This window comes from Pavona decussata, unplaced genomic scaffold (genome assembly GCF_977016875.1).
Source record: "Pavona decussata unplaced genomic scaffold, jaPavDecu1.1 SCAFFOLD_156, whole genome shotgun sequence".
NCBI lineage: Eukaryota > Metazoa > Cnidaria > Anthozoa > Scleractinia > Agariciidae > Pavona > Pavona decussata.
In genome coordinates, this window is record NW_028145568.1 from 5,858,785 (window position 1) to 5,930,873 (window position 72,089).

The 72,089-nt window shown below is 39.9% G+C and overlaps 1 protein-coding gene and 1 long non-coding RNA gene across 3 annotated transcripts in view; one reads left to right on the plus strand and one right to left on the minus strand.

Moving 5' to 3' along the window:
- Positions 1-6,468: 6,468 nt before the first annotated feature.
- On the minus strand, positions 6,469-57,415 carry LOC146465527 (protein furry homolog-like). Of its 2 annotated transcripts, XR_014868232.1 has the most exons (62): positions 57,063-57,415; positions 56,519-56,709; positions 53,643-53,696; positions 48,964-49,044; positions 48,393-48,457; positions 47,751-47,820; positions 47,064-47,114; positions 45,965-46,237; positions 45,748-45,792; positions 45,031-45,222; positions 42,863-42,964; positions 42,243-42,298; positions 41,405-41,452; positions 41,178-41,286; positions 39,186-39,266; positions 38,971-39,027; positions 38,628-38,767; positions 37,879-37,989; positions 37,707-37,775; positions 37,100-37,183; positions 36,530-36,597; positions 36,264-36,394; positions 34,735-34,850; positions 34,403-34,487; positions 33,913-34,005; positions 33,569-33,810; positions 32,732-32,902; positions 32,250-32,289; positions 31,932-32,056; positions 31,248-31,305; positions 30,374-30,465; positions 29,961-30,026; positions 29,409-29,509; positions 28,916-29,021; positions 28,690-28,744; positions 28,112-28,222; positions 26,929-27,083; positions 26,194-26,304; positions 25,700-25,827; positions 24,794-25,047; positions 24,275-24,412; positions 23,634-23,708; positions 22,060-22,363; positions 21,050-21,293; positions 20,320-20,420; positions 19,192-19,474; positions 18,440-18,547; positions 17,611-17,920; positions 16,670-16,980; positions 15,803-15,953; positions 15,508-15,618; positions 14,780-14,879; positions 14,330-14,427; positions 13,867-14,031; positions 12,482-12,622; positions 11,784-12,098; positions 11,254-11,460; positions 10,535-10,744; positions 9,552-9,712; positions 8,522-9,176; positions 7,262-7,969; positions 6,469-7,012 (listed from the first exon to the last, which is right to left on the minus strand). XR_014868232.1 is itself a non-coding variant. In XM_085128372.1 (61 exons), the coding sequence occupies exons 1-61, from the start codon at positions 57,082-57,084 to the stop codon at positions 7,559-7,561; spliced, it is 8,808 nt and encodes a 2,935-aa protein (XP_084984498.1). In that variant the 5' UTR covers positions 57,085-57,415; the 3' UTR covers positions 6,469-7,558. The 2 variants fall into 2 exon arrangements, 1 of the variants encoding a protein (XP_084984498.1); XM_085128372.1 differs by having other exon boundaries at positions 6,469-7,969.
- Positions 57,416-63,688: 6,273 nt separating this feature from the next.
- The window catches only part of LOC146465528 (uncharacterized), a 9,383-nt gene continuing 982 nt past the window's right edge, over positions 63,689-72,089 (plus strand). The window contains exons 1-3 of the long non-coding RNA XR_014868235.1: positions 63,689-63,701; positions 68,951-69,026; positions 69,409-69,477. This is a non-coding gene — a long non-coding RNA (uncharacterized LOC146465528). The remainder of the gene's footprint in view (positions 63,702-68,950; positions 69,027-69,408; positions 69,478-72,089) is intronic.

Consider the following 72,089-nt stretch of genomic DNA (forward strand, 5'->3'; position numbering starts at 1 on the left):
CGAGCGAAGAAGAAATCAGAGCAAGGACGGCTTTTTTTATGCTGAAAATGAATTCCTCGCGGACGATTTAAAACACTTCAGGCAAGTCCAAGTGTACGAAGTACAATCTCACTGAGACAAGCATTCAGTGCAAGTTTTTAAACTTCAAGCTTATTTGAGAAGCGTAAGAGCTGTGCACATTAGTGCAAATGTTTTGTTGAGTGCATGGTGCCGAGCGAAGGAAACGAACATTATGGGCGCCGCTCGTACGGATTCACGCCATAGATGAACTTTTCCTGAAGTCCTCGTAAATGCGTAATATATATATTTAGCCAAGCCTAAAAGCGGAGCTCCACAATAGAAGTCTGCTTATTGTATGAACGTAATAATTTTATGAGTTCCTCATCAATTCTGCAGTTATATAGTACATTTTTAATGCATATGCAGCTAACTGCTCATCAACAATAACAATGTAAAACAGAGGGGAAAATTACTGAATGCTAATTTGTTGTAACAGAGGGCAGTTTTTCGTAATTTTCCTTTCACCGAGGGCAAAATTACTAACTCCTGATTGGTCGATCGGCGAAAATACTCGCTCATGATTGGCTGAGCACGACAGTTTAACATTTTGTTGGTTTCTGCATTTTGTGTCCAAAAAAACAAGTTCTTTGAAGTTCTTTCGAAGTTCGACTCTTTAAGCCGGGTTCTTAGTACCAAAAATACATGGAAATCAAGTGCTGCAGCTAGGAGGGAAATTCCTAAAAGTTAATTTTGGTGTCTCTCACAAGAAACAGCAAAAGATTATTTGTGTCAAAAGCTTAAGACTTGGATCGGATTGATTTTATTTTGTTTGGTTGAAAACTGAAATCAGTCATGGCGTCCAAGTGCTTTCAACGAACGATAACCGAGCATGAAAGTGGCCTTTTGATGGGAGGAAGGAGCAGGAAGAAATTACTCTGCAAGTTCCTTCTTTGGATCCATCGTTTGCTATTTTAGTATCGATCTATGTTCGTGTGATTTCCAAGCGGTAGGAAGCTTTACAGCGCAGGTGAACAATTAATTGATGCCTAACATTTGATTTATCGTTGTTAGTTTGCTACTGAATTAAACTTGTATTCTCTCTTAATTACATGTGTTTAATGGGAACTGTTCTCGTCGGTTTTGTTTGTTTTGTACGCTACGAAAAAATTAAATAATTTGTTCATTGGTTTGTTTGCGCCTTCGATGAGTGTTTTACTGACTGTTTTACGAAGTTCCTTGATAGTTTTAGCAACATTTTGCCCTCTTTGTTATAAAAGCGGAATTTAAATGGCTCAAAATGATATTTTCTGTTTTTATTGTTTTTAGTTTTTAAGATGATCGAGGCAAAACGGTTTGTGAACAGCCAACGCGCGCTACCGGCACTGTCACTGTCTGGTAAATTTTGCTTATCAAGAAGGCCGTACGCTATAAACCTCAGAGAAAATGGATACACTAACCAAAAAACACACTTCAAATATATCTTTGAGTAATAAATGAAAAAAGCACTGTGATAATTCATAGCAATAAGTACAGAAATAAACTAAACAACGATCTTTGAAAAATTCACAAAAAACAAGCGAATGAATGTTTTGCGTAAACTTTGTTTTGATGAAAATGGAATCACACTTTAATTTTACGTTCGCTTTTAACGTTCTTTGAAGACTTTCAGTGAAAATTACTCACACATCTTAATCTTTGCGGTTATATCCTACTGTTTTAAGTATTTTTGTTTGTTTTCTGTCAAGATTGTCAGAAATATAAGCAAGAAAAACTTGTCAGTAGTTTTTTTTTATGCCAACGATACAATGTTGGGAGACGTTTGTTTGACTGACTATTTTAGCTCAGAATTAATTTTTTTTTAAATGAAGCAAAATGGAATGAGATTAGAAAATAAAACTCCAAGGGAAATAACGAACATGGACCGAAAAATGAGCTCAAAAGGCTGCTCTGAGGTTAAACAAGTTGCAGTGTCAACACTACAAGAAAAAAATATATTGCAAAAACAGCAAAGTTTTGTCAACGAAATCACATGAATATACTCGCCTCTTTGGAGAATAACCAATCCTTTTATTCGATTGCTGATTTTTTCGTTCGTTTACAACGTTGAGTTTCACTTCAAGAGGAAAAAATCCATCGAATCTTAATTTCATTTCATCGCGCCGGATTAGACACTGATTAGAGTAAAATAATTTATCTTCAAGATTCGGCCGCTGTTTATGAAGTGCCGCCCCAAAAGCTGCTAAAAGAATCGATTTGTTTCTTCCGCCGCGATCCGCGTTGCTCTTTCTCCCGCTGTTTGACGGCAAAATTGGACGAGATCAGAAAATAAAACTCCAGGGAAAATAATCAACATGGACCGAAAAAATGAGCTCAAAATACTGTTCTGAAGTTAGCAGTATTAGCTTAAGACTAAGTTAAAAGGCGTGTCAAAACTGCAAGAAAACAATATCTTGCAAACCAGCAAACTAGCCAAGTTTTGTCAACAAAATTGCACGAATGTACTCGCCTCTTCTGAGAATAACCAGTCCCTTTATTCCATTGCTGATTTTTCCGTTCGTTTTACAACGTTAAGTGAGCGAAACGTTTCACTTCAAGAGGAAAAATCCAACGTTTTGTGGCGCCGGATCGGAGTAAAATGATTCTGATGATGTGCCAGTCAATTTGTTTCTCCCGCCGCTAGTTGCCTTGCTCTTTCTCCTGCTGTTGGTCACATATAAAAATTGACTTTGTATCTTGTCGTCTTCAAAATTATTTTTGTTTTGTTTTGTTTTGTTTTTTTCTCAAACGCAGTTGGCGATGCAACTTCCCGCCAAACAAACGCGGCCAGCAGCGCAGTTGGCCATGCATTTTCCCGCCGAAAAACAACCCGAGTTCATTTATTTAAGCCAATGTGAAATGAGACACTCAAACCCTGTGCCGCAACACGGGGTTTTTTCGGCACCCTTTCCTGTTCTTTCTCTCTTTGTTCATCACTCATGTTTCGCCTGTTTGCTACCGCTCTCAATCGCTCTCTTTGACGTGGAACTTTGCTTCTTCGTCGCCTGTTTTCTCGATCTCTTTCTATCTCCCTTTCTTTGCTTTACATGTCTGTAGACTTATTCATAAATTGAGTTTGTGTTTTGTCGTACACGTCGTCTTCAAAATTGAATTATTATTATTTTTTTCTCAAACGCAGTTGGCGATGCAATTTCCTGCCAAACAAACGCGGCCGGCAGCGCAGTTGGCCATGCATTTTCCCGCCGAAGAAAACCTGATTTGCAGCACAAGGTTTGAGTGTCTCATTTCACATTGCTTACATGGATGAGCGTACGTGCGTACGTACGTACGTTGTACGGTCGGTCGGACGGAAGTGACGTCATAACCAAACCAAAATTTTTCGCACTGATGGGTTTACCAAAATCTCTTAGCTATGGGGCTCCGCTCGCGCGCGCCTTGCGGCGCGCGCGGGAGCTCCGCTAAAAACTTAAAGGCAGACATAAAGCTCTTCCTGAGAAATTTCTTCGATTGGTTTTAACCTCTTACCGCCAGGATTTGCAAGCCATCCTAAAATTTTTGAAGGTAACCGGTTGTTGTTGTTGTTGTTGCTGTTGTTATGTGATCTAGGAAATCGTAAAATCTTGCAATTTTGAAGATTTTAAAGGAAACTTCAGATACGTACCGTTAAATAGTGTCATACCGAACTTTGTGGCTTTTATTGTTGTTATATTGAGATGGCATTGTTTGGTATTTCTTTCTTTTTTTTTTTCTACATATTTCCGAAGAAACTTTCGCTTCCCGCCGAAAAAAAAAATTAGCTTAGCGACACCTGGGGCATTCTACGGTATATGAGCTGATAACCGAGATTTAGTGAACCAATCAGAATGCTAGAAATGCAATATCCGAGGCTGAGAATTTAATAAGTTCGGTTATCGTTCGTTGGAAGAAGCAGTAGAGTGGCGAAAGCATTTGGTCACCACGAACGATTTCAGTTCTTCAACCAAAAAAATGCGATCTAATTCTTTAACTTTTGACACAAATAATCTTTTGCTGTTTCTTGTAAGACAAAAATTCACCTTTAGGAATTTCCTTTATAGCTGCAGCACTTGATTTCCATGTACTTTTGGCATAAACCCGCTTTAAAAAGTTGAACTCCAAAGAAACTGAAAGAACTCGTTATTGGGCACAAAATGAAGAAACCAACTAAATGTAGCAATGGCGTGTTCAGCCAATCAAAAGCGAGAATTTTCGCGGCTCGACCAATCAGGAGTGAGTAATTTTGCCCTCGGTGAAAGTAAAGGGTTTGAAGTAGAGCTTTGAAGTGATAGAAACGATGGGAAATCCCCACTTCTTAGCTTCAAAGCTTCAGTATTCGCGGTTATTGCTATCATTTTATTGTAAGAAAATTACACCAGTCACTTCCCTTAAGCCCACGATGTTTGCAGGAGTCTGTACTGTGAAATCTTTTGGTAAACTGTGGTAAGAAACCATCGAGACAGAAGGTAGGCCAAAGGGCCTTTGCTCTCATGAGGTTACGACGAGATAAAAATTCAATGTCAATGCAGTAATTTTCTTTTTAATTTGTTTGCCTCAAAAAGACCTCATCAAGGTTATTACAAAATAAAGAACACATTAAAATAATTTAAATAAATTTACTATTCAAACTAATTAGCTGGCGATGAACCCTTGATTCTCTAAATTTTTTTCTCGTAGAAAGAAAAGAAACTGATCCAAGATCACATTTTTTCAACGAAATTTACAATAAATGCAAGACACAAGTCACAATTTAAAAGCTCATCAGAAATGGAAAGTTTCAAAAACTGCTGAGGTTTCGTAGGTTTTGTGCCCTGCTTCAAAGTTTACGCACATTTGCTGACGTTCCCGGTTTCATAAACTGAAGAGTGTGTTTTCGCTGGGTTATAAGGGTTGCTTGCCATTGGAAACCTGAGCCAATATAAATTTACACATTACCTTGCAGCTTTACTACTGCCTTATAAATATTTCAATCCAAATAATGATCCAAAACATGGCTTCCATTCTCTCCTTGCAGTTAGTCAAGCAATAGGGAGCTTAAGCACAGACGTTCGTAAGCGACGGACCGTAACCGGAAGTCGAATTTTTTCCTTTTTGGAGCTTTTTGACGTCATTACGTTTGTAACGTCAAACCACAGACGTACAACAAGAGCTTTACCCGTCCGTTGTGAGGAGCAATCAAAGGCTCCTGTGAGCCAACTCGTGAATGCAGATGACACATAGTAATTGCAATTTAGACGGCTACGGAAACTTCCTCAAAAGCTAAAAGAAATTATATCTTTGCCCGATTATGTAACGAAAAATGACCATTCTTGTTCTATTAAAATGATTGTCAAATTATTCTGTACAGATTGAATAAGCCGATTATTCTGATGCGCCGATTAAAAAATATCACGTGTTTTTTTTATTCAAAGTTTATAGGAGCACGCCATGTGCAGCTACGTCATGCAAATTCGTGTGATAGTCCGCGGCTACTGGATTTCGCGATCGGGCTAGTGGATTCTAACCATCACTTGCCTGATGGGCAAGTGAAGTTTTTTTGGGAATTAAAATTACAAAATTACTGTAGGGCAAGCCGATCTCACAAAGGGAAATATGTTCAACAAAGTATCGCATTACGATTCATGCCCGACATAAATGCGTGAAATTTTTCCTTTGGAGTTCAGTCCACGCAATCCTCAAGTAAAAATAATGAACTATGACAAGCTCTTGCTAAATAAGAATTATTTATCGACCGCTTCCTTTTGCTTTCCCATAAATTACCAGTTGTAAATTTCGAAAATGAAACATTTTTTCCCTTTGAAACCTCTATGAAAGCTGACAAGATCTTAAAAGTGTTCATTTCACCAGAAATTTGCATAATTTTGTTTACGACGTCAATGATGCGTGACATGGCACGTTCCGCTTTCGCGTGAAAACTGACAAATTAAATTATTTTTAATTAAATTATTTTTAAATTAAATTATTTTTAATTCTTGAAAGAAACCGCACTTCGTAGAAAAAAACGAAAAAATCCTATAACTTTGCTCAGATTCAACGAAAAATCCCCATTCTTACACTAAAATGATTGTCAAATTATTCTCTACAGAATGAATGAGAGAATTCTGACGCGTCGTGAAACAAATTTTCACGTTTTTTTTTTTTTTTCACTAATTGAGTTTCCGACCCCGGACTTTCTGAAAAACTGAAAAAACTTGAAACTTTGCTCAGATTGAACGAAAAATCGCCATTCTTGCACTAAATGATCGTCAAATTATTCTCTACATATTGAATAAGAATTTCCTGATGCGCCATGAACAACAAATGTTCGCGTGTTTTTTTCCACTAATTGAATTTAAAACTCATTCACTGCGCACGCCCGAAAGTTAACGACAAAACCGACTGATCGACTGATCGACCAAGTCGAGAGTCAGCTATCGCTATAACTCGTTCATTGCGCATGCGCGCATTCACGAGTTAAAAACGAGCCAAAAAAGAAAACATTCGACTTCCGGTTGCCGTCTGTGGCTCACGAACGTCTGTGCTTAAGGGAGCACACGCACCTTTATCCTCGTTTATAAACACTATAAGTAAACTAGAAAAATTACATTTTTCAAATAGTAAATTATGTCTTCCCACCCCCTGAACATGTGTTACGCGTGTAATGCCCTGCATTGCAGGACATTGCTTTACTATGGCTTTTACAATTAAGAGATACGTCGTTTCAACGGCATTGTTACGGGAATTTTCTGTGCTTTGGTCAAAACGGCAACAAATATTAACAAAGTACCGTTGCTCAAACATGAATTGTTCTTAGAGCACCGAGAAGAAAAATACCAAGTGACCTCTTAAAGGCAGAACAAATCAGAATTAACTTTCAATTGAGTCTTCTAGTGCACATAGGAAGAACGGCCAATTTGTTCAAGTTACACTCTACTTTCATCCCACCCATCTATCTGAACTGGTAAAGTATTTGTTCATAAAACTGGACCATTACTTGAACGTCTCTACTGCTACAAATATGCTTTTTAAAGTGACACTGCCCAATTCAAGAAAGAAGTTCAAACTCAGTTGCATGGGAGAATAAGCGTCATTCAAGCGAATTCTCGTAAGAATCTTATGATTACTGTTGAGAAATCCGTTCAGTTTCTCTCGTAACATCCCTGCCAATAACTAAAAGTTCAAACAAGGTTGAGCATTTACATGAAATGTAAGATTTTAGACGCCCAATTTGAAGTCGAAACCTGTTCAAACTATATAACCAAACATTTACAACATTTACAGAAATTATTATTTGCGTTGCTGTGTGGTGAGATTACCTACAAACTTTCAGGTTTTTAGTGAATATCGTGTCAAAAAATCAACTGTTCGGCCGTGTCTGCCACAGTAACTTGAACAATTTAAACAATCAAAGTTTTTAAAGGGGCAATCAGAATATTATAGCGTCAGTGTGCAGTTGGGAGAGGATTCAGAGTGTTTTCAATTAGAAAAGACGAGATTCCGACTAAAGAAAATGCTTTTTTCTCCCGACTATGCATCTAACACAGAACGAAAAAAACCCTGAAACCTCTCACTGAGCGTTTAAATCCTCGACCGAGGCAAGAACAGCAACATTAACCTCCATAAGATCTCTGCATAATGACGCGAAGTTCTTTAATGGCCCTGACATCACCAAAGAGCCTACATTCTTCTCGGCCACATGTTTACAGTAAAAAGACACCAAGCAATCTAGGTTTTCCTCGTCCGAGGTACCGAACACCGCTCCACCGAGCTTCTCTCTGAAAGCTCGAACCAGATGGATGGCGATCTCGATCTCTCTGCTGGCGAGTTTATCGACCAGTAACTGCACTGCGGCGTCTTTTGTCAGAGAGTCGCCCTCCAGGTAATTCTTGACACTGGAGCTGTCTTCTGTTAGATGATGTTCGAGGACTGAGGACACCTCCCGGCGGATCTCATTCACCTCTTCAGTGAGGTCATTCACCTGCCAATGGACAACAATTACGTTCTTTATTAAAAACTGGATCATTGTGTAATGCAATTCCAGGGATTTGATTGGCTTAGCGACCATGGTATATGGGCCATTATAGAAATAGCAACTATTAAATAGTCGTCAGGTTGTTCTTGCAAAGCGAAATCAGCAAGATCTAGCAATATTTCTTACGCGCCTCGTTCGCTATCTATCTCATATCCAACGGGCGTTCGTGGAATAATTAGCGAACAATTCCAGCATTTGTTGTAGGTATGGATTTCCTATAATTAACAGTACAGAAACTAATTATTTTTGAGGTCCTTAAATGATAGGGTCGTTTTGTTCGAGATTTAAAAAACAACTGACAAATTATTTCGCTGCTTTGGGGAATGGCCACTTTTGGGATGAGGTTACCTGACGAACAACTAAAGTAGATAATGAAGATACTACCTTTTAGTGGAGAGGTTGCTAATTACGAAACCAATACTGGTTAGAAAAAGTAAACAAAATCGCTCCAGCGTATCGCTGAAAAACACTTAAAAATAAACAGATATCAGAAGTTACCTCAGCCTGACGAGCAGCTTGCAGCAGAGACTCCAAAAGCCTGGCGTATGTACTACAGAACAGCAAGAACTGGAAATGAGCCTTGTACATGCACCGGCATAGCTGCACCAGCCTTAGATCCTGATTCTCAGGGTCAGCTACCATGCGCGTCTCGGGTTCTTCATGGTGTGAACCCACAGATGAACGTTTCAGCGCCAGTTTCACATCATCAAGACACTCTAGTGTGCGTTCACTTCTCTGCACATAATTGGCAAAATGCGAGTGAAGCTCCAGTATACAAAACTTGTGCCTCTCCAGCAGCTTCGTACGGTTGAGTGTCTCTGTGTCGATGCAGACGAAAGGGCATTCGCCTCGAGACACTAGAAACTCTAACGTGTTTGAGAAGTGCTGTACTACATCTCGAAACTTGTCGTCCACCAGATAATTGCAGCATTCTCGGGTCAGGCTGTAGAATTTTCGGCGCGTGCTCTTATACAGATGACAGAACAAAGAGAAGGTATTGACCGCGACCACTCCAGTGGTGTCTTTCACGATAGAGCCCACGTGTGATGTCCACAGCTTTTCAGGTTCGTCACTTGAGTCCCATGTGATCTCTGTGACGGCGAAAAGCTTATACGAGTAGCTAGTCTCAGAGGCGCCTGGTAAGGAATCCGAGCTGAAAAAGAACAAGAAAATCTTTGAAGTTTGCAAAGCAAATGCAATCTTGCTTCAACAAGTTTTCAAAGGAAGGAAGCATGTCTCGCATTAGGGTCCTTTCCACTGAGGTAGCAATGCAATGTACTGTTAGCTACGTGGCAGACAACCGACTTCCAAAAACCGTATTCTCATTAGCTCGTTCCGGGAAATACCGTTAGGGGCTAAGAATCTCCCTGCCCTGTTCCAGGTCAATACCCACCTTATTCTCCAGTGTACAGACTGCAACTCTCTCAATTCCGTTCATTTCAAGGTCAATACTTAAAGTTAATTACTTATCTACGAACGGATTGCAACCTCTGTGGCTTGTACCAAGTCAATATCCGTACTTATTTACCTCTCTACAGATGGGCTGCGACTCTCCCTGCCCTGTTTCTGGGTCTTGTTGCTATCAGTCGTAATCACAGTCACACTAATGGAGGTCTCCGAGGAACTCTCAAGCGCTGATGTGGTGTCAGTAACTGCGGTCAGCGTACTATTGGTTAACGACCGAGAAAGCTGAAAAAAATGCAGTGAAGTCAGGGATACCATCTTTCGACAAAACTCATGATAATGATGATGATGATGATGATGATGATGATGATGATGATGATGATGATGACGATGATGATGATGATGATGTTGATGATCATGATGATGATGATGATGATCATGATCATCATCATCATCATCATCATCATGATGTTAAAAAATTTAAATGTAATTTGTTTACCCATGAAGCATCAAGTCCTGCAGTAGCCCGTTCAAAGGTGTCCGTGCGTTCCACGTCAAACTGGAATTTGGAGGTCTTGGTTTTTATGGAGGGAGAAACCCCGAAAAAAAACCCTGGAGCAGGGACAAAACCCAACGACAAACTCAACCCAGATATGGCATCAATCGAACCCAGGCCACACTGGTGGGCGGCGGCAGCTCCTACCACTGCGCCATACCTGCTCCCCTGACGAATTAATTAATTTTGCCACATACTTAAAGAGGCAGTTTCACCTAATTTTTGTGTTACTTTTGAATAGCCATGATGGAATCGTCAAAATAATGGTTCAGTTTGCTAATCCTAGTGCACAGAAACCAGTATTAGTTATGTTTGGCTGCGGATGGCTTGGATGGAAAAAAAATTGGCAAGATTTTTTCAAATTCTTCCAGTGTATTGTAGAAAAGACGCTAAAACCTTATTACAGTTTGTTCTTTCTCAGAAAAAGTCTCCCAATATCTTCTTCCTGGTGCTCTAATAGCAATTTCATGTTTGAAAAAAGGTTCTGTCAAAATAAAATTACAGCAAAATCGCCGTGACAGTGCCCCTTAAACACAAAATTGCCGCAATACCTCATCTTCATCATCTGAGGAGTCGTGTGGCGTGAGATCCGGCTCGCTGCCTGACAGACACTCCATAGTTTGAAGATCGGACTTCAAGTCTCGCTCCAGACTTCCCACGTCCAGGCTACAATAAGACAAACGACGATCCTCATACTCAGGCCCCCAAGCCACGTCCTCGGACTCATCGTACAGGAAGTCAAAATTTGTCAGCACACTTATCTGCAAAACACAGAAGGCAATCATAACCGTGTAAAATTATAGAGGGACTTTAAAGCATTACGTGTTAACTTGATCTATTATTTAGCGTCGAAGAAAACCCCCCATCAGTGTTCAAATTTCATGTTCTGATGAAGCGAGCGAAATCATTCAAATTTAACTCCTTTCTGTCAAGCCTCGAGTCACGATTTCTAGTTCTGACTTGATTATACATAATAAGTCCTAAAACAACACCGATCAAACAAAAGTTGATTCTTAAGCTATGTTTTCCCCTTATTTCTCCCACCTTGTGACAAGAATTTATTATTATTTAACGTATTTCGAGGCCAGGAATGAACGTACATAGTCTGATTCTTTAGTGTTGGCTTCCACTCCTTTTTCTCTGGTTTTGTTTTATTGATGTTGTTGTTGTTGTTGTTTTGTTTTTTGTTCTTTTCTGGAGAGGCCGCTCGTTCGACGATTCAAAATACCAGAAAGGAGGTGTTGTGTCTGAAACTCTACTGTTCACTAACCTGCTGTGGTTCTAGTTCATCTTTGCCGCTCTCATTTGACAGACCCTCTGTCAAGGAGGTCTCCTCAGAAGACGGCTGTTGAGGAGCGCCTTGTTTCTCCACTGCAAGATCACTGCTCGAGCTGAACACAACCGATGGACTTTGCTTTAATCCTACCGTGTGACCGCATGTCGTAAGCACATTCACGAGGCGTTCACGTGTACGGCGCTAGTATGGTGGGAAAACAAGCCAAGACGATTATTAATAAAACGGATCAAAGCTGTCTTTCCAAATAATGCTACACCAGAAAAAAGATCAAACTATCGGTGGTTTTAAACCCGGCAACAGTTCGTGGAATTGCACTTCAAAAAAAAACCACTTCACAAGTTGCACGGAAACGGAAAAAAAAAAAAAAGAAAGAAAAAAGCACAACATTAGCATCTACTTGATTTGTACCAGCTCAGTAAATGTTGTTCGGTGAGCAATTTTTCTATTATACTCTTTACGAGAATAACCATAAAATGGCAGAAAACAAAGAAATGAAAGGTTACCTGTGAAAGATGCGGTTTTCTCCAAGTAGACAAATCCACCGTGCCCACCGGGGAAAGGACCTTGTTCTCCTTAGCCACCTCCCCTGGCATCTCTGGCGTACATTTCCGCCCTATCACCGGGGTGGTAGAAAGGTCAAACGTAAAGTCCAGTGTCCTCCCCGGAAGGTCTTTTTTGATCATCATAGCCTCTGCGGACCAGGAGCTGTCATGTGCTGTCCATACAGAGCTGGCGGGACGAGGTGGAGGTGTGTCCAGATGGGAGGAGTGGGACACTGCCATCTTTAGTATGTCTAGTGACTCCTTCCACAGACTACCCTGCAAGCAAACAAAGGAAGACAGCTGTGCTGATTACAAAGGTACAACCAAGGGCCATCTTTCTGTTTTTAACACATCAAAGAAAACTCTCTCAGTAACCGTTTAACCTCTCGGTTTCATTTCCTTTCTAGTATGTTCTTAATCCACAGTAGGGTATTACTATCATGTCTGTCAGTCTGTCGGACCGTTAATTCGTGAGTTCGTTCGTTCTCCCGTTACCCAGTTACTTGTAGGTTCTATAAAAATCCGAGCGCGCAATACTCGAGTTGCTTATTTGTTCCTGTCTGTCTGTCTGTCTGTCTGTCTGGCTGGCTGTCTGTTTGTCTGTCTGGCTGGTCGGCTGGCTTCAGATTGTCTGACTGTCTGTCTGTTTATTTGTTTACCTTAAGATACTTGGATATGGTCTTGAGTGCGTCATTCTGGAAGTGTCTCATGGATGGTGATGAGAAGTCTCCCAATCTCATCAATGCACACAGTACGCCCAGCACCACTTGATGGTAAACTGGAGGACCACGCTCCAACACCTGGGAAAACAAATACATTTTACTGAGAAACTTTTCAAATCAAACAATACAAAAAACACGCCTAGCAAGTCACAACAACTGGCAAAGAGAAAATCTCCCCGCAATAACATCCTGGGCAATGTCACCTACTTGTAGCGTTATTTGAATGGCCAACAAAAATTGATATCGATGAAAGGTCCAAAGAATGGCTCAATTTTTTACGTAACAATTACCCTACTACTGCAAAGAGACTAGTGTTAAAGGGGAAGTATCACGAAAATTTGCTGTCATTTCAAAACCCAAAAATGTTTGACTGTCAGCAGAAACAACGAAATAATTGTCAAGTTTGTTAAAAATTATCACCCCAGTGCAATAAACCGGTCGATTAGTGCCTCTGACCAGAGACAGAGTAGGCCGGTTTGGATTGAAACTTGAAAAATACTAGGCTAATGTTTTTCAAGTTCTCGCATTTTTGTTTCCAAAATGCGCTAGAACAGATCACAAGTTGTTTCTTTCAAGAATTGAGTTGATTTCGTTCCTCTCGTCATTCTAGGATTATTTGGCAGGTGATTGAAGGTCTTATTTCATAATTTTTAATAAAAGATATCAAAAACCCCATGATACTTCCCCTTTAATTGTCTTTGGGTGCGGATGCCTAGAATGGAAATGGCCTGCAACTTGAGGAACTTTATAGTTAGTTGTTCCTGAGAGAAATTACTTCACATTTTCTTCTCGGTGCCCTAACAGTAGTTTGATGTTAGAGAAAAGGTACCTTGCCGAATATCTGAGCATTTGTGACCACAACACAGAGAAATCTCCGTGACAAAAGAACAAGGACCCAACGAACGTTGTACGTTGTACATTTTCCCACACAAACGACTGCTCTCAACCGAGGTAAGCAATATGTTACACCCAATGGAGCTGAATTCTACACTGCCTGCAAAAATCGCCCAGTGTAAAAACCCTTGTTTCGTAATTGTCCATTTTAAATAATTTCCAACGCAATTATCAAAGGTGCAGTTAGTGGAATGCAAGGAGAATGCTACAGACGTCCAACCAAGGGGATTTTCAAAGGCATTAGAAACTTAGTCAAACAACGAATGAAGATACATACTACTACTCAAAGCAGTTCTCAATTAAAAATTCAACCGATAAAAGCGGGTATAAATGTAGTTAGAAAGGACACCACGGTTAGGTGGAAATTCTTAAAACAGCACGCTTACACAGATGCACAAACGTAAGAAAATTTCACTCAGTAGCTGTACCTCTAACATGAAGGTGATGTGCGATCTAGTGAGATGTCCAAAAGAGTCGTTAATGTATCTGCACACAGAGTCAAGCCAGGTCGATCTCGGTCTGTGATAGGATTTCTCTATGTACATGTCGTACAACTTGCCTAAACTTGCGAGATTTCCGTAACCATTGCAAACCTGTAAGAGAACAGAAAGGCTTATTCAAAGACGCAGTAGGATCACACCCAAGAGGGAACAGAGGGACACAAAAACAAAGAGAGGAGAATGTCAAAACTCTCATCCCATTGCAGGCTAGCTATACAACTACACTATGGCACGTCATCATGACTACAGCTTCAAATCACTCTTGTTGTAATTTATACTAACGTTTGAAATTTACAGGTTTCTCACTTCTTATTCAACCAAGGTAACAAGCAAGGCAAAAAAGGTTCAATCATGTTTGGTGCAAGCTGAAAATAAGAAAAGAAGGTGTTACCTGTACTATATTTTGAGCACACGTCTTGCTGAAATCATCTGGTTCATCAAAATGTTCCAACATGTGCGGCAACAAGGCCAACATGTTGAGGGCGAAACCTGCGAAGAAAAAACATTAAACCATTTACAAACTGGCAACTTCACTTGACGACAAACTGAAGATGGTAGGTTGAACTTGAATGACCACACATTCGGATTTTATTGACAGACTCACACGTTTAAATCTCGTGGTACAGCATAATAGATAGCACTACAGGAAAGTACTGCTGAGTTATTGACACCATAAGACCCACGGATTCAAAAGTTTGAAACAGGGGCAGTAAAACTAAGCTAGACGTGGAAAAGAAGAATTACACTCATAGAAATTTAAGGGTTAAATCAGTTTCTCTCGTTTTTAATCCCAACGGATGTATCCTAGGTGATAAGATGCGTTAAAACGTAAGCAGCTTACCAGCAGCCTGAGACGGGTCAACAAGACTAACGTTTGAGAACAGGGTCAGTTTGGCCAGCAAATGAAGAGAGGCCTCAGAGGTGGATACATTTGTTACACCCTGAAATGTAGCAAAAAAAGAACAAGTGTTGATACCATAATTTTTTTAAAAGAACAGCGTGCTTGTTAAATACGTATAACGGTATTTTTATCTGAATTGTGGGCTTATTTCCATTTACGACTCTTCGTCTAGCAAACCACTTTCCGGTTATAAAATGAACATTGATCTTTGAACCACTTTACACGTAAATTATTTGAAACACTGTATTTAATTTCTTTCCTGAACTTGATTCATGTTTCTGCACATAAATTTATCTTCTGTGTATCAGTTAAGTTGCAATTTGTTCAATATAGACACATCAGAGTGCTGGACACCTCTCCGTGAGAATCGGACAAAAAGGAGAAGTCACCAATTTAAAAACCTAACCCCATACCCTAGTCAAGACGTTTTTAAGTTTTCTTATTTTCCAAGAACTGTTCACGATTGAAATTGTCTACCCAAGGAGATTTTTATCTCAGATTTTTTATAGTCATTTAAACCAAAATTTTTAAAGCATTTTTAGCAATGTATTAACAGTTGATAAGATGTCTTTAAGATTTTACCACGCAAACTTCTGTAAATGTAAATCAAACTAGGCATATCACGTGACTTGTTGCTGTAAATCTTGCTCCAATCATATAAACGTTACCTTGAGTAAAAGAGCCTGTAGTCCAGGGAAATCACTCCACTTCAGTCTGTGAAGTACTTTGTCCAGTTTCTCTCGGGATTCATGGCGACTTAGGTCCAAAACTGACAGAACCTGCGACAAAAACAGAGAACAAATCAATGACTTGTATCTTCCTTACACAGGTCACAAGTTCATGTAGCGGGTGAAGTGGGATGCACCTACCGTCGAGAAGAGGGTTTTATTCTAAGTGAAAACGTAGAAGCAGAAGTTTAATACCTTTTCCTTAACGTCAAGGACTCCTAGATTCGTTACAAACCTTGTTAAGTAGATGGATAGCCATGAGGAATTCATGGTCATAGTCAGACTCAAGTAATGATACAGCGATCCAAAACACACGAGTCACCATGTCTGCCTGGCTCTGAGGATTTATGGCTTCTGAAGGGGTCTTCAGGCATTGAACACTAACACTGAAAAGCAAAACAAAAGAAAAATCAATAAATTAATGACTCACTAGCACCAAACAACATGCAGAGACGACTTTAGAGCAAAGTGTTAAATGATGTCACTCCCAGAGTTAGTGCTCTAACGTTGGCGCCTAAGGATGAATTGAAATCAAAATCCAGTCAAGGTGTGGCTATTTCAAAATGAAAGCGGCAACACTTTGCATTTTTTTTTATCTGTGGAGGATATCCAAGTTGTTATTCCAATGAAATCAAGGGAGCAGCATTTTCCTGCAGTGCTGTTTATTTTGTTGTAAATAGTGGTTGTAAGGTGGATGAAATCTTTGAAGAACGGCCATTCAAATGCAAGCTATTGACCAGTGCTTGCCACAGTCCCACGGTGTAATGTAAAATGTTATAAAATGTTTGAAGAAATGTGGGCGCTATCATCAGTCGAATCCAGTTCATTATGAAAGAAAACAAAATACTTGTTCCTCATTCATTGTTTTGTTGGGTAATATACGTACTTGGGAATTCTTAAGAACACTCGAGAAGTGCAGAAGCACTCTCCGTTCTCTGAACACTTTTCTAGCGTTCTCAAAAATTCCCGCGTACTTGTATAACTCAGCAATGCACTTGGCGCAGTTTTTTTCCTTTAGTATGTTGTCTTTACATTTGGAAAGCTTTTGAGCTGAACAGAGGACAAGATGACTCCCCAGAATGGCAAAGAATGAAGATGTTACCTTCTTGTTCTTAGCTGAGGATCATCCCTATTGCCATTCAAGCGCCCAAAGTGATTAAACAGAGACGAGTGCCTCTTCAACTCACAGCCGCTACTCAGGGAACGAATATGGCCGCCATGTCTAACCCTGGACAGGGGACCAACTGAGCCGACATGTAAGTTGTATTCATCCACTACGTCTTCTTTCTCTTCTTCCAAGTAAAATCCAAGATTCAGTTCCAGGCCATTCTTTGGCTCGCTTGTGTTTGACTGGTCTACAATTGTCCAATCAGAAGCTGCTTCCAGAGTTAGAAGGATTTCCATGACATAACCCTGTTCAGGTTTTAAAAAAATTACAGGATTCAAAATGAGTGACAGAAAAAAGCCGAAAAGGTTGGATTTTACCTTCCAGTGTATTTTCATAACAACTGATATGCCTGAAGCCATAGTTTATTTCCGTGTTGGTTTAACTTTCACTTCCCGGGTAAAACCTTGAATCAGTTAACGTCAGTTCTAACTTCCGAGTCTGTGGCAAAACTCCTAAGCACCTCCAATCATACACGTGTTATTCAGCGGCACTTTCCTATGGTACTGTACGTTGTTATTCTATACAAAATGGTTCTAGCTTTTGAGGCTGGGAATAAAATTCAAAGTATCGTCATTCAAATTAAGGCCAATGAGAGGCACTTTCTTATTCGTTTTTTAAAATCTTACAAAATTGTGCCGAAAAAAATATGGCGATGTCTTCGGAACCCTTAGGGTTGGAACGATCCGATCAAGCTCTTAACGCTGGCGCTGAAGTTACAAATAGATGCTTGAATGCAAGGTAGTTTTCAGATAAACGCTTGACAACTGTGCTAGTCTTGTTCTGAGCCGTAGCAAAGGGAAGCTTCAATATGCCAAACAGTTTTAAAGCTTGTCTGCATGACGTATGTAAAACAAAATGATTTCACTCTACGTCACCTGCACGTCTTCACTTGCATCCCCGACAGACTCCACTAGTCTGGACAGAACATCAGAGAGCATGGACCAGGAGAATGGCACCTTAAGGGCCCTGAACACCTGGAAGGACCTGCCTGCATAGTGCCTTGAGGAGCATGAAGTGGCCCAGTGCAGTGCTACCTTGGCCATTTTCTCCTGTACTTGGGTCCCTGAATCAGACGCTTGGAATATCTGTACCACTGAGGCTACAAAAAGCTCCAATTGCTCGGCACTTTTGATCTTGTATGAACGAGGGGTAATCTCTTCGAATGCCCACAAAGGTTTACAATCGCTACGCAATAAAAAAGAGAAACAGAGAAAAAAAAGTTGAAATTATATTAATATGGTGCTCCTTGGTAGTTTACCATTGCCAGAAAAATAAAAAATAAAAAAGGAATTTTGGTTTCAATTCAATTGGCTTATAAAATTTCGGGAGGTGTTTTATTGAAAATTGTAGACTACCTTTAGAAAGACTTTTTCTTGTCTGGTTGGAAGTAACGATAGAAAATTCTACCACTTGAATATAATTTTGTTTTCTATCCTTATTTCAATCCAGACGAAATCCCTGTATTTCATGAATGAAATTTTTCATAATTTCGTGATGACAGTGATTTACTTTTAGTCAGTTAATTTTTTCTTTATTTATATTTTCCTTTAATATTTGCGGTGATGGGTTTATCCCGTTGCAAATTATCCTTGTAGATGTAGATGTAGAAGGGAGATCACGCTTTCGGTTTATTTAGAGCAACCAGTGAACAGCGTACCAACTGGTTCGTCCAAACAGTCCAGCAGCTCACCAAAGATTTCATACCTGTTTGCTAGGAATTCAATAAGTTCCTGGATCTGCTCTACAAGTCTGTTAGCGCTGTTTTCTTCTGGGGGTAAACTATCATCCTGAGAGCTACTACCGGCAGCAGTCCTGGAGATAAACACACAAAACAAAAATGAATTTAAAAGGTGTTTACAGGTTGATGTGGAAAAAAACAACGTTTGATCAGCTTGTTAAAGGCTCCAAGATAGTCGCTACGGCGAAACATTGAAAGAGCGAAAAGAAAATAAAACGCGGAAGTTTCCTAAAAGCCTCGAACAGGATGACATTGAATTTGGATCGCGTAATGGCAGCACATTGATAGTACGAACAAATGAAGGCTCAATACTACGAAAGAAATTGACAATTAAAGGCTGGTTTCCGTACGACTACAAATCATCACAAACGATGAAAGATGATCATAAAATCGACCGCTAAAATATCTGTGATCATATGGTAAGAATTATCGGTGATCGTTTGGGATTGAAGACAATCGCAGATGATAGCACGATAAGGAACTTTCAAATGACAGCAGTACTTTCTATTGCTGGCGTCTAATTTATTGATTGCCCCGCTTGTATTCTGGTGCTCTTTTAGAGGAGTTAAGGAGTAATTACGTCTGCCACTTCTCAGACAGAACAATGAACTCACACGGTTCTTAGAATTAGGAAGATACTTGGTTCCCTTGCTCAACATATCTAAAGCTTTCCCTTTGTTACATTTGCATTACATAAGCTAAACAAAATATAACTTACTCAGACGTGCCAGTGCCCGCACTGGCAACATTACCATCCATAGACTCGGCACCAGCCCCAGCGCCTGCACTAGGACCAGCTACGCCCACGATGTTGCCAACATCAAGCGTCCAGGAAGACTTTAACAGGCCGTGTTTACCCAGACCCCTCTCTGAGATGGTAATGAAGTTGAAGAGGGACTGGGCTAAAGACACGTGATCGCCGCGACACACCAGCACAATGATCAGGTTAATTAACAGTCTCTTGCTGTGCTCATACACCACAGCTTTCCCATGATCCAACGCTAAGAAAAAATAAACAAATCATAAACCAATTTTTCAATTGGATTTTTTTTCGACTGAACTAGAGAACAGATCCAGGCTGTTACGGCCGTTAACTAAATGTCAAAAACCTTGCACAAACCAACCTCATCAGAATATGCAAATTACCGCAAAATTAAAAGTGACATGAGATTACTAAGGAACCAATATCGTAACGTTTATAATGGTCTAATTTTCCATCAGACGAATGATGTAACTGAGACATGTAAAAACAACCTGACATCTTCAAAGTACCTCAGATACGTCCGGATGTACAGCGGGTAAAAGTCGGCAAACATCGCATACTTTTTAGCCACGCTTGTCAACTATTACCACCACCACCCACCACCCCCAATTCCGCCCCGGCCAAAACCAAGACCATGTCCGAAACATTCTAAAAACCAGAGGTTATACTGCGTGAAGACACAGGCAGCAGGCCAGGAGACCACCATACTGCTTTTACTCCAGGTCCAACTACTATGACACATTTTTGAACAGGTGAGACTCGTGACAAACTTTCGGGCCCCGTCATATCAACACGTCATAGTTTACGGAAAAGGAAGTTTGGCACCAGGCCCCAGTTGTTCAAAGGCCGGATAACTTTATCCGTTGGATAAGGCACTCTTCAGCGTCTAAAATATACTTCACGTCAAATGTTTTCCAAGGTTTTCGTACACTCCCCAACAAAGCAGTGGTTAGAGTGCACATATCCGCTTGTACAAGAGGGAATACTGAAATCTTTGCACAGATTGAAACTGTCGGATAGTGACTTATCCACTGGATAAAGTTATCTGGCCTTTGAACAACTAGGGCCAGGATGCTAACTCACCTAGGAAGATAACATGAAGCATAAGCGGAAGATGTTCTTCCCAGTCGACTGAAGCTTGATCAAGGACTAACTCAGCGAGTAACATCAGAGCAAAGTTACACCTGAAAAAATCACTCTTGTAAGTCTTAAAATCAAACAAAAATCAAATGTAGATCAAATATAAGAAACCTGGACTACCAATTCTCACACAAATCTTTCAGGTAACTTGTGTTCATCTGGGCAATAGCACAGGCTCCAGCTCTGGGTAAATTCTCGGCGAACACTCAAATAATAGGCTAATTTCCAAGTGCAGTGTATTAAAATTCACATGGAAATGAAATATATGAAATTCACATATTTTGAAAGGAGAATGAAAGAATAAATGAGAGATCATCGGAGTTACGTACGCGACTTAAGCAGCTGCGAAAAGAAAGCTTGAAAAACATTCAGGCTTTCTTTTCGCAGCTGCTCTGCAATTGTCTCTCATTTAACAATTTTACTGTAAGCACAAACACAAGGATCAATTTTTTTTCTCTTCTTGTGCTTTCGCTTGTACTTGCGTCGCGTTCGTTTTCACTTGACATAAAGCTCTTATGCTTGTGCTTGCGTCACTAGTGAAAACCAGGCTTTAAAATTCATCCTAGCAATAAGACCCAAAGGACCCAAACAGAGCAAACTGAATAAAAAATGTTTATTCATTCCTGTGGTTCGTGTCCTAATGGACCTCGACAAAAGAAACCTTTTACTGTACCTGTACAACGAAGCCACATAAGGGGCAAAAGGCAGAATATCAGGAAGGGGTGAGAAATGTTTGTCACCCTCAGGGACTGGTAACGGAAGTGTCATGCCAGCATCCACAAGTCTGTGCGCCATGATGATCCACTCTTGTGCCCAGGCACCTTCCGGTTTCTCTTCCTCTTCGATCTGATCGATTTCTTCTGGCTCTGCCAAAGGCACAGCAGTTTCCACTGATTTCACTGGCTCAGGAGTAAGAACTGCAAAGAAAGTAAAGTGACACATTAAAAAGCGAAGAAGCAATTTTTAAGTTGTTCAATTGACGTTTAGAATGACAAGTGATCACCCACAAACTTATCATCTACATCTAACAATTACGAGACAATAGTTTCCCATCTCGTCTCAAGTACTGTGCAGGTGTGGGAACTACTAAGACAAAAATGTGCAGTGCATAGTGCAACAACACAATGTAGAAATAATTAGTCCTTAAAAGATGCAATGCAATGCAATTTCAAGGCACATTTGAGTAGAACTGTAGGAGCAAGCTGTTTGAAGCTACTCCAACAATACGTAACCAGTAATAAGATTGCCTAAGCATGGAACTAACCCAAAGGCTTGAGTTTGTTACTGACTCTCCTCCCTGGGTTTTTCAGTCGTTAGATTGTTAACAGTTACTTTCGTTGAATAAAGTTGATCTCTACATGTCGCCATTTAGAAAGTATACGCTACTGGATGGAGGCCGAGGGTCTACTTAAATAACATAGCACACAGTATCTTAGAAGGCAAATTATTTAAAGATTAGTGTTTTTCCTTCTTAACATATGTAAAAACTGAAGGAAACATTGGCATTTCCATACAAACATTCACCGTAACTCAGCGATAGAGCATCCGAGCTAGCAATCGGAAAGTCATAGGTTCGACTCCTGTTGAAAGAACTCGGAGTTTCTTTTTCCAAGTATGCCAGTATTACCGACTGAAAAAATACATCATTCATTCATTCATCAGGTTCAAAATACAGATTCTTACCAATCTCCATCCCTCTTGGAAGAGAGTCTCCCTTTTCTTTCCTTTCATCCTTGGCCTCTCTTCTCTCCTCTTTTGATTCTTTTCTCTCATCTTTCGATTCTTTCTTTGAAACTTCTTCTTCCGTTTTCATATCCTCCTTAGAACCGTTTTCCTGTTTTGTGGAGCCTTTCTGGGGCAATGCTCCCGCCCCCTCCCCTGAGGGGACTTCACTGACCGAGTCATGACTGGTTGACGACTTTTGCAAGGAACGGAAGTACGGTGCCTCGTCACAGCGCTCAAACTGAGACGCCACTGTTTCAGTCAGCTGTAAAAATAAAGACAATTACAAAATTCACATTAAATGACCAAATACTAACTCCTGTATCACAAGCACTTCCGTACTCTCAAGGGGAAAAACTGAGAGGGTCTCTATCCATTCAGTGGATCCCGGTTAATGAGGACGCCAAAGAAACAAGCAAAAGTACCCGTATTTTCCGGGTGTCCGTGTTAAGCGGGCTCTCAGAATAAACGTCATGGACACGTTTTATCGATGCGAAGACTAAAGCATGCAATTTAAAGTAAACTTAACGATATTTTTAAATATCGTTAAGGTATTAAAATACCTTACCTGTAACTTAAGTGCAAACCGAACAACCTTACGTTCATTCAAATAGTGTCGCACTAAAATTACTGTTCTCTCGGTGCTTCAAATGCGACTGACAACGTAATCATTTAAAACAGTCCGCGACGCTCTGCAGTGACAATTTCATTTTGTAGTTCAGCCAGACTAACTGAATAATTGACAATTTAAACAGTGCGCAGATAACTAGTGTTAGTAGAGCGAGGTTAACTTTGTATGAGAGCGTGTCACACGGGTCACAGGAAAGGGTCTATTGTGGTGTCAAAATTAGGCGGGCAAACGTAAGAGAAAATACATGAGCTTTCGTCGGCACAAACGATATTGTCTGTAATTAGCGAGTGTCCATAGAGCGAACTGTGACACTAGAAATTTTGTTTTGAAAGTTAGAGTTGTCCTCACTTTTCCAGCAGGCAGACAATATCTCTGAGCTGCTGTATGGCAATGACATAATTCGCGATTAGAGCGGTTTTCAATTGAGTGTGGAATGTAATATCGCGTTTGCTTTGGTTTTGCTTTACTAGACTTTATGATTGATTGGCAAAGTTCGCGCCAATTTCTCAACCAACCAAAACCAATCGTGCTTGGTCGCACGAGTTTTCGCGCGCTTGACGCAGGTTACATGTATTTGCTTCGAGCTCTGATTGGCTGACTGTACTGTTCATAACTTTTGTGACTGGCCAGAGAAATTACTTTGGTTTTGGTTTTACAACACTCAACTGAAAACCACTCCAGCTGACTATGACAATCTAACTACAGGAAAAATGATAACCAGGTTTTTGAATGGCTTCAACGTACTGAATTTAGCAAAATTTAGACCTTTCGTAAATAACTGACTCAAATTGAAGGGAATTTTTTACTTTAACTTTCGCGATCTTTTCTCTTTTTTCCTTTAATCCAATATCTAACATAGTCATCCTAAACACGCAAATTGTGCAATTGCCTTGAGCAGTTATACCTTGAGTTCTTCCATAAGTTCCTCAATGGTTTTCTGCTGGTTTGCACGCGCCACGTACACTGCAAGCTTCTTGGCCTAAAATAACAATGGTACCAAAGCAACTTAATCACTAATCACATTAATTTCAAACTCTGCCAGAAACAGAGAACTTGGCAATGTCTTCTTGACTCAACTCATGCCGGTGATGTAATCTTTACATTGCTAGTATGACAAGCAATCTAAAGCGACTGGCTGTGCAGTTGAAGAAGTCTGGGGAAGGGCCACCACAGAATCCACTTAACATACAGACCCTGGGACTACCAAGCGGCACGAAGCGTTTCTTTGGTTTGTTCGTGGAAACCCAAGATCCAACCGCGAACACGACTAAATGCCACGCTCATGCAAATGATGATACCGTATTTTCATTGAAGATATTACGCAACGCTACTTGTTAATCGGAAAGCCTCTATGGGTGTGTTAACAAGCTCTGTAAAGATGTCGAACAAAGAGGTACTCTCATATAAACTCATGCTCGCTTGGCATTGGGTTAGACATTGTGACGGACTTAAAACACCTGCAAAACTCTGGAAATGCGCCTCTATACTATGAAAAAACTTCAGAATAAAAACGTACTGTATTTGTCTTGATCGTATTTCACTTACATGAACGAGAACTTCAGAATTGCCGATGACTCCAGCCATGGCTATAAGATATCCCAGGATCTCATGAATGTTGTTCACCCAGCGACTACAAAGGCTGCCCCACGCTTCCTCGATTTCTTTTGAGAACTGCTCATCGTACTGAATATACAAAACAAGATGGGATAAGTAGCTGAACCGGCGTTAAAAACATATAATACAAATATATTAGCAGCAGAGAGAAGGGGAAAGTGGTGAGAAATTATAAATCATACGTACAGCTGTACATGTAAAAGGGACAAGACGTCCCGTACTTCATTCCAAAATTACAGCACGTTCATTTATCTACTAAACAAGGGCATGTCCTTCGGTGCTTACTGCACTCATCCTGATTTTTCACGACAATAACATAGTTGAATCAAGTGATTTAGTTGAATCCAGACCAGAGCATAAGGTCGCATTAAGAGCACATAAGGCTAGCATAGCTAAATATGGAATCTGTCTACAAATCAAGTCTTCTGAACAATAACAGTCAGGATTCACCTTAACAGTAATGTAGAACAGGTTGTTAAGAACCAACTGCGTAGCCTCCAGTGATCCCCACCCCTCCCCATCTAGTTCTACAGAAGACAAAACGCCAGTCTGTTCTTCTTCATCTGTCTCTATGTTCAACTCAGGGGGAGTGGGAGAGGCGTTTGACAAGTCCACCAGTTCAATGTTCGCTATCCATGGGAGCATGTACTGCAGAATACACCGCTGACCTACTGGGGATGTCATCTCAAATCGAGCTGTCATTTCTGTTGGTTAAAAAACAAATATCATCTAAACATATTTGCCTGCACTGCTTCCTTCTGGCAAAAAAACACTGCGTCTGATCAGCCGTCATATGAAGACTCACGATATAAGTTCTCTCAAGTTCAAACATAACAGCCGTGTTCACTTCCCGCCAAATTTTATACAGTTGCGCAAACAGAATACAAACAAAAGTAGGATTAACTTTCCACTTGAATTCAACACTAATAGGTCATTTCGAAACTACAAGTGGCACTGGGCTGTTTACATAAAGGGAGGAAGATCGTAGCACTAGGAAGATCCAAGAAGGCGGATCATCCTAGCGCCATATGTTTTCTGTATTCAGTGTACATGCGAAAGGTTGTAGTGCTTGGCCTAGCGATAGGATCTTCCTAGTTGCGAGATAGGAAGACCCGAGCACCTAGAAAACTACCTTCGCTCGGAAGTTCCTAGTACTAGGTACTAAAAAAAAACATGGCGACAGCTGGGCGTTCAGCTGCTAATGGCCGACAATTTTTCTTCTTTTCCTTCTCCGCTTGGTAACCACCCGACCAAAATATCTGCATGTATACCAAATCCATTCTAATCTTCCTAGTGCTTGGATCTTCCTCCCTCCATGAAAACAGGACCTAAGAAAGAACATTTCTCACAACAAACCTTCAAACATGTGGATGGTGATTTCCGGGTGAGCTGTGGCAAGCGCTTGAGACAAGGTCCTCTGACACTGCGAGTAAGCACAGCGTGACGTGCAGGACAAACTGGGAGATGAGAAACGAAAGAAACGCCTGCAACGAAGGATAAAAATATGTCAAATAACGAAAGAAATTGTTTGGATAAACACTGGCACATTGTAATCAGAAGAGATCATTCTCTTTCTAAGCATAAGAAAAAAAGGATGGTATCAACTCAAAACAAAAGTCATGTTTTCAAAGAAAGTTCTCTTTGACAAGAAAAAGTTGTGGAGGCTTCTCACTGAACGGAGCGAACGTTTAGGCACACAACTTTCAGGACATCATACATTCAGTTCATTTTTGTTCGTGCCGATACAATCTCTTGAGCAAAAGAAAGAACAACTATTGCAGAATCGATATTGTGACTTGCACCAACTCCAACAGAACATAAACAATTTTCGTGACTCGTACAAAAAGTACCTTTCAAGAAGTTGTAGAAGTTGAGCTGCCTTCTCTCTAATGTCCAGTGAAGAATCAGCAGTTTTAAACAGTACTACATTTAACATGGGAATCATCTCACACGGATAGTCACTGTAAATACAAATGTTTCAAATAAATCAGTTAAATACTTGTTCATCTTATCCAAGCAACCGAAGACATCACTGATAACATTAACATTTTCTTACTATATAACTGGCAGTGGTCGCTCTTCACGTTCACCGCTAAGATTTCTGAATGCAACTGAACCTTGTAATCTGGTATTTGTTCACTGGAAGGCCAGGATGCGCCGTTCATCGCTGCATTTTCACGTATAAAATTGATATCAACATCTTTGTTGGTTCTCAACTTATACAACAGGCCCCAGTTGTTCAAAGGCCGGATAACTTTATCCGCTGGATAAGGCACTATTCAGGGTCTAAAATATACCTCACGTTCAACGTTGTCCAAGGTTTTCCTACACTCCCAAGCATATTCGCTTGTACAAGAGAAAATACTGAAATCTTTTCCCAGATTGAAACTGTCGGATAGTGACTTATCCACAGGATAAAGTTATCCGGCCTTTGAACAACTGGTGCCAGAAGGCCACAACTTTAAAACTAAACTATTCTTCCTTCAACTGGTTTCCCAGTCCACCTCCTTAAGTCCACAAATTTATTAAAAAACCCTTCCTTTCACTTGTTGGAGAAAAAGAACAAAACAATGTAAACAAGTTACCGCTTCGTAAAAACAGAAACCAGTGCCTTGAAACAGCCACTAACCACCAGCCTCGCACCGGTGTAGCACTTGTCTATTACCCAGTGGAGTACGGAAGGGATGTTGGGGTTGTTTTCCAGCAGATGCACAAGAGTAGTGTGTCCTAACTGATGAATCTGATGATTGAAGAGACAACGGATCAATAAATATAACAAATGAAACTACATAGTCTCCAAATCTTTCATCTCAAATAATACAAAAATCGAACTTCTCAGTTCTGCCGCGCAAATTCGACAGAAGTATTTTGCACGTAACAAATTTTGAAGAGGTATAACCTTAAAACTTGAAACTACGGTGAGATTTTGGTAAAATGTTCAAATATAAAATGATGCAAAAACTGAACTGAAAATTTAGCAGGGATGTTTTTCCCATTATCGCCATTTACAAATAAGAAAGAACAGGACTTCTCCTGCTATCTGTGGCTCGCAATCTTTAAGACTGCACTTCATTCCGATATAATCAAGAAACTGCAGAATAACGTGTGGAGAAAAAACAGTCGTTACTTTAACTTTGGCCATTTGTATAATTATTTTTCAGCAGTTAGCTAAGCAAACAAAATAGTTTTTTGCAGAAGTTTGGTCGTTTGGATATTCCGATTAATCTGAAATCCCAAATAGGAATGGCCAGAACTACAGTCGTAGCTCCTAATGCATGCATCCCATATTTGCTTTTATGGTCTCCCAATCCAACGAACCACTGACTTCACGCAACTACTAATGCAGGGGTACTTTTGCGCAGTTTATGACTATGTCGGAAAATCAGATCTCAGCAAGGGCTGTTACAAAAGAATACTGGGTGTAACCACACATTCTACAGAGATAATTAAACAACGATCATTACAGAAAGTTTTACAATACATAACAATGAATGGAAATGTTTACGAAATTGCTTAATTGTCTCTGAGAAATGCGATGCAAGATTAGTACCAATTTTCTTTTTCAATTCCAATAACCTTTGCTAAGATCTGCTTTTCCCGCATAGCCGCGCAAAAATATCTTCGATTTAGTAGGCACCATCCTTACATTAAGAAAGCAGTTTTCACAGAGCATCCTTAGATGCGCAGAACATATGCGCAGTGACAAAAGGAGGCACAGTCGTTAAGTTGGTGCTACCAGTATGTAATCAACAACAGCAGAAAACCAACCTTTTCTTTGGGTGAGTTGAGAACTGTCTGCAGCCAGTTGTAAAGGTAACCACCACTGGTAAGGCCTTTAGGGTCAAATGTTGGACCACATTGCAGCAAGCCACACATAGCCTGAACAAGAAAACATACATGAAAAATGAATTCAAACCATCATGTGACAGATGACAGAAGAACAAACGAATAAAAGAATTTGGAAAGCACAAGTATGAAAATCAATGAAAACATTCAACAATTATCCTCGAAATCGTACGAAATATCGCCTGATACTTAGCCGACAAGGTTGTAGACCGAGTTGACTAAAATCAGGGGATATTCCGAACGATTGAGCAGGATAATTGCTTTATTATTCAACACAGTGATAAGAAAGCACAGTGTTCTTGCAGTAAAGCTGGAGACGATCTTTATTTTGCCATTTTTCTCCCCCACACACCAAATTACGTATATCGCAGGATATCTGTTGACTACGGTCGACGGATATTCTGTGCACCATGACCATAATTTTTATTTGGGCCGTGTTACAATGTATTGAATAATACTTTATTATAACTGAATGTACTTCAACAAAAAGGAGTTCTTACATGAAGAGAAGCCAGCTCCAAATCATTGCTTTGTGCGCTTGGGATGAGTGGGGTTCTGGAACAAAAATAAGGCAAATTATTAATACGGCAACGCTAAAAGCACAACGTGACATTCGAATAACATCCTATTTCATGTAAAACTATCTCGTGAGATGAAGAAGAAAAGTAAAGGTGTAAAAACAAACTAAAAATTTCAGTTAAATGAAATACAAAGCCATTGGTTTACTTTTCAAGTCCAGGGGCCTTTACTCCAAAGTGAGCACACCAGCTGCTAAACAGGAAAAACAGGCTACAGCGCATGTCATCAGGAAGAAGGTTCCGCTGAAGAGATGCTGTCGAGAATAAAACGAGTTAAGTTAGAGCAGTAGTCAGAATTAGAAGCACTATTCAAAATTATACTGCACATAAGTATAGTTTCTAAAGAAATTGTGGGGAGTAGAAACAAATGTTTGGTTCATCAACAGAGTTGAGAACTAAAGGCAAATTGGCCACCGTAAAGAGATTCGAGTGTTGACGTTTCGGGCTTTAGCCCTTCGTCGTTTCGCTCTGACGAAAGTCTAACGCTCGAAACGTCAACACTCGAATCTCTTCACGGTGGCCAATTTGCCTTTGGGTCTCAACTCTGTTGACAAACCAAATAAACGGTGCATAAACTGTCTCAGTGATTACTAAGACGTGATCAACGAAAACTCAGATGCAGTGTCATGAGTTTGACTTACCAGGGACTGAGGTGATCATTTTATAAAGAAAAAGAGCAAAGTGAAGTCTGAGCTGCATCACAGCTGGCATGTCCTTCTCGCTTTCACTCTCCAGATACACTCTGTTGACAAGAAAATTCAACGTTAACAGCTTGCCTTCCTGAGAAGCAACGAAGGCAAAGAATAAACCGTTTTTCGTTCAATTGGCAACATTAAAAAATTCAAAGACACTTAAGATTTGTGCATTGTGAAAAAGTTGATGCTCATAATGTAAAGCGCTTTTGCGCACGCAAGAGAGGGTCATGATTTTGCTGAACATGGAAATTTACAATTGGAACAACGCGTGCTTGTTTCCAGGGGCCTCGACTACTGTTTCTCAGTGCAGGTTTCACATTCAAAATTTTGCCCCGACTGAAAAGATAAGACGCTCATTACGTTAGGTCAACTTCTTGGAGGGAGAATTAAGATCCATTGATACTAACTCACAGTGTCGGCTTAACGCTGATGATGAAAACACGAAACATAACTTAGCTGTTCTTCCAACCTTAGCAGAAAGTTCAATGTTCTACTAACCTCGTTCCCTCAATGTACTCGATAAATAACGAGCTTAACCCATCCTCTGTCACCAACTCACTGGCACTAAAAGAACAAAAACTTGCAACTTTAGTATAAGCACACACAACACCTAATACCAGATATCACCCACAGACAAGTGTTAACACATCTGTTTTGTTTCAAACTTTGTATTCACATGTGGACTGTCCTTTCTCTTTGGTTCTACCTTTGTTTGTTTGTTGGTTGGTTGGTTGGTTGGTTGGTTGGTTGGTTGGTTGGTTGGTTGGTTGGTTGGTTGGTTGGTTGGTTGGTTGGTTGGTTTGGTTCCACGCAGGTGAAGGTTACCTTTCAAGTGTATGATCTTACAGGTGTAATTTGCAAAGAACTAACCGCTAGCTTATTACTAGCAAGTGGATCAAATCCATGCTGACCTGTCACTAAAACAGCCATGCTCAGCATTGAGCTCAAATATCCGTGCTAGATACGCTCTAAGAACATCTCGTTTTCTTTTCCTTCTGACACTCTGTAGATAAAAGTAAGGACTTGGTTAGCCGATAGGTCAATGTGCAGGAAGAACTAAACAGATCAACTATTGTGCTGTATTACATTGGCTGTGAGGTTGTCATGGACTGGCCATTTTCATGCCAGGACCTGTACATGTATGTTCAAAACTATAAGATATTGCCAATGCAGCTAGAGTTCTTGCTAACAGTTATTTTGTAATACGAGTAAGACATCTAAATTTTATGGTCAAAATTCATAAAACTGAACCGTTTAAGCTGCAAATTTTCAAAAAGCTTTCGGAAAAGCAAGCCAACAGACCCCACTTGAGGCTCAAACCTTCGCGCTCAAAAAATCTCGGTTAGCCATGTAACCAATTCCAATAGCATAAGACCCAATCCCTCATATACTATCCCTGAATACATATTGCATAATGTAAAGAATGCTTCATACCACAGAGCTATCCACCAGATGCTATTACGGAGTTTTACAACTCTGCCCGTGCATTACACTTTTTGGTACATTTCTTTGGCGTCAACTGCACTACTAGGACGTGAAATTTCCTGATGGGACACTTTATGGAGGACGTAAACACATGACGAAGAATTTTTCTTTCTCTTTCTAAACTTGGGTGCGGTCTCCAAGAATTCATTTCCAGAAAATTTCACCTACATTTGACATTTAAAGCAAGTTGGAATAATTGCGACGACGTTTGAAAAAAATGCAAATTCATTTTAATGGTGACGTTCTCGCTGCCGTCGCCGTTGCTTAATTTCCCTAGTTTTCTCCAAAATTGTATTTTACCTCTGCACGTCTGTCAAGACCCTCACGGAGGAGAAAGTGAAGCTCATCAATGAATTCTCTGCAAGAGAATAACAAAAACGCATAAGCTGATTTAATAAATGGCAAGATGAAACAGAGAATTATTTTCCAGTTGAATTACATGGTGTTGTTCCTGTCTTGCACTTGTCCACTGGTGTAAAATACGGTAGTGCACTGTCGAATTTTAAATATTTAAGTCTGACAATCTTTAAGTTTTATGCATTCATCTGTATTTTCTTTCAACGTTAATCTTTACCGAGGAAGCTGACATCACGCAAAGTACGTGAAAGTGCCTCAAAAAGAAAAATTACAAAATAAAAGGGAGAAAAGTGCAATGAGTAGCAAATATAAAGAAAACATTTAACATAACGAATAAGAGTAAATTAAGAAAAGAAGAAAGAAAATTAAGAACAATTACAAGCTAGGAAACTGCACTAAAAATAGGAACTATGAATTAAAATTTGGCTTTGGACAAGCCACGCTTCAGCGTACCCGTAAAAAATGAAAGGTACCGATACGCACTTTTGTGTGGCACTTTTTAGTTTTAAACTAATGGACGATCAGAAAGATGATCACTGAAAATAGCATGCTAAGTTCTATTTTATTCCACTTTCAAGCCTGTAGAGGATTGTGTGAGGGAAAGTAGAAAACTGAAAAAGAAGCTACCTGTAAGAGCAAGGGCTGGTCCTACCAAGGCCAACAATCACTGCCTCCCTGATATCAGAAACATCGCTCTTCAGCAATGGAACAGCAAACCGGAACAAACTGTCAACTATGCTGGGAGAAGGTGGCTGAGAAAGGAGACAAAATAAGGCAAGAATTAGACACTTGCAGGCAGCTGACTGTGGTTCATTGATACATGTCACGTTACATCTAGATCTTGACTTTCTTCTCACTCACAGACAAAATGCTCCGCATTTCTCTGGGTCAAACATGACCAAAAACAACGGCTTTTAATTTATACATAAAATTAATGAGACTTACTCTGGAGTCACCCTTGGTTTCCGAACCTTCTGAAGATGCTCTGAAAATTGCAGTGAAAAGGAAAGTTAGCGCGTGATTTAATTAACTGACACTTAATTTTGACGTCCGTATTTCATTCCTTTAGGTTCTCTCAAGTGGACGGCAATGGCAAACAAACATTTTCTGATTCTATAAAGCAAGAGCTATCTGGGTAAACAAATTCCAAGTTCAGATACACTTACATGTAAAATCGAAAATCCCACATCACCAGTTCTATAGTGAGATATAAGGGACTAAGAATCGAGGACAATGACCCCACCGAAAATTTAAAGCGATAATCCCTTCTTATTTAATTATTTGCATAATGTGGCCGAACTATACAGGAGCTGAATTCGAAGAAGCGGCTTTCAATTTTAGAAAGAGAAAGAAAATCCACCCTCGTATCGTTTTCTGACGTTCCGTCGTTGCCGCCGCTGCTTAAGTCTCTATTAAATGCCGTTTACCCTCCATCCTGCTCTGGTGAGTCACTCCGCAGCGGAGGAGTCCGAGGATATGCACAACAGGCGAAGATCAGGTAATTTCTGAACAGGCAAACATGATTCATGTTCATCGTTTTCTTTGGTCCTCTGCTGTAAACTGATGACAGGCTTGTGATTGAATCTATTCCAGAAGCACTGTGAACAGAAATGTACGGCTGATGAGTTACTCATTCCTCAGGTCTTTCCAATGGACAAAACAAGCCAAAAGGCCTGTTAGTGCCAGTGCACATCTGTGGTAGCACTACTTCTCACCCTCCACCAACCCCACTCCCTGCCCAGCCAGGATGCGATGCTATGCGTCGCAGCATTTCATATGCTTCCCTCTGTTCTCCCCTATCACTCTTGGAAACCTAACTACACACCAGGATGGAAAGAGATTACAGTCTAGAGAAAACCAGGACTCAAAGAAGCAACTTTCAAGCCAAGACTCTCTTAAAGCATATTTACAATTTCTGTAGGTACACCAATCAGTAAACCCAATAATTGTAATTTGTTATTTTTTTACGCAGGTCAGAAGAGACATTTTGACCAGAAACCAAATTTACCAAGGGAATTATATAAACATCATGTGAAACAAAGGACAACTTACAAACTGCCTGACAAGGATTTTAATCAAAACTGAAGACAGTGAAACAAACAGGACAAATAGAAGAAGTTACTTGTTGCATTTGAGAGTTTCATTGTTTGAACCGATTACATGACCCAAAGGTTAATCAGACTGATGGACAACAAACTCAGCATTGGCTCTGAAACACGGTTACCCAAACAAATCAAACACAAACAAGAAAAGTAACTATATACCCTGAATCAATTAAGGCATAGACAGTGACAAGACGGTTGAAGACACTGGGCCAACTGAATTGGATAGCAGATGGGCACAGTTCAGGCAGGTACCACTTGTTAAGGAGGCCCGCCACGAGTGACGACCAAAAGAAACTGTGCAATGAGATGTTCAGCTGTTCTCCTGTTTCCTTGTCCATGTTCCCAGACAGTCGCTCGTTCACAACTAAGATGTCAACATTGCCCAGAGGCCCTGAAAAAAGCTAAGAAAAACAAAGAAATTTTGGGTTTGAGACAAGTGCTTGGGAATACAGTGATATTAAGTTCAAAGAAAATTCAAAACGAGTTAGAGATAATTGTTATACCTTCTCACTCTGTGGGACAGAATGAAGCACTTTCTCAAGCACTGTTGGGAACACTTGATCTATCACGTCTATTACCACTTTCTCAGCTTTTTCCTATATAAACGATAACATGTTTAATGTCCAATCTCTTAAATTCATTAAAAAAATTATCACTGTACTATTTACCAAAACAGCTCACGTGTGTGCTTTTATATATTGCACAAGCCCTAACTTTAATTACTTTGATGTAACTACCTACTGCAATCAGCTAGTGTTATAAGTCTGTGTGTAGCATCGTCTGCATTTACAATATAAATGTACTCGTTACAGTCTCACTGTTTAAATGTATTGTGTAAACTGCAAGGTTGTATGTTACAAATTCATAGCACATAACAGTAAACACACTGCAACGTATAGAATGAGTGGCTTAATTATTTTGTTCAGCAGTAACCATTTGCAAGCAAGAATGTAACTAATCTGTAATAGCACTGAAAGGTCATCAATACCATACCTTCTCATTAAGATCCATTAAACTGGATAATGTTCGAACTTCCTTCAGTACGAGCAGGGCCAGCTTTCGTATCACAGGATGTATACTGTACAGAAATGCAAAAATAACTTACGTGACCTTATGACATTATTCATACAGGAAATTAACTTACAGTAAATAACACTAGAGGCATGAAGCCATCAATATCACAACAAACAGAACATAGGGTTGATTTCCGCAACTGGGCATATTTCCCGAAAAGTGGCTGGTAATCGGGCCTAGTAAGAACAGTGAGCCATTAATTCTATTTTACTGAGCAAACAAGCTGTAGAACAAAACGAGAATGCATGTACCTGCAGAGCATAACAAGAGCAAAGCCTTCCACGTTCTGTAAGACTGTGATTCTGTCAACTTCCTTCTCATTTGGCAGGCTGTGAGCAGACAGTTCCAGCTGCATGTGTTGCCCAGCCTAACAGTAAAACACATCAGTATGGTAGAGAAACACATGTGAAACATCGCATTTGCCCACAAGAGAATCACGTAAGTGGCCAGCAAATGTATGATACCAATTAAAAATAATCAAAAGCATACACCTGTATCTTTATAGATGTTTGGATCAACTTTGGAAATTTTTTAAATTACCCACTGCAATTCTCTGAAAAATTTGCAAATTCCCTGGAAACGTTTCAGACATCTTTGGAACATTTCGGATATCTTTGGTAATGTTACATGTAGAAACTTAACATCTTTGGAATCATTTCACACATCTTTGGAAAAAACATTTGAGTTGTATTTGGAAACAACTGGGCAATTTTGGGACAACTTTCCAAATGAATGGGACATCTTTGGAAAGATTTCAAACATCAAATGAATTGCAAATGTATGCAACATCTTGGAAATGTTTCCCAGATCTTTGGAAACATCCCGGACATCTTTTGAAACGTGTCAGACAAATTGTAATCGATTGGGTCATCGTTGGAAACGTATGAGGCACCTTTGGCAAAGAATGGGACATCTTTGCAAATGTATGGAACTTCTTAGAAACGTTTCCAAATCTTTGATCTTTGGAAACATTTCTGACATCTTTGGAAACATCTGAACCATTCTTGGAAACACTGGGGCATTTTTGGAATGTTTTTGAAACAGTGCAGACATCTTTGGAACAATTTGGGTCATCACTGGAAATGTTTAAGACATCCTTGGAGATGTTTGAGACATCTACGTGTGAACACATTTGGCGCATCTCTGGGAACATTTACCATGAGTTCAAAAATGATTGACAGGAATTTTGAAATGATTACAACATCTTAGGAACTGTTTCTGTCATCTTTAGAAACACCTGAGGCACCTTTGGAAATGTTTGGAACATCTTTGACAACATTTGGAGCTTCTTCTGAAACCTTTCGAATGGCTTTGGAACATCTTTGGAATCTTTGGCACATCTCTGTAAATGTTTGGAGACCTATGCAAACACTCTGGAAACAACTGGGTTACCTATGAAAATGTTTTTGACAAGTAAGAGAGATGTCTCCATCATCCAAAGATAAATCTTTGAAGATGATTGGGACATCAGAAATCTTCCACAACATTTTGAGGATTTGTATAAAATTATCTGATTGAGAAAAGAAAGGTTGTTTCTTGGTCATGTAGACAAGATAGTGCTTTTGAAATGGGTAGGAAAATCTTGGGGAAAGTAAGGGGCTGATTTAAACATGTTTGCGCATCTCTGATTCACCAGCTGAAATATGTGTGGCATGTATAGATAAGATTGCAAATTTTTATTAATTTTTAAGATATATCTTTCAAAATTTTTGAAAAAGCACTTTCAAAATGTTTCATACCAATTTGGAAATGTTCTGCTATCACTGTAAACGTGACCCACCTTAAGATCTCCAGAACCAGCAGAGAGAGCAGTCCTCCATTGAGCCAGCAATTGTAACAGCATGCGCAGTGCACTGTCCAGCAGTGACGGCAAATTATCTTGAATCTCACGCACAATAACATTTATAAAGCCTGTCAGAGATTTGACTTTGTTATTGCAATGCTATAAATTTTTCCATAATTATGACCACAAAAGTGATAAATTGTATTCATGTTTAAACACTTGGCAATAGTGTAATAATCACACTAAAAAGGGTATAAATATACCTAGAATAGTGGTTTCCCTCCAGTCAGCAAAGTTAAGCACAAAAGATTGAAGAGATGAAAGGGCCAGCCTAGAAAGAAACAAACCATTTAAAATCATGAACTACACAAGTCAAACCTGGAAAGGAATGGAAACCCTTATTTAAAGACAATAAATCTAGAAACACATCACACACTGCAATTTTGTCTAAGGTGGGTATAAACCTCAATGTTTAAAAACAGTGTATAAAAAGCACTGAACCATGATGACAACTAGATTACTACAGGCAAGAAGAGAAGGTTCATAGGGGCCGCTGTTTGGGAAAAGCTGACAAGGTAACCTTTCCTAACCATTCATTTTTATCTGGCCTCGTAGCTTAGCAGTGGATTTGATTTGCCCCAAGGTCACAGATGTTTTCTTTCCCTCATGTGGTCCCTCATCTCCTTACTAGGGTAATCACTCAGTAGGAATTTCACGGGTTCACTTTCAGTAATTAGCACTTTAAATCTTTTTAAATCTGTATAAAAAACTATTCAAAAGTTAAAAAGTTTTTATTAAAAACAGTTTAGCTTGTACATAATTATTTCTCTCACCCTCGCAATTCTTCATCCATGTGAACAGTTAGACGAGACAGAAGATCCACAAGTTCTACTTTAGTCATGCCTTCAGGAATACACCTTTAACAAAAAACAATGTTGTTTTAGATCATCAGCCAGAAAAGCATCACAATGTCCCTTTAGTGATGAATATTTTCATTTTTATTAAAAAAAAAATGCTTTTCCCTTGTACTCCCAATGCCACTTATGCCAATACCCATCACTCAAAACCAGCACACATGCCACACATTGCCACATACATGTATGCCACGCATTGAAATTCAAATCCTACCAGCATGAAGGATGTTTGTCCCATGAACCTAGTCTAGTTTAGTGGCCTTAGCTCCCCTGAGTCTCCTGTAGCTCAGTGGTAGATCATCCAAACTAGTAATCATAAGGTCTCACATGTAGGTTCGACTCCTGATGCAAGCACTAGGATTTCCTTTTACCAAATACATGTACATGTATGACTGTGTCACTCACTGACAACATACATATTTCTCAAAACCCTCTGTGGTAAGCCAAAACAACAACACAAGTTACCACATCTTCAATTCCAACAATGAACATCCAAATCAATTCACCATACATGTACACACTGTACCTTGGGATGGCAGCAATGCAAGTACGGAAAAGCTCGATTTTTGGATCAACCTTTGGTTTTCTTTCACCCCTGGAATATAAGATGGCATAATTACACAAGCAATCAAAATGGAAGTAGGGAAAATGGAAAATAAGGGCTACAAAACATCAAGAAAATTGAGAACAATACTAACGCAGCAATTTCTTCATGCTCCTTTTGAGAACAATGTGGATTAGTCATCATCATGGGTTTGCCAATTTGTACATCTAAGGTTCTTATGATGCTATCCAGGGCTTTCCTGATGCTGTTAATAAAATCACATGACTTACAGTAAGTAAACCACAAAATCATTTAAGAACTATAGCTACAGTAGCTAAAATTGTGAAGAACAAGTCTGATTACAGCACAAGGCAAAAATTAAATTTTTTTTGTTTATATATTTCATAATAATGACTCCAACATCCAATCAGCTGATATAAATACTGCATATAATTTTTTTTAAACAGATTTCTGCCTGGTCATCTGATGGCTAGCAAGTCTACTCACAGATTATCAACAGTCAGAGACAAATTAAACCTACATGTAACCTGGGACAGGGACAGAAGCTTTTCACATTGACTTATTGAATGATTGTATGAGCAGGAGTTTCAATATTACTTGGCCCAATGGGTGATTTAATACAACAGAATGGAGGAAATGGGGCTAAAACAGTTCGGTTGCCAGACTTGAAATCTTGAAGTTCCAGGTTCAAGTCTTGCTCTGTTCACGTTCACAGTGATCTTGAGTTCAATTCATCATCAATGCTGATAACACAACCAGCTACATGTACTGTACTCTGCCTCCTGTTGGAATTGTAAACCACTTTAATATTATCTGAATGTTTGAAAGCTTGGGACCACTAGCACCTAGTATTTCTTTATTCTTATTTTAATCCCCAGTTACCTGTGGTAGTAGTTTGCCAGTCCAATGCTGCTAGCTTGGCTCTCAGTTAGATTCTTCATGGAAGGTACCCGTCTGACCCTCACAGTGTTACCAGACGGCAGTGGAGTGGTGCTGGTCGGCATTGCAGGTGGATCTGAACCCTTTAAACAGAAACAGGAAGTTAAGTACATGTAACAACTTCGGATATTTTGAAGGATAAGATTAAAATAAAGTTTAAGATGCAAAAATTACAAACACCATTTCACGCTTAGCTTGATTGTTAACAAATTAATTAATGGGCCAGCACTTCTTATAATCTAAGTTCAATTTCCAATGCTTGGTTGAGGCTTTATAGGAATCTCACCTTTCTTTGGAGACTATCAGCAATGATAAAAAATGCCCGGAGGCCAATGTTCATTCTCTGAAGAAAATTACCAGTCACAGATTAGTACATGTAAATGACAAAAGAAAAATTCCCATGACACAATAAAAAAAATTGTGCTACATGAAGCTACATGTACATGCCACACTTTAAAAATCAGAAAAATACTCAGATGCAAATATACAGTGGTACAGTACCTCTGGACTTATCTGTCGTGATGTTCTCCCAACACTTAGCAAGTCAAAGATGATGTCGTGCATGGCAAAGTCAAGCTTTTCCTAATAAAGAAAGAGAACATAAACATTATGATGAGTAGCACAATCACCGTACCCATTTCTGTAACATGCCAGAAAATAATGAAATTTTTTATTTTGGGGTATAATCACTTCTTTTGGTTTATTTGAAACTCATACTTACAAATCTTACTGATTTTTAGGAAAATATTACATTTTTGTCTTGTTTAACTGAATTTTTAATTTACCCATGAGCCCTTGCGGGCGTGGTCTTTCCCACAAATTATCAATTTTGTGTTCACTGGTGCAAGTAAAAAGTAAAAATGAAATGTTTTGACCTCTAAACAGATCTTTTGGAATACATAGAGGCTAATTTCTCCTCATTCAGATCTACTGGCACTCTAAACACTGTCTTTCTACTCCTCTTTACAACATGAAGATTGCTCATATCCGGAAAAATTAATTTCCCTGAAAAATGTCTCAGGCCTCCCCTGTAACATTCATATCAGGAGAGGTTACTAAGCTTTTTCTTCAACACGAAAGCATGGTGTCTTTGCGAAGTAAACTGTACTCCGCTTTCAATATGGCGTCAACATCGCGAAAAACGTAGCGACTCAATGAAAAGGTAATATTTTGGCCATTTTAAAAGCTATGAGGACGAGAGTATGGAAATAACAAGGGGAACTTGTGAGCATTCAGATCTGCTCGGTTTCATAACCCAATTGTACCTTGTTTGGATCACGGCGGTGAATGAAAAGGTGAGTTCTCAAAAAATATTATTGCATAATTGCGTTTCAATAAACCGTAGCGACTTCTTTGAGCTATCATTTCTCCGCTTATAGTCGATGCCTTTGACTGATTTTTCCCTACGTTAAAACATTAAGTATGAGCATTTAGTTGATATGTTTTTATTCCCTCAGATATCAACTTGAGCTCTACTACGGACAACAACATAGTGAACCTCTAAATTCTTCAACGAAGCGTTACAGGAAGGATACTCGAGAAAGATGAATCCTTTAAATGTGTTTTAATAAATTTGAAATGTTGAAATTTTGCTCAAACGTATTGTTTATTGTGTGTTATCACTAGGTATAATCCGTTTGGCCATACAAGCTTCCTTTTTTATGAAAAATGTTTTTGAAAATTTTTACCGCGAAGATTGTGTTACGCGTTACAGTCAAAATTTGCTTATTTTCTCATCTTTTCCCGCTATTTTTTCAAAAATAAAAATGTAGTTTACACTTTTTACACTTTTATGGTAATTAACAATGTCAACCACAGCTTTATGCAAAAATCTTAAGCTTTATTGAAGATGTTTGATAGAATAAATCAATGAAAGTTTTCCTACCACCCCCAAATGGGCATGATGATTGTGCTACTCATCTATGTGTACTTATGTTAGAAAGGGCATATGAATACATGTTAAGGCATCTTAACAAAGATCAAAACACAATGATAATAGTCAGAGTTGATTCACCAACTTCTGACTATCTATTGTAACCCCCCCCCCCCCCCAACTTGTCCAGCTGGAATGTTTTAAATTACTGCAGAATCTCAGAACACAACTACATAATTGTATTCTACTGAACTTATGTCCAGAAATGCGCCTAACCCTGAATTTGTTGTCATTCTCATAATTGACTTCATGTTTGACAGAATTACTTGTGTTTCAGTTAGAGTTAAGGTTAGACGACACCTTGTAATTTCTTTCATACAATTGATGCATGTTATTAGCATGCATTTCTGGACATATCGGTATTACCTCCTAGTAACAGCTCAGCAAACGTATATAATCTTTGGAAAGGGCAACATTATTGAAATTATAATACAGTTGGACACAAAAAACGGCTGTTTTCATCAGTTAAACATCACAATGATTACAGACATCTCTCCCTAATCATTGTACAAATATGTGCACTGTACACTCTCTGAAAATAACATGTAATTTCCTTTTACCTGAGCAATGAACTGTATAATCTTCACAAAATAGTTCAACGGAGCTTCCCTTGGAACAACAGCACGGGAACCCCGAGGGAACAAGGCATCAGTGATACTTCGTAGACGACTGAAAACAAGCACAGAAAATTACTTAGGAAAAAATGTACATTCTTATAACAAATTCTTGAGTTTATGAAAAATATCCATGGGAATAAAAAAAAATTGACTTTTCTTGGTCAAATTACCTGACTGTTGCTGTGTTACTCTCTCCTTTGATTCTGACCATGTAAACCCTACACATTCAACAGGAAATAATAGTTACCATAAGCACAACAGAAATGGGAGATACAACTGGTGTACACCCTGTAGTTCCAATAATATGCCCCCTGAAAATAAGCTGCTAAAAGGATTCACACAAAAACTGGGAAAGACAACTCCATGAGTTTTAATCCAATTCTGTGACCTCAAAATTGACAGAAAAAGTGAACTACTGACAAGAGGACTGGTGAGAGCAATGAGTGAAATGCTCCACTAGCTGAACATTTTGATGCTTGATAGACTGTTTCCTAAATTATATATTTATTAATTAATTTATTTTTCTTCCTTACTTATCCTCTTGTTATTTATTTATTTATTTATTTATTTATTTATTTATTTATTTATTTATTTAAACAAGTACAAATTAATGATAAAATCAAACGTTTCAGAGTCGTCATGACACCATTTTCAAGTTCAAAATGATTAAATTGACGACTTTGAAACATCATTTGATTTTATCATTACAGTGCAACCAGGGCCACCGAAAAAACTAACACTTTAAAATTGAAAGAAATGTCCTTGTTTTTGATTGGTTTACAAACTACCAAAGCCAGACTCCTTTGTTGTGAACGTGACCTGTGACTGGCTGATTAATGTTAGGTGGCCCCAGTTGAGTTCGCTGCACTGTAATTTTTACAAACCTTCACTTATATTTTTTTTACTTATTTATTTGTTCACTCATTCGTTCATTCCCCCAACACTTGGGCATGTGCTAAAATAACAGGACACAAAGCTCTCTACTTGGTTAAAATTCTTGCTACTAACCACACTAATCTGTATAAACACTCCATTGCTACTTTCTGCATCTTGACATCTCTTTGCTGCAGACAGAAAAAAAAGCAATAATTAGCAAACAACAAGCTAGTTTTACTCCACACTCTTTTGGTCTAAACATACCATACTTTATTTAATTCTGAGTTAAATTATCTTTTTGTTGTTGTTGTTGTTTTTTGTTTGTTTGGTTTTTTTTTCTTTTTTTGTAGCTGGACACAATGAATGTTGCCACTATACTTACAAGTAAAACTGTTTTGTGTTTACTATTTTTACTGTCAGGCCAAAGTAGTTCAACAATCAGATAACTTTAACCAGATTAGTTGATATCCAGCGGGTAAAATGTATTGGTTGGAGTGGCTAGTACATTATTTTTATCAACTGCGAATAAAATAGCGATTTATCCACTGGATAGAGTTATCCACTCTTTGAATAACCAGGACCAAGTTTAAAAGTTTATTCATTTGTTTGCACACTTCATGGATCCTTACTAATTATGCTCATTTGTTTGAAGTTTTGTCTACCCACTGATAAACTCAATTCAATTCTACAGGGTTTAAGGGTTGTCTTTCCCCTGAAAGAATACTTCATGTAACTCAAAAAAAGTGTGTAACCTTGAGACTCGCCAAGCACATGTTCAGGAAACCTGGCCAGCTGCTGAGGAAGAATGCCTTCTGACTGACACACAGAAGCACTGTCACCAGAGGATATATAGACTGAAAACAACAAGATTAAACATTGTCAACAACAAAACAAAGGATTTCAGAAATATCACCAACTTGGTGCAGATGACTGCAATATTCTTTATAAACAGACAACTGAATCTCCCTAACTTGCACACTCAGGGAAAATCCCTCAAAATGAAAAACAAGAAAATATAGTTGGAAAATATAACCATAACACTATCAGGCTACAGGCGAGTTCACTGCAAGATAAATTAAGTCAATGTACTCTGACCAGCACTTTGCAAGAGTATCCTAATGGTTTTGAGCAGCAGCCAGAAACAGCTAGAAAAAGGTCTTGTGGAAAATTACGTAGTGGCTCATCATCGTCTTTATGCGGCAAAATCACCAGTTACTAGGAAATTTTGAGACAGCTGAGAGTCTAATGTACTGACAACATGACTGGCACTGTTAATTTTCACAATGTTTATTTTGTGAAAAAAAAAATGAGAAATGTGAAAAATCAATGTGATTCATGCATGTGCACTCGACAATATCACAAATGTTAAATGATTTTACTGTCAGCAATCATCCAGTTCCTTACATAGAGCTAATTACCAATAAATTTCCCTTTAAAAGGTCCCACTACATGTACCTTCCCTTGAACATCCCTTGCAAGGAAGGAGTCCCATTTAATTGTTCTTTCTTTCACCTTTTTTCAGTACCAGTAAAGGCATTACTAGAGAAAATATTCAGGAGGATGTCAGGAATTTGGAAAACAGGGGTTCCAAAGAGAAAAAGCTGCTCAAAATGTTGAAGGATCATGATTCTGCACTTTACAAACATCTGTCTTTTGCACAAAAAAAAAAAAAACATTTTTTGTATAAGACCACCTTGATGCTAAGTGTTACCAATGTAAACTTGTATTATATGCTTGATTATAATAAGTACAATGAACTGAATGAATTGAGAAACAGACCCAAAAACATGTAGGAGGCACTCCGTTCACCAGTTACATGAACAAAACTTCAAAAACAAAAACTCCGACTAAATTACTAATAAAAAACTATTCCGTGGTGCAGCACTATTACCAACATATCACTAACAACAACTTCGCTCTACCTAGGATAGCAACAAGCGTGGGTGGTAGCGACACACCCAGGAAGATGTAAATGGGTGGTTATAGCGAACACACCCTGCAAAATAAATGGGGCGGTAAGCGGACACAAACCCCAAAGCACAACCACTAAGTGGGGCGGTTAGTGGACACAAACCCCTATGCACAAACTTGGGCGGTTGGCGGACACACCCAGAGATAATGAATGGGGACGGAAACCCTTGGGCGGTAGCAGATGCCCAGTGAATGATTTGGGGTGGTAGAAAACTAACCCAGAGAACAAAACCCCCCGACCCAGTACTTGTAGGTAGCTAATGATAAGGTGGGATAAGGGACCCACCCAGCCTCCCACGGGCGATAGCTAAGTGGAAGGTGTGCACCCAGGCCAGTAGTCTAAGTTTATTTTTAAAAAGGGGAGGTAGGGGAGGGGAAGGAAAATGAACTTACAATGGATCAAAATATAGCGTGTGTGCTATTCATACAAAGACTGGCATATGGAAAATACACGCACGAAAGTGCTGTTCTTTGAGACCTGATACGCAACAGATGGCTAAACTGATAATATTCGGATAAGCACATGCACACAAACCTAAACGATTTAGGAACAATGACATGGTTATGAGTGCTAATATAAATAGTAAGTTAATGTAGCTGACATCGTCCATTGTTCCGATTACAAGTTCCTTGGAATGTTCGTAATGCACTATGTCAACAAAATGGTAACTCTGTCGTCACGCCATAGTGATAAGCAACACGGTTAAGCTCTTTGTAGTTAACTGTACTTTACAAGTGAAGTGAGCACTTTCATGTACAGTCGATCACTTGCCATACATGTACATGTACATGAATGCTTCATATTGAACTTCACCTGAAGTGAAGCTCCTAAGCAAAGAAGGGGACCCTGTCCTTGCTGTCCACTTCATCTGTTGTCAATGTTGCCTTCTACTACAAAATATTCTAACTAAAGAGGGCTGCTGAAGTCATGTTTGTTTCAGCCACTAACCTGGCTGTGACGGTTCTTTTTTGTGAGATCAAATGCGTGATGATACATCATGTCCACAAAACCCTTGAGAGCTGGCACATTAAGCTCTCTGTTGGCACCAGCTGCAACGGGCAAAAGGATTTCCACAAACATCTGAGCAAACGCATGCTTCACTTCTTTGTCCCTGGAATCTATAAACAGGGCAGCACACTCCTGCAATTTAAAAGTTGCCATGTTAAGAGAAAAAAAAAACAATTGAGCCCTCTGCCTCACTCAATTATTAATAGTCCAATTTCAACATATTAAAATTCAGCCTGAAACAGTAACATCACTTCAAGGCTCCAGGGTTATTCCCCCGAGCCTAGCAGTGAGATTATTAATTATCAAAATTACATGTAGGCTATTAGGGACTTTAAGATTACAGAGCCAGTACAATACATTGTAAAATTTCAAATGTCAAATCAATGCTGCTTCAAGAGCCATATTTCTCCCCATGACTGACCAGTGAGGGGAGGTGATGAGTATACGTGGTGCTCCACAGTGAAGGAACATGCATTTATGTTTGTCTGTCTGTCTGTCTATCTGTTTGTCTATCTGTTTATTTATTCGTTTGTTTGTTTGTTTGTTGGGCTGCTGTGAGCTAACAGGACAAGACAGAGGTTAACAGATCATCAAATTGACCACCACTGGAGTGAAGATTTGCCTGTATAGTTAATACTTATTGACAAAAACACTTACCCTCATGAAATTAAAAGACTCTTCCAACTCTTCAACTGGAAATAACTAGAAATTAAAAAATGTAATATGTGATTTAACTGTCAGTAGATGCAGCAACAATTCCACACAAATCCCTTGTAACCTTATAACTCATCATGTAATAAAAACATGCAGACATTTTTGGTGGAGTACATTCAAATAATTATTTATTGTTATAGACATAACAAAATATACGCACCTTAATTCTTAAATATTTCATGCCATAAATAATATTCACAAAGGAAGAAGAAGGATTATTCTGCTGCTCCTTGAACTCTGCAACAAATCGTTTGCGGACGGGAAGAAAGCAAGCATGTGCCAGAATACCCAGAACCTCAGCATACAGTGCGGCTGTTAGTTCACCATTTGCAGCAGTGGGGGTTGCAGAAAAACTCTCTCTTTGTTTAAAATGCCTGAACGCCAGTGATAGAATGTACTGAATATACTCATCATTTACTGGATGGACAGGCAACTAGGAAAACAAACAGTGTCACATCATTTAAAAGTAAGAATAAAATACTGAAATTTTGTTTCCTGTAATAAACGTTTAAGTTTCCAGGTCAAATAGTTGATATAAATTTTTTAATGATAACAGTTCTTAAGAAACAAATTAAATACATAAATGTCTCAATGCTTTTTACAATAAAACATGACAGCAGGTTTAAATCAAAACTAAGAGAAAAAAGAGCTTTCATGGCAAAGATAAGTTTTCAAAGCTCACTTACAGGGCCCTCTTAAAACCATTGACTGAGGTACTTTGTTTTATACCCTGTGGTAGCTAATTCCATGACTTAAGCGCAAGTACCACAGGAAGAAAATGATGTGTCACCATAAGTTCTTACTGACTACTAATGTACATAAACTGTATGGCATGCATTAGGTTGTTAGTGCAATTTACAATGAGGTACATGTAGGACAGAGTTTGGTTGAATTGTCAAAAAACATTGCCAACAACATCAAAACATCTCCAGTGATCACATGAATTAAAAGATGAAGATACCCAAGGATTATAATGTACAGTGTGAAGGTTTGAAAACCCAACTGTATTTTGTATATGCCTCAAACACATTTGAAGCCCAGCCTACAAGTTTAATATACCACACCATTAAACACATACACCACAATTAAAACGTTGATAACAACCCGCAGAATACCACAGAATAACTTTTATGCAGCAACCTTCTAGCTTTATTTCAAATGCATTAAATCAACTGCTACAGAACTTTGCAAGAAGAAAAAAAGAAGCTTTATATGAATCCCTTGTGTAAATGTAAGGTCCAAAATGACTCTTTCCTTACCTGTTTTAAAACCTCAATAAGCACTAAGCAAAATAAGAAGTCCACAGCAAGCTGAAATTTAAACAAAGCTTGAGATGAGGGAAAAATTTGCAAACCAACAGATGAGTATACTGTGCACGAAAAATTTTTCATCTACAAATTTACAACTGTACGACCAAATGGGCATCCATATACAGTACACGTACATCCATAGTGTCAGGCATGTTGATACCAACCCATTGGACAAATTTGGCAAAGTGTTATAAGGGGATCAGTGTCATCACCCAGTAAGACAAGAAATCAAACCACAAGGATCAGAAGATGACCACAATAAGATGAACAATCCACTGTACAGATAAAGATGGCAGCTGTTCAATTTACGACTGTCGACAATACCTTGCGAACCTAACACAGATAATAGGCACATAGAAAACCATTTTTTTTTTTTGCAAAATTTCTTCCCTGTACTAACAACCTTGTGTATGCTAGGTCTGAAGTGTGCACTTTTACAAGTGTTTTTTAGGGTTTTCATACGCTAATAATTATGGGTATACATGTAGGTTCCAGATGTCATCTTTGTCAATGGCAGATTCATTTACAGCTAATAATCAGTTAGTTTTCTCTGTGACATAGAAATGGCTCTGGAACTGAGCCGTTGGCCCCAGCTGTAAGAGAACAGTGTGTGCATACCGTACAATGTATACTTACATCTCGCCTTTCTGTGAGGTGGTCTCTGTTAAGATGGAATTTACTCTGAAGCTTAGGTGATTCACTGCCCCTAAAGCAATAAATCACAAGACGTCAATTTAAAAATATAATGCACGTGTATTTAAACCAATGCTGAGGGTATTAAAACATGTCTGAACACATTTATGTAATTAATACATGTAGTAGTTCCTACATGTAAGAACATGAATAAAACAATAAATGAATTTGTATTGGTGTTGCAATTTCTTTTAAAAATGTTAAGGCACCTGGGGATGGTGGGGTTGGGGGGGGGGGGGCAGGGAGAAGCTCCTGATGACAAGGGGCATAATTTGTTGCATCTTACGATCCCTAACTGGGGGCTTTTCACTGTAGAAATTATCGCCAGCATGTAAAATGTAGTACATGCATATACATAAGTATATATACATACTATATATGCTTGGAAGGGAAATCAATCTTCCAAATGTGGGGATTTGACCTCATTTTACCTATTTTCCCATTTACTGGGTCCGGGGGGGGGGGGGGGGAAGGGGTGGGGATTTTGGACAAAAATCTTTTTTTCAAAGTCCAGTGCCCCATATCAACTACCCCTCCCCTACTCCCACACTCCCACTGTTAACTTAAAATTAAATGATTGCATACCCTTTAGGTCGTGTGATTTTGCTTTTGTGTCCATCCAATGAATCAGCATCGCTGGTTTTATTTTGCTGAAGAAAATAATAGTATATTTAGAAAGATAGCTCACATATAATAATAATAATAATAATAATAATAATAATAATAACAATTTATTTCTTATTCGGCGCAAATATCTATATGAATATATATTCAAATGCGCCTTACAAGTTACATTAAAATAATAACAAAATAATAAAACTAAAATAATAAAATATCCAATCCATATCTAACATATAAGCTAAAAAAATTACACAGAGTCAAAAATGTAAAATTCTAAAAATAACAAGCATACGCTTTCCTAAAAAGATGAGTTTTCACTAAGGGCCTAAAAACGTCCATTGTCTTCGATAGCATTGCTAATGTCATTTGGGAGACCCTTCCACAGTCCCGGAGACGCAACTTGAAATGCTCTGTCTGCCACTCAAAACAAAATTTAATTCAATTTGGTGCAAGGTATACCAATACTATTATGGATTTGGGCATTAGAACAACATGCAATCAAAATGTTCTATCTCAAAAATACCCTCATTTTTACCTGTTTCTCATACCACTTAAACAGGGTTTTGAGCAGTGAAGGCAAACTGTACTCAGCTACAATATGCAGAGAATTCAGCAGCTGAAATAAAACATTCAAACGAAAATTTATCACCTGTAAGCACTTTAAAATAATAGCAAACAGACAAGGGGCTAATTTCATTCTGATAGAATGGGGTCACTTCTTTTCTTGTGAGTAAAAAAGCTTAATGAATAGGTCAGTTCCTCTCTGGTGAGAGGGGATCAGTTTCTCTCTGGTGAGAGAGGGCCAGTTCCTCACTCATGAGAGAGGGTCAGTTCCTCTCAGGTGAGAGGGGGTCAGTTGCTCACTAATGAGAGGGTGTCAGTTCCCCTCTGGTGAGAGGGGATCAGTTCCACTCTGGTGAGAGGGTGCCAGTTCCTCACTCATGAGAGGTGGTCAGTTCTTCTCTGGTGAGAGAGAGTCAGTTCCTCTCTGGTGAGAGAGGGTGTCAGTTCCTCTCTGGTGAGAGGGGTCAGTTCCTCTCTGGTGAGAGGGGGTCAGTTGCTCACTCATGATAGGGTGTCAGTTCCACTCTGGTGAGAGGGGATCAGTTCCTCTCTGGTGAGAGGGGGTCAGTACCTCTCTGGTGAGAGGGTGCCAGTTCCTACTCATGAAAGGAGGTGAGTTCTTTTCTGGTGAGAGGGTATCAGTTCCTCTCTGGTGAGAGAGGCTCAGTTCCTCACTTATAAGAGGGTGTCAGTTCCTCTCTGGTGAGAGGGTGTCAGTTCCTCTCTGGTGAGAGAGGGTGTCAGTTCCTCTCTGGTGAGAGGGGTCAGTTCGTCTCTGGTGAGAGAGGCTCAGTTCCTCACTTATAAGAGGGTGTCAATTCCTCTCTGGTAAGAGGGTGTCAGTTCCCCTCTGGTGGGATGGTGTCAGTTCCTCTCTGGTGAGAGGGTGTCAGTCCCTCTCTGGTGAGAGAGGGTATCAGTTCCTCTCTGGTGAGAGAGGCTCAGTTCCTCACTTATAAGAGGGTGTCAGTTCCTCTCTGGTGAGAGGGTGTCAGTTCCTCTCTGGTGAGATGGTGTCAGTTCCTCTCTGGTGAAAGAGGCTCAGTTCCTCACTCAAAAGAGGGGATCAGTTCCTCTCTGGTGAGAGGGTGCCAGTTCCTCACTCATGAAAGGGGGTGAGTTCTTTTCTGGTGAGAGGGTATCAGTTCCTCTCTGGTGAGAGAGGCTCAGTTCCTCACTTATAAGAGGGTGTCAGTTCCTCTCTGGTAAGAGGGTGTCAGTTCCTCTCTGGTGAGATGGTGTCAATTCCTCTCTGGTGAGAGAGGCTCAGTTCCTCACTCATAAGAGGGTGTCAGTTCCTCTCTGGTGATAGAAGCTCAGCTCCTCACTCATAAGAGGGTGTCAGTTCCTCTCTGGTAAGAGGGTGTCAGTTCCTCTCTGGTGAGAGGGTGTCAGTTCCTCTCTGGTGAGAGAGGCTCAGTTCCTCACTCATAAGAGGGTGTCAGTTCCTCTCTGGTGAGAGGGTGTCAGTTCCTCTCTGGTGAGAGGGTGTCAGTTTCTCTCTGGTGAGAGAGGCTCAGTTCCTCACTCATAAGAGGGTGTCAGTTCCTCTCTGGTAAGAGGGTGTCAGTTCCTCTCTGGTGAGATGGTGTCAGTTCCTCTCTGGTGAGAGGGTGTCAGTTCCTCTCTGGTGAGAGAGGCTCAGTTCCTCACTCATAAGAGGGTGTCAGTTCCTCTCTGGTAAGAGGGTGTCAGTTCCTCTCTGGTGAGAGGGTGTCAGTTCCTCTCTGGTGAGAGGGTGTCAGTTCCTCTCTGGTGAGAGAGGCTCCGTTCCTCACTCATAAGAGGGTGTCAGTTCCTCTCTGGTAAGAGGGTGTCAGTTCCTCTCTGGTGAGAGGGTGTCAGTTCCTCTCTGGTGAGAAGGGCCCAGTTCCTCTCTGGTAAGATGGGGTCAGTTCCTCTCTGGTGAGAGGGTGTCAGTTCCTCTCTGGTGAGAGGGGCTCAGTTCCTCACTCATGAGAGGGGCTCAGTTCCTCTCTGGTAAGAGGGTATCAGTTCCTCTCTGATGAGAGGCTGTCAGTTCCTCTCTAGTGAGAAGGGCCCAGTTCCTCTCTGGTAAGATGGGGTCAGTTCCTCTCTGGTGAGAGGGGCTCAGTTCCTCACTCATAAGAGGGTGTCAGTTCCTCTCTGGTAAGAGGGTGTCAGTTCCTCTCTGGTGAGATGGTGTCAGTTCCTCTCTGGTGAGAGGGTATCAGTTCCTCTCTACTGAGAGAGGCTCAGTTCCTCACTCATAAGAGGGTGTCAGTTCCTCTCTGGTAAGAGGGTGTCAGTTCCTCTCTGGTAAGAGGGTGTCAGTTCCTCTCTGGTGAGAGGGTGTCAGTTCCTCTCTGGTGAGAGAGAATCAGTTCCCCACTCATAAGAGGGTGTCAGTTCCTCTCTGGTAAGAGGGTGTCAGTTCCTCTCTGGTGAGAGGGTGTCAGTTCCTCTCTGGTGAGAAGGGCCCAGTTCCTCTCTGGTAAGATGGGGTCAGTTCCTCTCTGGTGAGAGGGTGTCAGTTCCTCTCGGGTGAGAGGGGCTCAGTTCCTCACTCATGAGAGGGGCTCAGTTCCTCTCTGGTAAGAGGGTATCAGTTCCTCTCTGGTGAGAGGCTGTCAGTTCCTCTCTGGTGAGAAGGGCCCAGTTCCTCTCTGGTAAGATGGGGTCAGTTCCTCTCTGGTGAGAGGGGGCCAGTTCCTCACTCATGAGAGTGGGTCAGTTCCTCTCTGGTAAGAGGGTGTCAGTTTCTCTCCGGTGTGAGGGTGTCAGTTCCCCTCTGTTGAGAGGGGGTCAGTTTCTCTCTGGTAAGAGGGTGTCAGTTCCTCTCCGGTGAGACGGTGCCAGTTTTTCTCTGGTCAGAAGGGGTCAGTTCCCCTCTGGTGAGAGGGGCTCAGGTTAATCAATAAGTCAGTTCCTCTCTGGTGAGAGGGTGCCAGTTCCTCTCTGGTGAGAGGATGTCAGTTCCTCTCTGGTGAGAAGGAGTCAGTTCCTCTCTGGTGAGAGGGTGCCAGTTCCTCTCTGGTGAGAGGATGTCAGTTCCTCTCTGGTGAGAAGGAGTCAGTTCCTCTCTGGTGAGAGGGTGCCAGTTCCTCTCTGGTGAGAGGGGGCCAGTTCATCTCTTGGGGGGGGGAGGGGTTCAGTTGCTCACTCATGAGAGGGGTTCAGTTCGTCTATGGTAAGAGAGTGTCAGTTCCTCACTCATGAGAAGGGGCCAGTTGCTCTCTGGTGAGAAGGTGCCAGTTGCTCTCTGGTGAGAGGGTGCCAGTTCCTCTCTGGTGAGAGAGGGTCAGTTCCTCTCTGGTGAGAGGGGGCCAGTTCCTCTCTTGTGAGAGGGGGTCAGTTTGTCTTTGTTGAGAGGGGGTCAGTTCCTCTCTGGTAAGAGGGTGTCAGTTCCTCTCTGGTGAGAGGGGGTCAGTTCCTCTCTAGTGAGAGGGAGTGAGTTTCGTCTCTGGTGACAGGGTGTCAGTTCCTCTCTGGTGAGAGGTGGCCAGTTCCTCGCTGCTGAGAGGGTGTCAGTTTGTCTCTGGTAAAAGGGGGCCACTTCCTCGCTGGTTAGAGGGTGCCAGTTCCTCTCTGGTGAGAGGGTGTCAGTTCCTCTCTGGTGAGAGGGGCTCAGTTCCTCACTCATCAGAGGGAGTCATTTCCTCTCTAGTGAGAGGGGGTCAGTTCCTCTCTGGTGAGAGGGTGTCAGGTCCTCTCTGGTGATAGGGGGTCAGTTCCTCTCTGGTGATAAGGGGTCAGTTCCTCTCTGGTGAGAGGGTGTCAGTTCCTCTCTGGTGACAAGGCGTCAGTTCCTCTCTGGTGAGAGGGTGTCAGTTCCTCTATGGTGGGAGGGGTCAGTTCCTCTCTAGTGAGAGGGGTCAGTTCCTCTCTGGTGAGAGGGTGTCAGTTCCTCACTCATGAGAGGGGGTCAGTTCCTCTCTTGTGAGAGAGAGTCAGTTTCTCTCTGGTGAGAAGGGGGTCAGTTCCTCTCTAATAAGAGTGGGTCAGTTCCTCTCTGGTGAGAGGGGGTCAATTCCTCTCTGGTGAGTGGGTGTCAGTTCATCTCTGGTGAGAGGAGCTCAGTTCCTCACTCATGAGAGGGGTTCAGTTCCTCTCTGGTGAGAGGGGGTCAGTTCCTCTCTGGTGAGAGGGGGTCAGTTCCTCTCTAATGAGAGAGGGTCAGTTCCTCTCTTGTGAGAGGGGGTCAGTTTGTCTCTGGTGAGAGTGCATCAGTTCCACTCTGGTGAGAGGGGGTCAGTTTTTTCTCTGGTGAGAGGGGATCAGTTTGTCTCTGTTGAGAGGGGGTCAGTTCGTCTCTAGTGAGAGGAGGCAAGTTTCTCTCTTGTGAGGGGAGGCCAGTTATTGTTTACCCTCAGTGTGATTCATTCATTCATGAGCTGGTTGGGTAGAGTGGGATCAAGAATTTTATACTGAAATGAACAGTATCAGAAGTAGACATTGAATATCATTTGCATAATGGTCTGTTACTTGCCAGGAAGTGAATGCAATTGTGTGCTTGCTGTACTTTTGCTAGTGTTGCAGTGGCCAGTGTTGTTACAAAATTATTAGCTGCATGCAATTTATACCAGTTGGTGCATGTTTCTTTGGAACTTCTGGTTTGCATCACAGTAGTATCCACACCATACAAAACTGCTGATCCTTCATTATCATCAATCCATTGAGGGATCTTACCTGATCAAACTGAGCATCTTCTCCTCTTTGAAGAGACTTGGATAGTGGCCTCTCCTAAAATAATAAACAATATACATGTGTCATGACTGTTTGAGATCATCACCCCAACATTCCTAGAGAGCATTTTTATACCAAACTGCCGATGATTTTATCAGTACATGTGCATTGCACCTACTTACAGCAAGCACCTATAAGAAGTAAGTTAACAGTCTGTCTCGTTTCTCAACTTGAGTTAAAAAAAATATTAGGATCAAGCATTGTTGTGAAGGATGTTTGGGATGCCAGCTGAAACATCCTGGATGCCCTATTCAGGGCTAAGTGTCTGTTCAACTTTTTCAAAACAAATTGAGGCATGTGTGTGTATGACTGTGTATGTTGTTAAATGGAGCACCCTTTCTATGTAGTGGGACCAATTCTGTTGCAATTAGTTTGATCGACGTTAGAATGGTTTTCAACTGTGTGTTGCAAAACCAAAACCAAAATAACTACTCTGGCCAATCATAACAGACAGTTACACAATGAACCAATCACAATTTGAAGCAGATGCATGTACCTGAACCCAAGCACTGGAAAATGTATGCAAGCCAGAGAAAGTTATGACCAGTTTTGGTTGTGCACCTCATTGGTTGACAAGATAGGGCAAGTCTTGCTAACCAAACACAGAGCATAGTACAGCAAAACCAAATCAAATGGGAATATTATTACTTTCAACACTTAATTGAAAACCCTCTAAACCATAGATTGGGTCGTTGGCTGAACGGCTGCTTCATGACTGAACAGATCTAAAAGTCAGTTAAATTCTGATGTCTTGAAGTCTTGTAGTAAAAATTTCAAAATATAACAACTACCATATACAACTTCTATTAACTTCATATCTCGAAAGTACAATCTAGCACCAAGAACAGCGGAGTTGGAATACCGCTATTAAAACAGTTTTGTTATACAACAAATAAATGACAATGCCAGTTCTATTCTTGATCATTCACATTTCAGTATAATTTATCCAAAAATGGCAGTAGTTCAGGGTTATTGCATGCAACTGTGAATTACAACAGAAAAAATGTTTTTTAAGGTTTAAACCTTACAAAAATTGCATTCAAAAATTTCACAATTTTTTCCTTTTATCAATAAATAATGTTTATTGCATAAGCTAATGAATGGTATTCTTCTAGCAGGCGGCAACCGATAAAAAAGGGAGAACAATGGGATAATTGCACAGTGTGAAGAGCAAAAATGGGGTGGTACAATATCAACTAAATTTAAAACCAGATACTAGAACGTTTCAAGGGGTTATGTTTGTTTGACTATTTCCTGTAGCAAATGAATGCTGGTGTAATCATGTTTGTTTCACAAGTATACAGTGTATGTATATGGAAGGAACTGAGCAATGTCTTAAGATCATGCACTAGTATAATATCACTTCTCAAGCCAGCAATTCCATACTAAATACCCATTCTTTGTTAGCCAATCAGAGTACAAGTTTTCTTTGACTTGCACTTTTTCTATGTCTTTGAGTAGAAGTGATCACTGCTGATTGATTGATAAGATCTCAGTCATGCCTACATACTCAATCATTTTACTCACAACGAACGAGTACAACTGTAAACTTATATATAAAATTGTATTTGCATAATGCTCTTCGATCACCAAGTCCACTGACTGATAGATAAGATCTCAGTCATGCCTACATACTCAATCATTTTACTCACAACGAATGAGAACAACTGTAAACTTATATATATAATTGTATTTGCATAATGCTCTTTGATCAGCAAGTCCATTGACTGATAGATAAGATCTCAGTCATGCCGACATACTCAATCATTTTACTCACAATGAATACAACTGTAAACTTATACAAAACTGTACTTGCAAAATGCTCTTTGAACAGCAAGTCCATTGGGACTCAAATAATAAATATTGAAATTGCTCAGCTTCCTCTTGTCTCATGACTGATGTTGCCACTGGAAACTTGCAAATCATAGGTTAGAATTTCAACTGTTATTGCTTCATCGGTCATGAGGTATTTCATTGACGCTGCTCTCTCATGCATACCCCAGTACCCACGAAATTCAGTAATTAAAGATCACGCCACACACATACAAACAATAAGGACAATATACAGAGCAAACAAGAACCGATATTAACAGATCAGGAGACTGCAACACGTGATCCCAGATGACAAACAGACAATTTTTTATACCCCCCTTCAAGATTTATAACTGACGACAATGTGAAAATTGAAGGTTAACTAGGGCTTTCGCCGAGAGTAATCATATGAAATCTGCGGTGACAATTGCTCACGAGCTAAAGCAATGCAGATCGAGATTACGTCTACGTGTGTTTCGTCAAGAATTTTGTCAGGCTCGTGTAAACTGTAGACACTACACAAACCCGAAGAAAAACATTAATATTTTTGTATTTACAGCAGAATCACGAGATTACTGCATTTTTGCACAGACAAATGTCCAAAAGACAAGGACTTTATAGGGTGCAACGTCAATGAAAATGGGCTGATAGTGTATCGCTAATGACCTCCTAAAAATCATTAAACTTTGTAACAATACAACCAGTTCGAAAGCATTTCATCTACGGCGATTTACCTTTGTTAAGCGCAGTGGGTGTATTTTTCCACACACTGGGGAAAAAACCAACCAAACGCTTATTCGGAACACCTATAGTTAATTTGAAAACCGATTCCTTGTTATAAAGAAAATGAAATCTATCAATTATTCGTAAATCGGTCACCGCAGATAAGGTCAGTAATTGTAAACACCAACTCAACTTCCGATCTTACCCACACGAAGTTCTTGCTCTGTAAACTAGAAGTAAACAAAGCCATTGCACTACAGCCCAGCATTTATGAAAATACTCACCAATGGTTCACTCAAAACGGTTTCGATCTTTTTCTCCGCGAGAACAGTGAATTCGGAAAACAGCGTCCTCAGGACAAACTCCCCAGGAATCAAATCCGAAGCTGCAGTTGAGGTCTGTCTGTCAGGTGGCTGGCCCCAAGGCAAAACAAAACCATTTTCCAGCGCACTGGAAGCTCTACCATCTTCTGAAACTTAATATTTAAGACTTCGTGAGCTTGGTATATCGAACTAGTGAGTTTGCTGACAAAAAAGACGAAATAAACGGCGACAATATCGATCGATAATTATAAGGTCTGCCGATCGTACGGTGCCGACCATGAATCGTCTTCGCCTTCATCGCGTAAACTAAAGGAAAAACGATTCAGAAACGTTCATTTGTAAGCTTAAGTTACAGCGAGAAACACGTTAACCTCGTTGATTCAAGATCAGACAAGATTTAAAGAATTCTGCGCATCAAAAACGCTGACATTTCCGACCAAACGTCGCTGACACCAAAAGTGAATGGCAGACCTTTGGTGCCCATAAGTAAATAAGTAATGCTCACCTCGATTCTCAGTGTCTGCCATAGCTATTACGAGTCAATTCTTTCTTCATGATGTCTTGTGAGCTGCTGTCTTATAAAACATACAATCTCAAGGCGGTTGAACATATAACGCTGTGAAAGTACCAAGCTTGTCCTACGCCAAAGCCGGTCGAGTTCAGTCACAGGTGCGTCTAATTTCCTGCTAAAAATTAACCAACCACTTTCATTCGCTGATGTTCAATCGATAGACGAAACATCCGTTCTCTGTCTCATGATACTAATGAAAGATCTAACTGAAAAACAAAAAAACGAAGACCCTACAAGTCCATCACACTAAGATAATTCACTGCAGAGCTTGAGGAACTCAGAATTTTTTGACGCATGCGTTTCCATTATAAACAGTGGAGTGATTCAACATCAACCAATCACATTTTAGAACAGACCAACGAGCCGCTCTTGTTACTTCCTTTTCCGGTTGTTTTTAATAAAGTTGTGTACATTTTTAAAAAAAATTGTTACTAGTAAAATTTGTACAACGATGATTCTTCCCAATTCTACCTTAAAATAATGACAACGTTGCAGGCTATCGCTAAAAAGCAAATCTTTAAAGAATAAGCTGAGAGATTTAAAGGAAATTAACAGCTTACGCTTACAATAACAATATCGGCCATCTTACGTAATGTCTAATTTCGTTGTGAAACTTCATATATCCGCCTCGGATCGCACTTTATAGTTTTTAACCTACATTGTGACCTTGAAACTCTTGATGAGTGGAAGGATTCGAGTTTCGACCCCTGAGGAAATTAGAAAGCCAACATTTAACGTAAGGTTCAAGTATCGCGCGTTCACCGGAAGTCGGCTGCTAATCAACACGTGCGTGTTGAATATTTTACAATGTAAATTACAGCGATCATGGTTTTGCTTTGTAAAAAGTTTGTTCTTTGTGTTGTTTAGGAAAAACAGATTCTTTGTCGATCTGATAAACAAAGCCACACTCTCAAGACGGGAAAGCCAGTATTTAATGAGACCAAAAGATCTATCGTCGAAGAATAATATAAATAGTGACGGAGTAATTCGCCGAGTATAAAGTGAGCACTTTGCTAAGTTAAAAACACTTGCTTGAAGAGTTCTTCGTCAATTCGTTGCACAATCAATCACGGTCATAATTGGTAATGTTTTCAGTTGAAATCTCATTAATTGTCTCAAAAACAATCAAGACTACTTAAGGTATTTTTCAAGTTCAGAGATGTCTCGATCTGCGGCGACTCGTTTGGCTGTTATTTCGGGTGTTTCCAATGGCAGCACGGCCAACACGATTAAAAAAGGCAAAACAAATAAAGACGCTATCTGCCAAGCTTCGAGTCCTTCGAGGAAGCTTTTTTTTTTTTTTTTTTTCAGCCAATCAGAAACTGTGCGGCATCCAATCCATATCGTATGGGAATATATTTTTGGTGAAGTCCGTAAAATAATGGACTACGCATGCATCAGATATTCCAGGCTGTAACCCATGGGCTTATACTCTTTTTACAGTCAGTGTACGTCACGCATGACCAGTACATGTATATCCGAAAATGAAAACACGGCTCTGGGGACGAGAATAATGTCTGGCATTTGGATGGTCTGGAATGAAGATTTCCCTGGAATCTTTCCGAAAATACACTTGGAAAACAATTGTTATTTTTGAAACAATTAATGCTCTAATACAAAGAATAATTCACCTGATAGTTTCATACCTTCAGTAAACTAGGGAAATCTCTACGAGAACTCTGAAATCTCGCTGTCGATGTTCAAAAGAGATGCAAATTTCAAAACTCCGTTCAAATTTTAAAAGTACTTAGCTTGTGACGCGTGATGTGGATTGACTAACTTGAGAGAGACAGGAGGACAAAACGGAGCTGTTCCACAAAAAAGCTGTTCTTCATGCACCTCTCTGCTGGCTGGAAGAAACAATATTTCAACTCGTCTGGCTGGGAGAAACATTATTTCAACCCGTCTGGCTGGGAGAAACTTATTTAAATTACCTAGCTGGTAGAAACTGGCTAAGACTTGGCTGGGAGAAAGCTCAATGCGCCCAGCTGGCTTGGACTGTAGGAGCTGAGCTAGCTCAGGCCGACGCCCTAACATCGGTTCATTGTGTTGTTTGCGTCCGCTGTGATAGACGCAAACAACACAATGAACCAATCAAATTCGATGCAAATATATGTGAGTCAGCCAGCAAGTCACGATTGGTTGTAGCTTCAGCTGATTGGTTGAGAAAGTGATGCAAGTTTTTTATAGTCGATCGCAATACAGTAGTGATATTAAAATGCATTTCCTATGAATTTCGTGTCAGTAACTATTACAGTTGAACCCCTATAAAGCGGCCTTCTCCCCCCCCCCCCCCCCCCCTTAACCGCTTAACCGGGCGCAGCCATCTTTTCGCCATTCTGATTAGCTTCTTCAGGTGGTTCTTCTCCTATTACTTTTGAATTATTGGTGCTGATGAAGAATCTGAGCGAAATGGCATTTTCTTTTCCAGACCTTTGAACGTGCGAGTCGGCTGACCAGATGGATTGATCCTCCCCGAACCGTGTACTTGGCAACACAGGCTGGCGTAAACGTAATTTTGGGCGGTAAAGGAACCCGGGTTAGAAAACAAACCGGGGTCGTGTAAAGAAGACCTAAGTCGCTAAGCCATTTATGCGAACGAGGTCGCGTCTTACATAAGATGCGGACATCCCATGGTATTCTGGGAGGACGTCGGAAAAAGGATCGTAAGTCACGATTTTTACTGAAGGGGGTTACTTCAGGGGAGTTGGGTGTGTTTTATGTTCGGAAATGAGAATGAGGGTTGGGGGTTAGAATCAATTTTCCAGTAGAAACACTCAAGAATTCATAGAATACCTTTTTATTAACATATTATAACTGATGTCAAGGCTAGGTAAACCTAGCCAAACAATGAAAGCAAAGGCGGCTCAGTGTTTGTTTTTTAATTGAAAAAACCAAGTTCCATATGGTGAAATAAATAAAATTTATGAAATGATTGTGTAAACGTCGTATGGCATCAGGACATCTTGTAGTTTCTGCAATTTTTCCGGCTCTTCCACAACAAATCTTATCGCCACTTTATGTGCTCTGGCAGGCCTGCCATTATCCCCGCAACTACTTACGGCATCGTCCAGCACAAGGCTTTGGAGAAAAGGAAGTATGTTAGTAATTTGCAATGTTTTCCCGGTTAGCCACACGCGAAAAATAAATTTTGCGTCGGGGTCTAAAATGTTTTCAGCTGGATTAAAAAAACATTTTTTGGCGTCCGATATGCAAAATTCAGCTGAAAATTTGCGTCCAAAAAAATGCTACTGCAATGCTAAAATGGGCAACTTTTGCTTTCGAACAGCTGTCAGCGCCTGTCAGCGAGATGTTCTAGCTGTTTGCACGCAGTAACTTTGTTTCGCTGTGTAGCCACAGCTGTAGCAAGGCCCGTCAGCTTGAATATTGTTCAAAACCAAAATTTAACTTACCAAGTAGGTTCCGCAATGGTGTTGCTATCCAGATAAGGAGCAAGGAGCTGAGAAATGTTTTTATTCAGTGTTGCCCTAACGCGATGGTGTTCTTTAAGCTCAATACAAAAACCATCTTTCGGATTACAGGGATTGTGATGCAGCGTGTATCTTTGCCCAGTGTTCAAATCTTTTGAAGGCCTGTAGAAGCACATTCCCACAGCTCGGATGCAATTTCCTGGTAGAGCGTTTTCTTTTTCTCTTATTTCAATAGTAATAGAATCAACACTTTCCGACATTTTCAGGAATCAAATACCTCGATGGCAAACGAAACCCGCGAAATAAGAAACGCAGGCTCATTTTTGTCACCAATCACATCACAGTTTATAGTACGGCGCGCCCTCTGATTGGCTGAAACGCACCATCCACTGTCCCGTGGGTTGCACGCTGACGTCAGCTTGCTTTTCATGTTCAAGTTCAGCTCTGGTACTCAGGCCTGGTTTGGGATTTGGCCGTCATTAGGAGGTAAGTCTGATATTTTTCTATAGTAAAACGGAGAGCATTTCCAAACTTCTGGTGCTACAATGGCCGCTGTGTTAAAACGGATTCAAATGGGAATTCTGCGAGTCTTTACATAAGCTTACACTCTTCGGCAATCTTATTATTTTCTTCTCGTAAAACGATGTAAAATTTGTGAGCATAGTTACTGAAAAATTCCCTAAAATTCGTACAATTTTTAAAAATTTCTGAATGGAGGAACTCAAAGAATATGACAACAAACATTTCTACAAAATAAATGTAATCAGCTAAACACTGGTTGGCTTTGCAAAACGCGCATAATTTTCGTTTCGTGGAAGGACCGAAGACGATTTGACCAGAACGAAGGCGCGCCGTCTTTTCTTCGAAAGCTCTCCCGAGATTTCTGCTCGATAAATAAGTATCTTTTTGGCGTTATAGGTAGTAAATAATTCCAGACCATTGTATAAATTGAAAGTTTATCACTTTTTGTCTTCGAATTTTTGCAACGAGAACTCTATAAAAATTCGCACAATCTTTTGGAAGGACCGAAGAAGGCATGAAGGCGTCGTCTTCAAACGCTCTCGCAAAATTTTTGCTCGATAAATACTTTTTCTATTTCTCTCTGTGTTATAGGTAGTAAATAATTCCAAACCATCGCATAAGTTAAATTAAAAATAAAGTTTGACTTTTTATCCCCGAGTTTTTGCAACGAGAACTCCCTAAAAAAATTCGCACAATTTTTAAACATTTTTGAATGGAAGAACTCAGAGAATATGACAACAAAAATTTCTACACAAAAAATTTATCCAGTTAAACATTGGTTAGCTTTGTAAAACGCGCAAAAGAAGTCATGAAGGCGCCGTCGTCGAACGTTCTCGAAAGATTTCTGCTCGATAAATGTTTTTTCTTTCTGTGTTATTGAAGGGGAACACAGTTCCAGATCATCGCATAAGTTGTGACTTTTTAAAGTTTGACCTTTCATCTTCGAATTTTTCCAACGAGAACTCTAAAAATTCGTACAAATTTCTGAATGGAAAGTCAGAGAATACGACACCAAACTTTTCTGCACACACAAAATTATGCTGCTAAACATTGGTTGGCTTTGCAAAACGCGCAAAAGAAGGCATGACGGCGCTGTATTCGAAACGTTCTCGCAAGATTTCTGCTCGATAATTAAATAATTATAAGTACAGCTGTATGTTTTTTCTCTTTGTGTTATGGCTAGTAAATAATTCTACACCAAGATATAAATGAAAACTAAAGTTTATGAATTCTTATCTTTGAATTTTTGCAACGAGAACTCCCTAAAACTTCGTCCAAGTTTTAAACATTTATGAATGGAGGAACTCAGAGAATATGACAGCAATTCAATTCAATTTTATTCACACTTATTCGACTGAAATACAATATATTTTTATGGTAAGAAAATAAACATTCAGAGCATTATATCTAAGTGATTTAACATTCTAGGGAAAAAGTGGGTAGTGGCCAAAGGAGCAAGGCTTTCGTGTTGGCCACTACCTCTGTGTAGTTACAAAAATGGGGGGAAGTAAAATTTGTAAAACTGATTGTAGAGCTTTGGGCCCGGTTATTCGAAAGTGATTAACGCTATTCCACGATTAAAAGTTAATCGAGGTTTCATCTCGCTCGCTTAAAAATGGTTTAAAGGCAAATTTCAAGCTGAAGGTTAGAGAAAGTCTAAGGCAAAACTGAGGGGCAAAAATCTTTTGGGAGAATCTTTATTGATTTTAATTAAACTCGCATCAAAGCTCACGTTAATCCAGGATTAGCTTAATCGGGCTTTGAAAAACAGGGCCCTGCTGATTAAATTAGGCTTGGGAGAGGAAAATACAGCAAATAAGCATTAAATTCACTTAAGTCCTTATTGAAGGACTCGCAGCTCAGCTCTGTAAAATAAATGGAAATAAATTATGTATTGACTGTTTTCTAAGAAATAATTATGTTTGTTACTTCACAGGTGTTCCCTTTGCCTTAAAGAGGATGACCACAAAATCAACAACAATTAGTGAGTAAAATTTTTATATATTGACTATCTTAATATGAAAAGTCAATTCAGTGTTAAATGGAGTTTCGCTCTTTACTCCTCACGTTACATGCATATGCCCAAATTCAGTAAGCATTCTCCTTTTTCTTATTAACAAAAATGTCATTGTTTATCTGGCCACCCAATAAATACAAAAGACAAGACCATCAACTACTGATAAGGATTTGGATGTATCTAGGGGGTGCTCTGATAAAATATGACTTACAACCTTACTACCTATCTATTAAAGGAGGACAACTTCTCCTAGATGCAATACCACCAGAGGACTTTAACGTCAGCCTTCATGCTGTTTCTAGTCTATGCATTTAGCCTTTTTCTTTTCTTTTTTGCATGGCTTTATATTGTTTTGATTATTTTTATAAGTTTAAGGTGTCCACTGTAACTGGCTCATGCTGTAGTGGTCTCCCAGCCTGTGTGTGTTCTGGGCGAAGTAAAACAGATGAAATAAATTATTTAAAATAAATAAATAAATAAATAAAATAAGGAACAATAATTAGAATAAGTCAGATTTGGTTACTATATCATACTTCTAACTTTTTTTAATTTCAGAAACTGACTACAACAAGGACACTGAAAGTGCAGAAGTTATGAAAGGAGGTAAGCAATGCATCAAAAGCTGTGATAGTAATTAATTTCCCTTTGGCAAATACAGTTCCACTTATGATGGGCAATAGATTGTGATTACTGTCTGTTGTGGCCCCCCATAAAATGGGCGCAGTTCCACTTATGATGGGCAATAGATTGTGATTACTGTCTGTTGTGGCCCCCTATAAAATGGGTGCTTAACTGGTCTTCCCCACGACAGACTGTGTTGCATCTGGTCCACGTCTGATGGGCAATAGATTGTGATTACTGTCTGTTGTGGCCCCCTATTAAATGGGTGCTTAACTGGTCTCTGCCCCATGACAGACTGTGTTGCATCTGGTCCACTTATGATGGGCAATAGATTGTGATTACTGTCTGTTGTGGCCCCCTACAAAATGGGTGCTTAACTGGTCTCCCCCATGACAGACTGTGTTGCATCTGGTCCACTTATGATGGGCAATAGATTGTGATTACTGTCTGTTGTGGCCCCCTATTAAATGGGTGCTTAACTGGTCTCCCCCATGACAGACTGTGTTGCATCTGGTCCACTTATGATGGGCAATAGATTGTGATAACTGTCTGTTGTGGCCCCCTATTAAATGGGTGCTTAACTGGTCTCCCCATGACAGACTGTGTTGCATCTGGTCCACTTATGATGGGCAATAGATTGTGATTACTGTCTGTTGTGGCCCCCTATAAAATGGGTGCTTAACTGGTCTCTGCCCCATGACAGACTGTGTTGCATCTGGTCCACTTATGATGGGCAATAGATTGTGATTACTGTCTGTTGTGGCCCCCTACAAAATGGGTGCTTAACTGGTCTCCCCCATGACAGACTGTGTTGCATCTGGTCCACTTATGATGGGCAATAGATTGTGATTACTGTCTGTTGTGGCCCCATATTAAATGGGTGCTTAACTGGTCTCTGCCCCATGACAGACTGTGTTGCATCTGGTCCACTTATGATGGGCAATAGATTGTGATTACTGTCTGTTGTGGCCCCCTATAAAATGGGTGCTTAACTGGTCTCTGCCCCATGACAGACTGTGTTGCATCTGGTCCACTTATGATGGGCAATAGATTGTGATTACTGTCTGTTGTGGCCCCCTACAAAATGGGTGCTTAACTGGTCTCCCCCATGACAGACTGTGTTGCATCTGGTCCACTTATGATGGGCAATAGATTGTGATTACTGTCTGTTGTGGCCCCCTATTAAATGGGTGCTTAACTGGTCTCTGCCCCATGACAGACTGTGTTGCATCTGGTCCACTTATGATGGGCAATAGATTGTGATTACTGTCTGTTGTGGCCCCCTACAAAATGGGTGCTTAACTGGTCTCCCCCATGACAGACTGTGTTGCATCTGGTCCACTTATGATGGGCAATAGATTGTGATTACTGTCTGTTGTGGCCCCCTATTAAATGGGTGCTTAACTGGTCTCCCCCATGACAGACTGTGTTGCATCTGGTCCACTTATGATGGGCAATAGATTGTGATAACTGTCTGTTGTGGCCCCCTATAAAATGGGTGCTTAACTGGTCTCCCCATGACAGACTGTGTTGCATCTGGTCCACTTATGATGGGCAATAGATTGTGATTACTGTCTGTTGTGGCCCCCTATAAAATGGGTGCTTAACTGGTCTCTGCCCCATGACAGACTGTGTTGCATCTGGTCCACTTATGATGGGCAATAGATTGTGATTACTGTCTGTTGTGGCCCCCTACAAAATGGGTGCTTAACTGGTCTCCCCCATGACAGACTGTGTTGCATCTGGTCCACTTATGATGGGCAATAGATTGTGATTACTGTCTGTTGTGGCCCGCTATTAAATGGGTGCTTAACTGGTCTCTGCCCCATGACAGACTGTGTTGCATCTGGTCCACTTATGATGGGCAATAGATTGTGATTACTGTCTGTTGTGGCCCCCTACAAAATGGGTGCTTAACTGGTCTCTGCCCCATGACAGACTGTGTTGCATCTGGTCCACTTATGATGGGCAATAGATTGTGATTACTGTCTGTTGTGGCCCCCTATAAAATGGGTGCTTAACTGGTCTACCCATGACAGACTGTGTTGCATCTGGTCCACTTATGATGGGCAATAGATTGTGATTACTGTCTGCTGTGGCCCCCTATAAAGTGGGTGCTTAACTGATCTCTGCCCCATGACAGACTGTGTTGCATCTGGTCCACTTATGATGGGCAATAGATTGTGATTACTGTCTGTTGTGGCCCCCTATTAAATGGGTGCTTAACTGGTCTCCCCCATGACAGACTGTGTTGCATCTGGTCCACTTATGATGGGCAATAGATTGTGATTACTGTCTGTTGTGGCCCCCTATAAAATGGGTGCTTAACTGGTCTCCCCATGACAGACTGTGTTGCATCTGGTCCACTTATGATGGGCAATAGATTGTAATTACTGTCTGTTGTGGCCCCCTTAAACCTTTTTCAATGGGTGGTTTTCTGGTCTCCCCCATGACAGGGTGTGTTCATCTGGCCTATGTATGATGTTGACATGATGCACTTAACTATGCTTTTCCAGTTTTTCTTTCTGATTTAGATGCAATCTTTGGTAGTTTTTGCTCAACTTGCATACCAGGCACTGCATGAACAATAAGGGAAAAAGGGATGAGCATGGTGGGGCCCACCAGGAGAGGAAGAAAGGGCGCAGCTGTGATTTCTGTATCATAATAAGACACAGTCGTTTTAGATTCACTTAGGACAAGTTGTATCCCTTTCATTTAAATTATGCCATTTTCATTTACATGTATTGTAAATATGCTACACAATGATTGTTCGTTCTCCATTTCTGGAAAACAGAAAATAATAACTTTGACAACTAGATGTTGCACAGATGACTTGTCTGGACATACTAATTAGGTATTAGACAAACAAAAGCAAAAACGTAACATAAGCGGCCCCTTCCCCCCTCCACCATAATAGTTTGCATTATGGTCACCGCCACCCTCTTCTCTTTTACATAGAGTTCTTGTTACCAAGATGTAGGCTTTTCCACAAGTTCAGAAAATCCTTTAGTCCATGCCATTTTGATACACAGTATCAACACTTTCTTTGACTTTTGGGTGTATGGTGTGTGACCTAAGTGTTGTGTTGGATCTGAAGACTGTGCAAATACCTTGTTGTTCTTGGCAGCAACAAAGAGGTTCAGAAACAGCCTGGACATGGTGGTATAAAAGGTGCCTTTAGACACTTCTACAGACTCTCAAAGGTCTATTCTTTTTCTCCTGATGATCTTCTGCACAAAGAGGAGTGGTAATCATTAGAAACACATGACAAAATTAATGTTTCTTATCTTTTAAGATACATATAACTACTGGTGTGGTCGTGAGATGCTTCACCAAGTCATACAGACAGTTTACAATATCTTGCTTTACTAATTGAGTACTGTCTATTGTGTATGAGCTGCCTATGGATGCTAGTGGTGAGGTGACCTTCTGTTCCTTTTGAGACTTACGTGTCAAGAAAGATGAACTGGTTGTCATTCTTGGTCTCAATGTAGGTGAAATGGATGGATGTGTGTTCACTACTGAGATTCTGTAAGAACCCGTCAGTGTTGCTTTAGTCCAGAATGGTGAACTTATTATCCATGTGGAGCTTAATGTAAAGGGCTTGGAGAGTGGGGATAGGGGGGGGGGGGGGGGGGGAGGAGGGAGGGTCGTTTGGGTGGGCTATGAATACCTCCATTTCATTTGCTTGTCAGGTGATGAGTTTAACATGACTTTTCCTCACTGGGAGGAGCGTTATGAAGTTCTCCTCTTTCAGGCTATTCAGGGTTCCAAGTGCAGTACTTTTGTGGTGTTAGGCTTCCACACTTCTGCTTGTAGAAATATGGTGTTTACAGCTAGCTACATGTAGCTCTCTCAAACTTCAAACTTGGTGGCTATGATGTTCACCTCAGTGATCTGTCACAGGAAAATTAAGACCGTTTCTTCAGTAGTGATACTTCAACATTCTTTAGCAGCCTTGATGACCGAGTTAGTTTTGTCAATATGACATGTTGCATCATTCACTGAGACAGCAGATGTTATGCTCTGTTCTGTGCACTATGCTACCTTCTTCATATCTCCCTTGGCTTTCTGGTTTACCTTAATCTAACGGATGCCAGATCAGCAGCTCTGCATGCACCTTTGGTGGGAACTAGTGGCCAATCTTGAAAATGTAATAAACCACTCATGCTGTTCTTCATCAGGCGATGGTGTTGACTGATTGCGTAACAGTATAAGTAGCACCTTGGTTTGTGTTGATCGCTGCGTTTTGATCCTCTCTTGGGCTGTTGTTGATTGAAGGTTTTCAATCCTTGTCATTCAAACTAGAAATTGTTCCCTCGGCAGTCCGCCTTGGTACCGATCAGCTGCTGTGTTGTTTGATCGTGGGCATCCAGGCTTCTGAAATTCCAACTCTGTTATCCCTGTTGATGTTGTCAGGGTAAAGTCTTATGTGAATAGCCTCTTTAACCCTAAGGGTGTACCAATGTGGGTATTCATCAATAAACTTAACCTCATCCCAGAGTGGATTCAGTGAACAGAACTGATAGAAGACAGCCACTGAAAATAACTTCAAAGAGAGAAAAAACTGTTTCTCTAACTAGAAGGTAGACAAGAAGCTGTCAAATGACCATGACCTGTAACAATATAAATCATGCTTTAGAAAAAAGAAAAAAACATGTATACTATAGTTTTGCTATCAACACAGTTTATTAATTTCACTGGAAATTGGAACTCTGCATTTTGGACAATAAATGCCAATTATACCATTATTGATATTTAGTTGACCTGATAAAATTTATTGATTTAATGTTTAGATTGGTACAAAACTGATAGTACACGTACTTCATGAATGTTATGATAGACAAAGGAAAGTAGGGTGTAATGTAATTCATTATACACTGTATTTGAAGGATGAAAAACTGACTGCATATAATATAATCATTTATGGTTTGTCTGTGCCAGTGGTACAATTATCTATTGAAAGCTGATTTTTGCTTCCTTTTTCACCATCAGTTTGCTCAAATTTCTTGAATAATAAGTAAGGACAAAACATTGTTCTGCCATTATCACTGAAAAATCATCAAGTGAGAAAAATTTTACTTATTATGCAAGTGTAAATATTTGGTTCAAATTTGGAAATGAGCACGTAGTGGCACCACATAATTGATAGCCCTCTGTTTTCTTATACTAATAGCATGAAAGGTTGATGAATGACTTAACAGGGTGATATGTTCATCCTATCCCTTTAGTTTCATTTTACAAGCATGAGAATGTGAGCAAGGGGAATTACTTGAAGCCTCATCTTCCAGAGTTGTACATCCATTGGTAAGACATAACATTATTCTGCAATGATTTCATGTTTTCTGGGTATGTTCAGTTAATAGATGACCGCTAATGCTTGCCACTGAGGAAAAAATGTTAAATGTTGATACAATTATATTTATATCAATCAAATTGGATTCTTGATTTTCTTCAATATTATTTATTATCTGAATTTTATTTCATAAATAATATTTATTGTGATATTGTTATTTGATATAATTTGTGCAATTATTGCAGTGTCCTTGAAAATCCTCTTACTGTAGGTCAATATTTAGTTTGAATTGCATTACATTGTATTCCACTGTGTGTGGTATTTGTAAATCTCTTGACTCCTGGCCCACTATTGGTAATGATTAATCAGTAACTTAAAGAACTTGTTTTTCAGGTCCCCCAACAGCCAAATAGTTTTGACTGTGGTCTCTATGTCATTCAGTATACAGCAGAATTTCTCGAGGTAACTAATCATAAAACAACATACTGTAAAATTTACAAATTTACTGCAGTAAGATTTACAGATCATTTAATGATTTAATATTTTTAGAACATCTGAGATGTATGTATTAAGGATACCCTATACCTTCAGAGGTGTCTCGCGTCCAAACGATGTAGCGCGTCTGAACCCCAATATCAAATTAAAGCCTGTAGTGCTGGCTATCAAAATAAACCAAGAATTTTGAAATAAAATGAATCGCCGAATTTTTAGCCCTGTTTTCTCGAATCAATTTTTTCACTTGGAGGAGCCACTTCAAAAAGCTTAAACTCGAAAGGAATTTGTTCATTTGCCTTCAAATTTGGACAGTAGCTACATGTAGTTTAACATATAAACAACAAAAACGTGTCTCCAAATTTTTTCTTTCGAAATATTTTTTCTTCGAGAGTGATTTTTGTACGATCACTCCACCTTTTTTTCATCCTATTTCGAAAATGCTCTTTAACTTTTCAATGCGATTGAATATGGCAAAACGCAGACACGTTTTTTAGCGCTTTGGGTCCGGAAACTGAGGAGCAAATTAAAAACAAAATTCGTTTTGACTTGTAGCTTTAAAAAGGTGATTCGGACGCTCACATTTAGAGGTTGTGAAAAATTTGGCAATTCAATTTATTTCAAAATTCTTGGTATAGTTTGATAGCCAGCTCTACAAGCTTTAATTTGATATAGGGTTTAGGTATCTACAGTTTAAACTGGACGCGCGGCATCGCTTAAACGCGAGACACCTCTGAAGGTATAGGGTAACCTTAACTGGTTATAGGGGCCACTTTTAGTACTGTACAGAGAAAATCATTTACCAATAAGCAAGGCAGAGCGGCATGCGAGCCACTGATCAAAACACACAAGCCATAAAGCTGTTAATGTATTAATGTACCGGTTAAATTAAAGCTTCAACAACCCCCCCCCCTCCCCCCCCAGGCATACCCCATGCAACTGACACCTTTGCATCTCTGGGGGCTAGGAATTTGATCTCCGTGCATAAGGGGTGGGGAATTTTGAACCTTAGCCTCAATGTCATGTGAAGTGTCTCGGTGCATGCACATAGGCATGATAACTCATGACGGAGGTCGACATGTCAATTTTCTCTGATATTAAAGGGAAGGATTGTGGTTTCATGCCGCGCCGCACATTAGATACAAGTTATATGAAAAGCTTAAATAATCTGGGTTTAGTCTACGATGTTTGACAAGTTGTGCTCGTATTTCAAGTTTGTTCCAATGTTTCCTCAGTTTTTATTACATTGGATGCGAATCATTTGCTGTTAATTTAAACTTTGGTTGAAGGAACTGAAGGCATTCCTGGTGTCCTAAATTCATCCATGTGTATGTGAAACTTAAGATACCACTCGCAAACACTGGCGGCATCCTCAACTCTAGAACTGAGCAATTTTGATCTCCATATAATATTGTATATTGCTTAAAAACTATATAAAATAGAATGGCTTATTTCCCCAGGGTCGGGGGCATTTGAACAGCTATTTGGCTCGCAGAGGGGGGAATTTGAACACTAATTTTCCAAAAAATTTAACTGCTGGGGGGTTGTGTGGGTTAAGTGACATAGGCAGATGTAGCTTCATGTATCACAATCATATGCATTTAGTAAATTTACTTCAAAACTTTCAATCAGGAAGGACGACAGGAAGGAAAATTAGCTCTTAGTTTTCTGCACTCAAATAATTTACACCAATCGGAATCCCAAAACTTAACTGGATACAACAGCGATGCAAAATATGCCAGTAACTGCTGGTGCTACTCTACAAGTTAAATGATATTAGGTAAATGTACCGAATTCAATTTTTAATTTAATGTTTAAAAACATTAACCATAGGCACGCTACAGGAAAAATTGGTTTCGACTAAATATAAAGATTATATTTATCTCAAATAAAGTTGAATTACTCACACTGAATTGGTCTTTCGTCGTCTCACCTTGAATGAAGGGACGCAGCAGCTCACTTAGTTTTAGGAAGGAGGTCCGAGACATCCGAAAGTTCTCTCGCCATTCTTCAGGAATGAAGATTCCACTGACGAAATTGTCTCACCAAGCGCTTGTACTTCCCGGTCTAGTCCAAAATCGTCATCGAGTGTACAGCTTTGGACGAAGGAGTGATCGCAGGAGATTCTGCCGTTTTCGCAAAATTTATGTGCATAAATTAATAGGGGCAGCATTTAGCTCCAAGCAAGCAATCAAGGTTGAAATCAGGGCAAATAACATCAATGCCAGACAGTAATGCCAGATATCCCGCCATGTTGGATCGATTGTTTATGCTCGTTACGCGCAAGTGAAACTGGGACATGCCAATGACAGTGACGTAATCGTTTTTCGAAAGAGCGTTTTCGAAAACCTCCGTTTTCGCAGACATACACCACCGTTTTCGATGGTATACTTTCGTGAAAGACCGAAAGAACTGTTTGTTTAAGAAATGTAGCAGAAGAAACAACGAGAAAAGACTCATTACTTCAATGTGAATTTAATTTGACTTTATTTGAGAGGAATTAACTTAATTTACTCGAACTGCATGTTTCCTATAGCCCATGAAATCACCCGAGATCACAGACAACCCAAACTCATGATAAA

What these genes read in the sequence shown, in the direction of transcription:
- LOC146465527 (XM_085128372.1), bottom strand. Translation starts at nt 57,084, where the DNA reads ATGGCAGACACTGAGAATCGAG. An exon ending in TGTGCTTGGCGAGTCTCAAG is followed by an intron (nt 42,299 to 42,862) that starts GTTACACACTTT and finishes TTCTGTCTGCAG; the next exon opens with CAAAGAGATGTCAAGATGCA. An exon ending in AAGGCCCCTGGACTTGAAAA is followed by an intron (nt 28,745 to 28,915) that starts GTAAACCAATGG and finishes TTTTTGTTCCAG; the next exon opens with AACCCCACTCATCCCAAGCG.